Source organism: Eptesicus fuscus, chromosome 3, assembly GCF_027574615.1.
Source record: "Eptesicus fuscus isolate TK198812 chromosome 3, DD_ASM_mEF_20220401, whole genome shotgun sequence".
Lineage (NCBI taxonomy): Eukaryota > Metazoa > Chordata > Mammalia > Chiroptera > Vespertilionidae > Eptesicus > Eptesicus fuscus.
The window spans coordinates 3,099,840-3,171,303 of NC_072475.1; the positions used below are offsets into that span (position 1 = coordinate 3,099,840).

Consider the following 71,464-nt stretch of genomic DNA (forward strand, 5'->3'; position numbering starts at 1 on the left):
TGCAAGTCGAGCTGTTGGACGGGGCTTCCGTGCGGTTGCCCGTGGCCTCGGAGGCGCTGATGAATGTCCACCTTCAGCGGACGGTTAAAAATAGAGTCGAGGAGCACACTCAGGCCAGCGTCACGGGCGTGTTCCGGGAACAGAGCGCCTTTCAGCTTCCTCAGGGAGCTATTGACAGGAGCCTCCGTGCGGATTGCATAAAACTCCCCAAAACCCAGCTCACGGGCACGCGAAGTCGCTCTCCTTTCCAGAAACCCACTCCCGGGCAGTAAAATGCCCGCTATAAACCAGGACGGAATTTTTACAGGGCCCTGGGCGGGCGCAGTGAACTTGGAAATTCCGAGTCGAGGCCCAAGGACACCCTAAAGTGGAGGTGCACGTGTCCGCTGCCTCCGCCCCCGGCCCGCACAGGTACACCCAGGAGCCCAGAAGGCCGGAGACGAGAAGCAGGAGAGAGGCTCTAACCCAGGCTTTGGCCAACACAGTTTTAAGGCATCTGAATATTTCATCGCTCTTCCATCCCTCTGCTCACTTAGCTGCCAGCAACGGCCTGGACGGCTCCCTGGGACCAGACCGTCCATGTGAGTGAGCCCTGCTCACTGTCGGCAGCCCCTAAGGCTGGCCCTGGGGAAGCGCACCCCCGCCCGTGGCCTCGCACAGCCACCTTGCCGGTGTAGTGGGCTCTGCGCCAGGGTGACAGCCATGGCTTGTGACGGACCTCGGCAGAGTTTCAGAGATGTTTGTGTAGGTGCCATACTCTGTCTCTTCTAGGAATTCTTTAACGCTTTTACAATCTCCATTTTACACAAAATCGCGTTGTCACGGCATCCAGCAGGCGCTTCGTTGCATACAAAGCAAAACTGTTTTTCCTCCGTGTCTAAATCAAACACAACATAAACACTTGTTTCTGTGAAAATGCCAGCAAATGTTCACGCTTTTGGAATTTCCTGTAATAATAGCACCGGGAGCGCATTCCTCTGAATACAGAGGGCAGGAATCAGACCAGCCAGGAAGTATTTTTAGGTTTTCAAACTTAGTGAATTCTTTCCCGTTTTCAGCTGAAAGGATTCTTTTTCTCCCTGGTGACTAAGAAGACATCTCCATTTTACTAACGAAGTCAGTGTGTTTAAGAAAAGGAGACCCTGTGTTGGACCCAGGTCTGGTCCCTAAGGGACTCTGTGTACATAGGCGCACATGTTCCTCTTTTTGAAGCCAGGTCTCTTTTCAAGACTCACATTGTCAGCCCCCCAGGGCACTGCTCTCCACGCCGGGGGTGGGCCGTGAGGAGCCTCAGAAGGTGGCTCTTGAGTTGCCAGACTCCACCATGGACGACCTCCCACGATGGAGCTGTGAGCTCAGGGGCAGGCTCACCTGCGCCCTGTCCCTCCCTGGCCTGCTCCGCCCGGATGACAGACCTATGTTATGTACCCGGGCTGGCATGCTGTCCAGGGAGATGACAGTACAAGTGTCTGATGCTCTGAGCCTCACTGGGCTCTGGTTTGTACTTGGCTGTGCTTTGTTGTTGTTTTTTTAATATTTTATTGATTTCAGAGAGGAAGGGAGAGAGAGAGATAGAAACATCAGTGATGAGAGAGAATCATGGATCGGCTGCCTCCTGCACGCCCCACACTGGGGATCGGGTCCTCAACCCGGGCATGTGCCTTGACCAGGAACCGAACCATGACTTCCCGGTTCATAGGTCGATGCTCAACCACGGAGCCACACCGGCCGGGCTGGGCTGGGCTGTGTTATTGCAGCACACATGCGAGTCATATCTCATTCCTGGTCTCGGGGGAGATCTGATGAACAAAAAGTTGCTGAGGCACAAAACATGATGCAAATTGGGCCTCAAAGTCCTACCTTTCCAAACACCATGGAAATTATAGCATGTTTTTTAAAAGAAAAAACAAAATGAGAGGGAGAAATCTATAATGTAACTGTAGTAGGGTTCTCCATAGAAACAGAACTATTAAGGAGGGAAGAAAGGAGGAAGGGAGGCAGGGAGGCAGGCAGGCAGGGAGGGAGGAAGGAAGAGAGAGAAGGAGGGAGGGAGGCAGGGAGGGAGGAGGGAGGGGGGACTTATTATAAATAATAGGCTCATGTGATCATGGAGGCTGACAGTCCCAAGACCTTCAGGATGAGTCAGCAGGCTGCAGGCCCAGGAGGCTAATGGTATAGTTCTAGTTCAAACCCAAAAGTCAGAGACCCAGGAGAGCAGACGGCGTAGTTTCACTCCGAAGGCCAGGACGCTCGAGACCCAGGAAGAGCCAACATTTCAGTTCAAGAGCTAAGACAGGAAAAAGCCCGTGTCCCAGCTCAAGAGCCACCAGGCAGGAGAGAGTCTCTCTTCCTGGTGGGAAGGCCGGGCTCTCTGTTCTTCAACTGATCGGATGAGGCCCACCCACCTGAGGGGAACAACGTGCTTTACTTGGTCTGCCAGTCTCAGTGTCACTCTCAGCCAAAGCACAGCTAGTGACACAACTGGAACAACGTTGGACCTCATCGCTGGGAGCCCATGAACCAGTCAAACGGACATGATAGTAACCATCACAGCAACCTTGCCATGGTAACCAAATACACTTTTCCTGTTGTTTGTCTTCGTACATGTGATAACATAACTCCCTTTTTGTGTGGTGACTTTCTGTGCCCATTGGGTTTAGGAGAAATAAACATGTCTTCTGTACTTCAACAAGCAGGCCTTAGATGGGCAGAAAAATTGCACTAAAAACTCACTTCCCCCTCCAGCTAGAGCAAGCTCCAGGAACATTTATTGAATAAAACGAAGAATCAATAAAATTATAATTTTAAGAAGTCAGAGTCAATGCCAAGTTGTCCTGTAGAGAAATCTGATAGAAATCCATGCCCTTCCTTTTCTCGGTTAGGAAAAATCATATTAAAAAGCAGAATTAATTTAATGATCATCATACTGGTTGGTTTAGTGGTCAGAATTTTGACGACGAAACATGCACCCAGCTTCTATTCCTTCGAAATTGCATCTTCCAATCCTGTTAGGCCCTGGTACTCCCGGGGGTTCCCCCCACACGGGCAGCATCGGCGTCCCTGGGGGGCGGGTGTAAAATGCAGATGCTGGCCCTGACCCCAGACCTCGCAAGTCAGAACAGCTGAGTGTGGGGCCTAAGAATTTGTGTTTTAAGAAGCTCTCCGGGTGATGTTTCAGCTTGCGGAAATTTTAGAATCTTCACATTAAACAGCACTTTATCCGGTTCACACCGTCACACAGGCCACAACCAGAGAAGCGTGGTGCTGCCGTCCAGCTAAAGCCGAACTCACCAACCACGTTGGCACACGCTCCAGTTCAGCTGTGCATAGTAACGTGTTTAACTGGGCTTGTTCATTCCCTCTACATGCTGAAGAATTGCGTTCAGTTTGACAAAGTTAGTGAAACCACAGAACATTAAGATGTTGTAAAATTTAATTTTAAATGTAATATTAAAATACGTATTTGCTTTGCATGTCATTCTACCACCTTGACACAGACAGCCCTCAGAAAACATTTTAAGTTGTCATCACTTTTCTGATTGTTCATATTTTCAATCAAAAGGTAGGCACCGGTCAACACGCATGAGCACGGTGTTCTTCATGCAAATGAGGGCAGAGGACCCCTGGTTTAAAGCAGCCGGCCTACTGGCTGCGGAGCACCGGGTGATTCTGCTTCACGGCCTTAAAACGAGATTCCGGCCCGTTTCTGCCTTCATCAGCCCAGGTCCTCTTTGCAACAAGAATATTAAAAGAAGCCAGACTCTGAGATTGTGACCTTTTCCCCTGGCCTGGCTCCCAATGTCTTCTTCATGCTCACACGGCACGTGAAGCTCCCATCAACACGGTCACCCTGCATGTCGGCCCCTCTTGCAGGTGGCCTCCCCCAAGACCAGCCTCGCTCGCCAAACCCTGCTCTCCAGAACGTTCTCCTCTTTCCAAGCAAAACATGTTCTAGACCCTCCCCTGTTCTCAAGACTTGATGCCAACTACCTACCTATTCAAAAGCCGTCTGATGCCCTTCCCTTTGGGTTAATAATGATGACGATGAACAATAACTTGGCACTGTGTCGGGTTATGCTTTGGTACAAAGAGGGATTTGGCGCTCTAATATCAGAGTCCAAGGCCTAGCTATGATTATGTAACCTAAGAGAAGTTGTGTCCTCAAAGAACCCATAATTTAATAAGGTAGATTAGATTATTAAACAAAAATACAAGTAGGCCAGCAAACACCGGAGAAAGGTAGGACATGCCGGGAGATCAAGAACGGGATCGCTCACATCCAGTTGGATAGGTTCTCAGAGGAAGTCACCCTGGTCCACAGTAAATTCACCCATCTCCGAGGTCCCACTCTAAACAGAAGAGATGTGGAATCTAAAGAATAATGTACACGAACCAACAAAAGAGAAACAGACACATGGACACAGAGAACAGACTGATGGTTGCCAGAAGGGAGGGGGCTCTGGGATTGAGACGTACAGATGGGTAGTTACAAAATAGTCCTGGGATAGAAAGCACAGCGCGGGGAACACAGCCCACCATCTTCTAATAGCTGTGTGTGGCCCCAGGGGGGCGCTGGAAATACCAGGGGAAACCCTGTGTAAAGGATATGATTGTCTAACCGCTATGCTGTACACCTGACACTAATACAGCATAGCATTGAATATAAACTGCAATTGAAAGAAATACCTTTAAATCAACAGCATAGCTGTACCCCAAACTGCTCCATCTGCGAATGAGAGAGCGCCCACGCGGACTCATGTCATGTTGGCTTTCTCTGGTTCTGAGCAGAGTGGGGCTCCTCCTACTGCAGTCACTGCAAAATACCTGGGAGGGTGTGTGCTCCGGTGGGCGTGTGCAGGGTCATGTCCAATCCTTGCCTCAAACTAACAGATCGCTTTCCTATCCATCGGTAATCAGGACAGGTTGAGTATTTCTTGCCGACCAAGTTGCATGATGGAAGATTTGGCTGCAAACAGACCCTGCCCTCCAGGAGTTTAGAGTCCAGACGGCCATGGAGACGTTAAGTAATGACTAGTGTCGACTGAAATACAGTTGCAAATTTAAGACTGAAGTCTACACAGCTGCTGTATAAGTGGCTCCCCTTTGAGTCCACAGTCCCAGGATCTCCTGCTGCAATGGAGAGGGCTATGACTCCTCCTCACATTGAGCGGTGTTGCCGACCGCCTCATCATGGCATCCCCACTGCCCCCTAGAACTGCTCCACTGCAGGGTTCTAAATGTGCAGTGAGCACGCGGTCACCAGGGGCTAACGTGCAGACACCTGGATCACTTAGGGGCTCTGACTCAGCTGGGAGAGGTTGTGCCATATTTGAGAAGCCCACCTGAGGGGTTCAAACACCGAGATTATGGGAACTGCCCTGGAAACCCTAAACCTAGAAGCAAATAAACTACAAACTCCAACTTTCCTTATCCAGACAAATTAATGACGTAACTCTGTGAATACACCAAACACATCGACTTATAGACCTTAAATGGGTGAATTGTATGATAGGGAGATTATATCTTAACAAAGAAATTATTTTTAAAAATAAAAAAGAACATGATTTAACTGATATGCTTACAGTCACATCAGAATGTCTCAAATGTATGCACAAATATTCACACACTATACCTTCTCCTGCCTCCAAAAGAAAGAGGTGAACTATTCCGAAAAAAAAGAAGAAGAAGAAGAAAGTTCATAATCCTTAGATTTGAACTCTTTAAAAAGAGCTGTTTTAGAATTTAACCTCAATACATGCTCCAGGTTAACAAAAAAGTGTATTTATTTATCATTCAGGTTTTTTTAAGAATCATTGGCATCATTTGGGCAGCATGAAAAATACCTACAGGTAAGAAATATGCTAAACCAAAAGCTAAGTCCTGCCAACAATTCACGACAGAAGTAAAATCAGCTTCAACATCTGAGAAAACCACAGATAAAACGGAGGATTTTTATTGGGACCTTCAGATCAGCTCTTTGGTTTTCTCCTGCCATTTTTAAATGGAGACAACTTGAAAAAAATAACTTTTTTTTTCACTAAATCTTTTTCCTTTTTTTCACATGATATTGATTCAAAACCAATGTCCTCAATAATCACAAGTGAAAGAAAACAAAACTCCAAAGCCATAACCATCTCCGATTAAGAACCCCAGTTTATGAATAAAGATCAACAAATGACTTTAGAAAAAGACCTCGAACTTTGAGGCAAGCCCAGGATGATATGAAATGAGAAGGGCAGGAAGGAAGAGTAGAAATAGAAAAGGTGTGTTCTCCAAAATTCCACTGAGGTGTGTGTGTGTGTGTTAATTTAGAAAAGGGAAACTTCATGTAAAAGCTTTGCAAAGAAATGAATAGTGTGGCCAGCATTGAAAGACTTGAAGATAGATGATAGGTAGGTAGATGGTAGATAGATGATAGATAGATAGATCGATAGATAGATAGTTAGATGATAGATAGATGATAGATAGATAGATAGATAGATAGATAATAGATAGATAGATAGATAGATAGATAGATAGATAGATAGATATAGTTAGATGATAGATAGATAGATAGATAGATAGATAGATAGATAGATAGTTAGATAGATAGATAGATAGATAATAGATAGATGATAGATAGATAGATAGATAGATAGATAGATAGATAGATAGATGATAGTTAGATGATAGATAGATAGATAGATAGATAGATAGATAATAGATAGATGATAGATAGATAGATAGATAGATAGATGATAGATAGATGATAGTTAGATATAGATAGATGATAGATAATAGATAGATAGATAGATAGATAGATAATAAATAGAACAAGAATTAAATCATTTCTTCCCCCACTGAACTGTTACTGTACAGCTGCCCGGAGGCCTGACGCAGGGACTGTGTTAGGGATACAGGTTTAATAAAAGGGGGCCATATCTTTAAGGCACTCGCCCCCTAGCCTGCAAAGCAACAGACATCTATCTCTACAACTAGACATGACATAGCAAGACATGTGCTACACCAATCCTCTGAAGCAGTGATTCATGAACGTGAGGAGGGCGTGACGAATTCCTCCTGGGGACAGTGGTCAGGACGGCCTCACAGAGGAGGGGGTGCTTGCAAACTCTGGGTCCTCTGCTTGACTCCCATCAGACACTCTGCCCAGGTGAGCCCTTCGTGGACGCACGTTGGGCTACCACCCATCAGCTCATGACTCCCAAACTTCTTCTTGAGACCAAAACCTCCTGCTGGGTTTACAACCACCGCCCAATGCTGGACCACTTGCCTGCCTCCGAGGGGCCGTGCGAAGCTCGAGGGCAAGACTCGTTTTGCTCATCTGTGTACCTCTCGTGCCTCGCACAAAGCTCATCACGTAAGAACGCAGCTGTTTGTGGGTTATCTTAACCCACTAAATGCCATTCACCGAGCATCCCACATGTTGCCAGTCACAAAGGAAGAGTGGAAAACATATGACCACCTGACAAACTTCGTTCCTCAAAAACAAGCTGCCGATAACAAAAACCTGCCTTCTAAAGTTATACGGCTGTCATACGAGCAACTGGTAGAATATAGAAAATCGGGGTCAACCAGTTGTTGTTTTTCTACATTGTACCAAGTACCTGATTGGATAGTTGTTTAAACTATTATACATGTGATCTGGTACTTTGGGGGCGGCTGAGTCAATGAAACGGTTGTTTACGTATCGTGTGGATTTCATCTCTGTGCAGCACTGGCAGATCCCCAGGTCACCGCAAGCCATCTTCTCAAGTGCTTTGTTGAGCATCTACTTCATGCTCGACGTAGACGCTGTGCCGATGTTCCTCCCAGTATAGCCCATGGAACACCTCCATCTAAGTCCCGGGGGGTCTGCTGCACTTTCAGATTCTTACACCCACCCAAGGTGTGCTCACCCCCAGAACCTCTAGGGCATGGCCTGGGTTTCTGCATTTGAAGAAGATCCACCCTATAGATACTGATTCAAACAGAAGTATGAGCGTCACGGGTCTACACTTTGAAGAGTCCCACAGAAGGTGTAAGGCAGTGGTTCTCAACCTTTCTAATGCCGCGACCCTTTAATACAGTTCCTCAGGTTGTGGTGACCCCCAACCATAACATTATTTTCGTTGCTACTTCATAACTGTAATGTTGCTACTGTTAATGAATCGTAATGTAAATATCTGTGTTTTCCGATGGTCTTAGGCGACCCTGCTAGCAGTTGGCGACCCACAGGTTGAGAACCGCTGCTGTAGAGCCTAAGACCATCGGAAAACACAGATATTTACATTTCGATTCATAACAGTAGCAACATTACAGTTATGAAGTAGCAACGAAAATAATGTTATGGTTGGGTCGCGGCATTAGGAAGGTTGAGAACCACTGGTGTAAGGGAAGGATGGGGGTGGAAGAACGAGGAAGTGGGGAGGTCAAGTGGGAAGAGAGGGTGGTTAGGACACAGGGACAGCTGCTGTGACAAGGGGACCCAGTACAGTGGTGGTTTACACAAAAAGAGTTTGTTCCTATTTCACACAATGGTCAGGGCACACACATCCGGGACTGGTAAGGAGCCATTAAGGAGTCAGGGACCCAGATTGGTCGACCCTGATGACCTTCCATCCTCAGCATCTTTCTCTCATCTCCACCGTCTAAGATGCTTCGTTACCTCCTCCTCGTTTAAACCAGAGAAGCAGAGGGGCGGGTGCTTCCTGCTGAAGGCGCACCCCTCACTCCTGTTCATGCTCTAGAGCTGACCCGTGCATCTTCAGCCAACTACAGGGGAGACTGAGCCGTGTAGTGGGGCTAGGAAGAGGTCCGTGCACCCCACTAAAAATTGGGGTTCTATAAAAATTGAAAAGGGGAGAAATAAATCCTGGTGATCAACTTATAGTCTTTGTCATCTGGGAGAAAGAGGAAAGCAGGAGAGGGGAAGAGCTGGGGGGAGGGAGGGAGGGAGGGAGGGAGAGAATGAAAAAAATATCAAATCAGCTGTCAATTCTTCAAAACAGCCTCCACCCCCAATCCCCACCCCAATACTCCTGCTTCCAGCCCGGGGTTCCTGATTTTCCAAGCTCCTTTAATCAGGCTGCTGAATTCGCTCTCGCTCATACCCGTCCGGCCTTGGCCTTGGACGGTGACACTGATTGGGAAGTAATCCGCCGCCAGTGTTTCCAGTGCCGCGGGCATAATGGGCTGCAGGCTCGGCTGTGAGCAAGTTCTCTGCTTCGCATTAGCGGCCCTGGGCCCGGGGACGGGTTTACGCAGCACAGCGTCCTCGTGTGCGGCTGGGGGGGCGCAGCTGGGTCAGCCGGCCACGGCACCCTTTCTGTACCGTCCGGGCCGCTGGGACTGGGCAAGGCCGGGGCCCTCGGTGAATTGAATTTCCACGTGAACGATCATCAGGAAACTGCCCTTGGTTTGTAGTCCGGCTGCCGGAGAAAGGCTAAACCATGAAGGGACAGGCGGCCTTCCTGCTGTCCCTACCCTCGGGCCACCTTCCGTGGACGAAGGACCGCCGTGGCCTGGAGCCCGGAGTGCGGACCTGTGAAGAGCCGCCCCCTCAGCCTCTCCTGGGCCTCGGACGAACCGCGTGACGTTCCGCCCACGGAGCAGACGGCAGGTCGGCGCTTGTTGCTTTTGGCCGCCAGCCACCGTGTGATTTACGGAGCAAACAACCCTCGGAGTCCGTTACAGAGTTAGAGGGAATTTCTAAGCATGAAAATATGCAACATTTCAAAGGCAATGCCATAAAAAGAGGCATCAGACCCATAGATCACTGTCTCCATTCAACTGTAATCTCTAAAAATAACCGCGGCTTGCATTTCTCAGGAGGAGGGAGAAACCTTAGAAGTTACAGTCACGTTCTTAGGAGTCCGAACGTAACCTAACCACTCCGACACTGAACTTGAGTGCAGCCGAGTTAGAATTACATCCCCCAAGGACATCTCAGGGCAGAGTCAGGCTCACAAAGCACAGTAACAGATAACGTGGTGCGTTCCAGAGCACAGGCCCAAGCCCCGGCAGCCGCGGCCGTGTCCGAGTTCCCATCGCTCCCCCTCCTCCCAGGGGCCGGGCCCCGTAGGCAGGCTGCGTGCGCTCAGACAGTGCCGGGAGCCTGGTTCCGAGGGAGTAACAGTCCCTCGTCTGACCATTTGCTGAGCGCTCACACTTTCTGCTCCTCCCGTTCTCCTTGCACACCATGCAAATTGTGACAAGAGATTTTAAAAAACGGATATGCTAAAAAAGAAAAAAAAGAAGATGACAAAAAAATAAGATACAAAATGTCTTCTATAATGAACTTAACCTTTTGCACTCGGATGTCGAGTGTGACTCGACACGGTTAGCATCGGTAGCAGCTCGTATGTCGAATTGTATTGAATGTATCAATAATTTGAAATATAAAAAAATCCAAATAATAAGTTTGTATGAAAAGAAACTCCAGTTTTTTATTCTACTGCCGCGCTTTGTAAAATCTGGGGTATTTAAAAAATTAAATCCCGAGTAGAATAAAGGAATCGAGAAAAAAGCAAGCGAGTGCAAAGGGTTAATATTTTTTTAAATGCCTGGTATGAAAACACCAGTGGAAGATTTTAAATACGAAGATAGCCCCAGACACTGGTTTTCAGATGGTGATGCACGTGCCCCGTCCCTGGCCCTGAGACCGCTGGCCGTGGCCACTGAGGACGCCGAGGGCCCCGCCCCGGGGACGCGGGCTGGGGGCCAGTCCAGCCGTCCCCGGGGGCGCCTGCAGGACCCGCTCTGGTCGCCAGAATGGCCGCCCAGGCGGGACGCCGAGCTGTCATTTCAGAGGGAGCCCTGCGTTTCCTGTTCCCCTGCTGGCTCTTGTCAGGTTTCACTTTGACGCCCGCTTTTCAGAGTCCCCGGAGGCTGCGGCGCGGACACCCGGGGCCGGTCTGCACATTCCTGGTTGCCGTGCCCGCTGCCACGTGGTAATGGGAACAGGAGACTAAGAGCCAAGACGGAAATGGGAAATGCCAGGTGCACACGGGAGTCCTCATGCGCCTGGACGGCCCGGGTGCCGGGACCTGTGGCCGATTCCAGAGCGCCCACCGAGTGGCCGCCACGTGGCCTGGGCCGTGGAGCCAGGCGGGTGGACGGTGATGACACATCAAGGGCTTTACATGCGTCAGCCCTTCGCGGGGTGAGGTAGCACATCTTGCTGAAACGGAAAACGAGAACACCCATAGCAACAGCCTCCAGCTGCGGCTCAGGTCCCGGGACGGCGGGGGCAGGGAGCTCGCGGGGCCGCCAGGGGGGACTGGCCCAGGGTGGCTGGCTGGCGGCGATTTCTGCCCGCTCTCTCCTCCCTGCTCTTCCTCAGAGCCCTGGGAGCTCACTGAGCGATGCCCAGGCCGCTGCCCCGGCAGGAGAGGGAAAGGCACTCCCACCAGATGGCTTCTAGAAACGCTTCATGCCGATGTCAACATTTCAGTCAGAAACCTGCCTGCTGCTCCGATCTGAACAGAAAAAAAAGGAACCGTTTCTTCAAAGATGCCTGTCTGCTCATGCCCTGTGCATTTCCTGTCCCGGACAAAAATCCCCATTCTTCTCATGAAGCCAATTCGTTATGAAGCTGGAAAGTCAAGCAGACATTGTGTTTTAATGACTTTCTCTCCAGAGAGAGAGAGTGAGAGAGAGAGAGAGAGAGAGAGATCTTAGGGAAGGAAAGGTAAAGCCCACAGACAGACTTACTCTCAGCTGTCGGATCAGAAGAGCAGGCCTGTGATGGGCGCTGTGCTCTCGCTCATTGCCCGGCACACAATAGCTGCTTAGTAAACTTTCCCCTGCATGTTACATGACTCTGTCCAGTGAGTAACCGACAGTTTTTCAGCCGCTCCTTATACTCAAGGCTCTACCAAGGACCTTTATAAAGGCAGAAGACCGTGATTTTCACTCTAGAACTTCCCGGTGCCACTTTCCTCTTCCTAAACAGTAGCTTTCACTTGCATACCCCGAAGTGAGCGTTCTCTTGAACCCAACGGTTCTGCTGAGTCATGGATCCCACGGGCTAGGAGGTCAGACAGACACGTCCAACCACATCGCTCGGCCACTTGCTCACTGCGGTTCGGCAAGTTGCTCCATTTCGCTGAGCCTCACTTGCCCCACGTGTAAAGCTTTGTAATACTGACGTCACAAGACTCTCCATGGCTTAAGTGAAGTGATACGTATAAAACAGCAAGGCACCTGATACTCCATAAATAGACTGTTTATGGTAACTTCTTAATTAGTAATAGTGTCATTGCCATTATTATCTAAATGAGACTTCAGAATGATCCTATAACATGCCTTGTAAGTTAAAAACTGTTGTATATCAAAGAAGTTTTCTTGCTCAGAGACCGTATCAGCCGGTGTTTTATATGGCACATCATAGAAAAGAACCCTTAGTGTTCTTAATGTCCAAGAATAAATAAATGATAAGTTATGTAATTTCTCTAGAGCTTTCTTAAATAGTATATGGGTATATATATTCAAAGTCAACAGCCTACCAGTGACCACAAAATAAAATAAAAATAAAGAGAGAAAGTAGTGTACACCCACACACATCCTCACTGCGGGAAACATGGAACTGAACACTCCCCTGGGGAAGTGGGGAGACGAGGTCGGATGCTCTTCTAGAAGTTTCTATGCCTGCGTATCCACTTTTCTCCTCGTGGTAGGGTGAAAGGGATGCCTACCAGTTGAGGAGGCTCCACAAAGACTCCTTCACCTCGGGCACCGTGGGTTTCCCTTTCAAAGAGCTGGAGCAGAGACCCACGGCAAACACAGGGGGGAACTGTGTCCGTGAAGAGCATGTGGGAAGCGTGTCTCTAAATGCGAGGGCGGGAACAACTTGAAGAGGAAAGCACGGTGGGGTGCTTCGGGCCAGTGCTCTCCATTCACAGCCAGGCTACAAGGGTTCAGGTTAGTCCAAAACCGGTGAAGACCGGCCCCCGGCCCAGGTTTGGAAAGTCGCCGGGGAAATGGCCGGCCAGCCCGTTTCGCGCTCCCTCTGCGCCGAGGCCCCCGGAGCCACAGCCAACCCGTCTCCCTGTGCCCGGCCCCTCTGGCTCGTGTGCCTGATGTCACCCCCTCTGCCCCAGCTCCCTGAACAGACATTTCCTTCTGGCTGTTTCATGAAGACCTTAAACAAACGTAAGCAAAGCCTATGGTAAGCCTATATTTACCCACATTTTAAATTAAATTAAGTCCTAATCACTTGTAACTTAGAAACCAGTCCATTAATTTACTTGTTGATTAAATATTGGTCAACTGGATTGAGCCCTTCTTGCTAATTTGACGGTGTTGAGACGTGTTCATAACCGTACCTGTCCTTTGTCTCACTGTCATCTTCCCCCAATCACCCCATGACCAGGAGGGGCAGCAGTAACCCTCCTGCTGTCAAAGTTCCCCCGTTTGGGCTCATCTTTGACTCTTCCTCACCCGCAGGGGAGGGGGCGTGCAGGTGCGGGTGGGGGGAGGTCTACCTCCTCTGCAGCCGCCAAGCTCCGAAAGGCTGGGGTGGGGAACCCCGGGGTGCAGGTCCTGAGTGCTCCCTGCAGGAGGCCCTTCCAGTGGGTCCGGGAGGAGAGAGGGCCAAGATGGAAGCCACGGACCAGCCCCCTGACCACACACACCTGCACCCCACCCTCCACGGGCGTCAGGATGGATTCATTCCTACTTTCAACTCAGAAATTTTAATTGAGCAACTACACCGGCCAAGCGCCGCTTTGCTTCCGACGACGCAGACAGCGTGGGAAACGGGACGCGTGTGCCCGACCTCAAGGGGCTGGCGGTGCAGGGGTCCAGCGCTTGGGAGTGAGACAGGGAGTCTGAGGAGCAAGCCTCCGGGGGATGCACCCCATGGCCTCCCGTCTTCCTAAAAGCTCTCAACTGCCCCCGGTCTGATTCCAAAGCCAAACGTCATTCCTTCCGTGCAAAACGGCACGGCCGGTCCGACCACCAATTACCAGGAGGCTTTCCTGACTCTCGGGGTGCGTCGTCGGCCAAAGAAAGCAGGCTGCTCCGAAAGGACATGGCCAAACATGTGGAGTAATTTTAATCAATTCTTTCAGCCAGTTTTAAAGGTATTCACCACAGAGCCGCTCCGTCTTGCTGAAACAGTGCTTCCAACACAGAGCGCGCTTTGTTCCCGAGCCTCCGGGAGACCCGGGAGCACCCAGACACTGGGCCTGTTTTGTAAGTTCAAGTGAAAAAATACGACACCGAACCTCCTGTGATACCTCCTCAGAAGCGAGCTTCATCGGCAAGGTAATAACTCCCAGTGGCTGCACAAAGAGACCACAGTCTTCAGAAAAACCACATAACAGAGGGCGAATGCTGGGAGCAGCCCACATAATTACTCATGATAGATAACTGTATTAAAAATTAAATATAAATTATTGTGGGCATTATAGTTTTGGCACAAGATGAAAAAAAGTGCTTTGTGTTACTTAAAAGTTTCAATAGCTGCCTTAAATGTGGCTCCGTCGAAAGCCAGCCTGCCCTGAATACACATGGAGCGTGTACATGTGAAGTATTGCTTTCAATACAATTGCAGGGGGGGAAAAAAAATCCCTTGAATTTTCTGAAGGTTGCTATATGGCATTGATCTTCTCATAAAGTACTAAAAACGAATACCAAGAGGTGAATTTTAAACAGGGCCTTAAGGAAGATTAGTATATGAAACTCCACAAAACACAGAAATCAATTCCAGATGAGTTTTTCCTCTAAACATGAGGAGGGGAAAGGAAATCTTTCTGAAAAGATACGAGAGCGTCTTCATGACCCTGGAGTAGGTAGAGTCCTTAAGTAACACAAAAAGCACTAACCTTAAAATAGAAAAAGATGAATTCGATCACATTAAAATTATGAATTTCTCATCACCACGTTGAAGAGAGTGAAAAGGCAAATGACAGGGTGGACAAGATGCTTGCGATACAAACACCCGCAAAGAACTGATTCTCAATAAGAAAAAGGAAGCCCGGTTGGCGTGACTCACCCGCAGGGGAGGGGGTTGAGTGTCGACCTAGGAACCAGGAGGTCACGGTTCGATTCCCAGTCAGGGCACAGGCCCGGGTTTCGGGCTCAATCCCCAGTGTGGGGTGTGCAGGAGGCAGCCGATCCATGGTTCTCTCTCACCATTGATGTTTCTATCTCTCTCTCCCTCTCCCTTCCTCTCTGACATCAATAAAAATATATTTATTTTTAAAAAGAAGAAAAGGGAAGACAACACAATAAAAAAAGAAATGAGGAGAAAGCCCTGGCCGTGCAGCTCATCCACATAACAGATGCCGAGGTTGTAGCCCCATCTCTCCTCCCTCCCTCCCTCTTTCTCTCTCTCTAAAAAATTCTGTTAAAAGTACACATCTCCCTTTTTTAAAAAAGAGCAATGAACTTTGATAGACACTTCACACAGAAGACCATGGCTGCGTGTACGAGAGGCGGCTGATACCACAGAGCCCTGGTCTCTCGTTCGCGGCCGGCGGGACGGTGAACGGGCACAAATACTTGGGAAGCTGCTTGGCAGGGGTATCTGCTAAGCAGACATTTCCAAAGCGCGGTCCCTGGACCAGCAGCAGCCGCATCACCTGGAACTTGCCAGAGGGCAGATTCTTGGGCCGCACCCAGCCGTGCTGAACCAGAGACTCTCCAGGTGTGGCCAGGGGCCTGAGGCTTAACGAGCCCTCGCGTGGTTCTGATTCCGGTGGAAACTGGAGAGCCACCGGCTAACAGTGACCATACGCACGCCCTGCGGCCAGACTGCCTCCGGACACCGCTGACAGCCATGTGGACGCGTGGCCACGGAGCAGCATTGCAGGGTGCCCACAGCAGCGCCGCTTTGAGCGGCCAAGCGCTGGGAACCAGCTGCTGCCGTCGTCCATACAGCAGACAAGCCCCCCGGATGGAGCCGCTCAGACACCCGCGCAGCGAGAGGCCCTCACGTCTGTAATGCTGAGCAAAAGAAGCCAACACGAAGCAATGCGCTCTGGGTAACTCCATGTGGGGACAGGACAGAGACAAAGCACACAAACCCGCTGTGAAAGTCAGGGTGGTGGTGATGCGTGGGAGAGGCCGTGGGGAAACGGAACAGCGGCTCCAGGAGGGTTTGTGGGTGTGATTAAGGTTCTATGTCTTGATCTAGAGTTGGTTACACTGGTGGTCATTTTAGGAAAATCCACTGATCTTCATGGTAGACTTGTAATATGGGTGCTTGTCTATGCCTATACTCCACTTCAATAAAAAGTTTTTTGGTTGTTTTCTTAAATATATTTTTATAGATTTCAGAGAGAAAGGGAGAGGGAGAGAGAGAGAACCATTAATGATGAGAGAGAATCATGGATCGGCTGCCTCTTGCTTGCCCCACACTGGGGATCGAGCCCATAACCAAGGCATGTGCCCTAACCAGGAATTGAACCATGACCTCCAGGTTCATGGGTCGACACTCAACCACTGAGCCGCTCCAGCCAAGCCAATGAAAAGTTTTGGGTTTTTTTTTAAATATTGATTAAAATAATTACTTTCAAGTAGCGTAGTTGAAAATTACTTTAGGTAAAAACGATGTGTTAACGATGCTTAGGACGTTGAACCATGAGGAACAGGAGAATGATGTGCCGCTCGGGGAACCCTGTAGACATGGCGGCAGAAGTGGGGGCGGGAGCGTGTGAGGTCACCCACCACAGAGAGCCCCCAGTGCCTCATCTAGCTCTGAAACTGCCCCTGGGGTGCGACGGGGCGGTGGAAACCCACCCGTGGGCGCAGCTCCTTGTTAACCCAAATTATTATTGTTCCTAATAATGCAAGCACTACCTCTCTATGTCCCTCAGCTCCGCTGACATCTGCAGGGGTTGCAATCGCATTAACCTGCTCGTGGGTCAGGTTAGGCAGCCCTCGGAGGAGCAAAGACATTCACGGTCAGACGCATTAACGAGCTGGTGCTTGCTTCTGATTGACGTGTGCTCGTTTCTCTGCCAGCGGACAGGGGCTAAAGGATGTTGATGAAGAGTGCCGTTCCCGTCACCAGCCGAGCCTGGGACTCCCTTTGGAGTGGGTTCCATCCGGTGTTCACCACCAAGGAGGTTGACCCTGGCCAGCACGTCACTCAGGGACCTCAATATGAGCAATACACCTATATTATTTTCCCTTTAAAAAAAAAGTATCCTCTATTCTGGTTTTTATTCTTTGACATGATAACTAGCTTTCATGGTTAGGAACTCAAAAAGCACCAAGAATTTTATGTAAAAACTAGAGGCCCGGTGCATGAAATTCGTGCATGGGGGGAGTGTCTCTCAGCCCAGCCTGCACCCTCTCCAATCTGGGATCCCTCTCACAATCCAGGACTGCTGGCTCCCAACTGCTTGCCTGCCTGCCTGACTGACTGCACCTAACCGCTTCTGCCTGCCAGCCTGATCACCCCCTAACTACTCCCCTGCCAGCCTGATCGATGCCTAACTGCCCTCCCCTGCAGGCCTGGTCCCCTCCAACTGTCCTCCCCTGCAGGCCTGGTTGCCCCCAACTGTCCTCCCCTGCAGGCTTGATCGCCCCCAACTGCCCTCCTCTGCTGGCCTGATCACCCACAACTGCCCTCCCCTGCTGGCCATCTTGTGGCAGCCAACTTATGACCACATGGGGGCAGCCATCTTTGACTACATGGGGGTGGCCATCTTGTGTGTTGGAGTGATGGTCAATTTGCATATTACTCTTTTATTAGATAGGATGTCTGCATCCTCATCCCATCCCGTCATTCTGTACCCATCTCTGCAGGTAACCAAGGTTACCAATTTTCTCTGCAACCTCCAGAGGTTGGATACTTACTGGGAAAACGCTGTGGCCATGTCTAACCGGTCCCTCTCATCCTTCTCTCCTCTCCATGCCAATGAAGGCGTTTCACACTGTCGTGCAGTTAACATCTCCGTCCCCCACAGTTAGCAGGGACTTGCTCCTCCTCTTGATCGCCGCACAGCCATCCGCTGTGGGAGTGACGGATGCACCATGATGTAAACGCTCCCACATGACAGACATGTGTGTCCACTAACCTTCTCATGGCAGAGAGTGCAATCATGGAGAAGGGTCTACATACGTGTCTGTAAACATGTGAGCGTATCTGAGCATAAAGGCCTGCCTTTATCTCAATTCCTTGTTAAACTCTTCCATTTAAAAAAAAAGCCAGACCTACAGAAAAATCGCAAGACTATTACATTGAACTACTAATAAAATAATATTCTCTATAAATTTCCGTAGCATTGCAACCCACTGGACCATCTTATATGGAGAGAGACATCTTTCCAATGAATCCTAAGGAAGCAAGATAACCTGGGCATTTGAAGGCAATTTTTTAATTGAAATAAAATAAATGCTTAAGAGGCAGTCCAGAGGAGGGCAAGAAAAGCAGGATGGGGTGTAAGGATCCCAGCACAGGCCACCTCACAGGGCCGTCCCTGCGGGAATGTGGTCTCTCAGCTAACACACCAGGACGGGGCACAGCGTTCCCTACAACGGGCCAGACGGCGCATAGTTCAGACTTTACGGTCACAGCCATGCTAGTCAGCTTCACCACGGTCGCATGAAAGCCACCCGGAGCACCACCGAAATAAACGAGAGGCTGCTCCACCATCACTTACAAAATTACCTACAACAGGCCTTCACGTGCCAACCTCTGCCCTCAAAGGTGATATGAAAATTGCTGTTTTGCCCGGCCGGCGTGGCTCAGTGGTTGAGCATCACCTTATGAACCAGGAGGCCCCAGTTCGATTCCTGGTCAGGGCACATGCTCCGGTTTCAGGCTTAATCCCCAGTGAGGGCGTGCAGGAGGCAGCTGATCGATGATTCTCTCTCATCATTGATGTTTCTCTCTCTCTCTCTCTCTCTCTCTCCTCATCTCTGAAATCAATACAAATATCTTTTGAAAGAAAATTGCTGCTTTTCAAGAAGGTCGACCTCTAGGCTCTTCAAATGTTAAAAACATGTCCAGCTCTTCAACTCCAAGGGAAGCGCTCCCTGCGGGCCTCTGACCTCCGATAACAAGGCTGTCGTTCTCTGCGTTACACTGATTCCACCGCTGCCCGAAAAGAATCTCGGGTTTGCACTGAAAGAAGTGTCCCCGTGAGAGGCTGGCGCTGCCCCTGGAGTCCTGCATGTCCCCACACGGGTGAGCGGACAAGGAGCCACCTGCAGGCAGGCCCCACGCGGCCTCTAGGCCTGGGTGCACAGTGTGCTGGCATGAAAACACACTCTCCCACGCAAGAGAGAAAATGTTACTTTGACATGTGGACTGTCACACAGCAGAGAGCATGGCCGCAACTGCCCACGCGATGTAGTCCCCGTGATCAACACAGAAAATGTCCTCCGACCAGTTCCATCCATGAACCCTGCGGCTGACTTCCTGGAAGCCGTGTGATTTTCCCCTGGAGTCGGGCTCCATGTCACTGGGCTACTCTTTGCCTGGAGGTCAGGGCCTCGGGCAGACTATTCCTCCTGACTAAAAACAAGCTCTGCTTTTGGTGCTCTAGAAACGTGTGACAATAACAAGTAATTCAATCCCTGTCTCTCTTGCTTCAACCCAACCAAAAATCTATAATAATAAAAGCATAATATGCTAATTAGACCAGACGTCCTTCCAGATGAAGCCATGGCAGTGAGGAAAGCCCGGGTCCCGGGAAGCTGGTGCCGGCAGGTGGGGGAAGGAAGGCCTACTCTTGCACGAATTTTGTGCACCTGGCCTCTAGTAAGAGAATAAAATGAAGTAGAGGGTGGAGAGACTTTCCTATTGAAAGAAGATCAATCAAGACAACGCCTTTCACAGCCTTCTGAGACCGTCCCTGAGAGCAAGAACATACGTCTGGTATGTTACAGATCAGAGACACTCTAGCGATGAATTAAACCCAGAGAACCAATTTATAGTAACTATACCTCCAATGATTTTTTATGCTTTCATCTCAGAAAACTTCTTTTAATTGACATCTGTTATTGGTTTGATATCCATGTCAACTAAAAGCGGCATATTATGGCCATTAGGCAACCAGATAGGAATAAAAAAACACAAATATATACGTCTGACATCGAACACACAAAGTTGATCATTATGATAATAAGTATATCTGTTGAGAGACTAACAAGTAACCAATGGTTTATTGATAGGATCCTCTAATCCCCCTGCCTACACCTAGATAAACATTCAGAAACCCAAATAAAAAGATAATACACTAAGAATAAATACGAGGAAGCAGAGTGTCCCCTTGATACATAATACCAGGACATTCTATCAGCCCTACCCCTGCCCCTCCGAGGTCAATGGAACCCCATTGCCCACCTGCGTGGGCTGAGAGGAGCGAGTCGGGGCGCCCCGGGAAAGCACTTGGACAGCAGCCAGGCGCTCTGCGCCGTGGGTCATCGTTATTGAAAAGGCCGGCGGAGTGAAACCCACTCGTTTGAAAATCTCTCTCCCCAAAATGGCCCCATATTGTCTGCATAATCTAAAAGATGAATTTATCACATTTCAAATTGTGCTGTGGGTTAAAACAATATATACACAACCAGATCCCATGGTGGACTACTCATACGTTTTTTAAATATATTTTTATTGATTTCAGAGAGGAAGAGAGAGGGAAAGAGAAATAGAAACATCAATGATGAGAGAGAATCATTGATCGGCTACCTTCTGCACACCCGCTACTGGGGATTGAGCCCGCAACCCAGGCATGTGCTCTCGACCAGAATCGAACCTGGTACCCTTCAGTCTGCAGGCCGACGCTCTATCTGCTGAGCCAAACCAGCTAGGGCCTCACATATTTTTTTTTTTCATCTGGAATGGGGCTTTGTTTTACTATTGAACATAAAGAATGCATTATCCCTCAGTCCACCTGTTAACTCTTAGGTAGCTAGATTTTTCTTTTAATTTTTGTCTATTGAACCCTTTTCCCACACAGCCAGCTGATGGGAAGGGAAGGTACGTGAGGTGGGAGGAGCTGCAAGTCAATTGACGTGGAAGTCTCTAAGGGACAGCTCCCGGGACGGCAGGAGCACAAGCGAGGGGCACCACCACAGAACTAAGTGCCTTCCCGCGCACTCTCTCACGCCCTGGCCTGGCCGTCCTGAGGCGCCAATCGGCAAGTACCGGCCCCCTCCCACAGTCTCCTGTACCGGGTGCCCCACAGAGAGCCAGGAGGGACCACGTGAAGGACAGACCGTTCAGAGCAGCGCTTGTGCTCCACAGCCTACAGCCCTGGGCTCCCACCCTCAGCACGGCTTGCTGTTCTGAGACCCCGCGATGCGGCCTCCAGGGGCCTCGCTGTCTGTAGTTTCTCCTCTAGACGACTGCTTCCCCTCGGAACAGGCTCCACTTCCAAGCTCTCCCTGCAGCAAGGGTGCGGAGGTGTGGCTCTTTTAACAGTGCTGTCTTTCTTCTCCCGTTGTTTTCAAGCTCTAACTGTTTACTTCCGTCTTCAGCAGTTCTACTGTGACGTGCCCAGGCATGGCTTTCTTTGTGTTGCCATTGCTGGGGGTTCCCCGGGTTTCTTGAATCTAAAGGACTCGGTTTGATGAAACTCTCAGCCATTATCATTTTGAAAATATCTTCTTCCTCCATTCATCCTGGGAGTTGAGTTATGTATATATCAGACCTTTTATCATATTCCACATGGGTCTCCCATATCTATCGTTATAAATCGGAACTTGAATGCTATTGACTTGCCTTCCAGTTCACAAATCTTACGTATGGCTATTTCTAGTCAACTATTAAACTCAATATATTCTTCATTTCAGATATTGTACAGGGCTGGGCAAAAGTAGGTTTACAGTTGTTCATACAGAAAATAATTTAATAAATATGAATATAAGAATAAACTCTGTGTTTTGCGTACTCACAATTGTACATTTGTCCCTCCCTGTATTTTCCCACTTTAGGATATCTATTTGATTTTTTTATAGATTTCAATTATTTGATGCAATTACCCATCCTTTTATCTCTCTTATTCATCTTTCCTCTATTTTGCACATATGAATCATGCATATTTTAACTCCTTGGCTGCTAATTCTAATAACTGGTCATCTATGGGTCTTCTTCTGTTATGTGTTGTTTTCCTTGATTATCAGTCATGCCGTCTTGCCTATTTGCATGTCTTGTAATTTTTTAATTGTATACTAGACAAAAAAAATTAAAAAATGATACTGATCCTAGATGGTTTTATCTTCCATCAGAGAGAATTTTTCTCTCCTCTCTTAGGTAGACACTATGAAGGACTAATCACTTCAATCCAATAAGGTGTTGAGATGGAAATGGACTGGGTTTAGTGAGCTTCATTACACTTCTGCTGTTCCTTTATTGCTATGGCATGGACGTCCTAGCCTTTTATTGAGATCCTGGCAGGGCCTTGGTCTTTGTGGTCCTGAAAGATTCTGAGAGTTTCCATTTTGACCTTGGGAGGTTTTCAAATTAGCTCTCTATCCTCCACAAGGCAGCCTCAAAAGTAAACTTGTCCTCATGGGGACACTGGCCAAGTGTTTGGTGCAGGCTCTCTCCTCCCAGGAAGGGTCCTGTGTTCTCACCTTCCGTCCAGAACTGGGAAATGATCAGAGGGGTGGGAAACGGCTAACCACCGCCAGGTACCCTGGGAAGTTTCTCTCCTGGGCGTTGAGGTTAGTTAGTCCTAATGGCTCTCCTAGCACTCTGGTGCCTATAAAAATAGGGGTTTTTTGTAAATTTATAAATCCATAGGGGTTTTTTTTTTATTATTATAGCAAGAGCATTGGCCAAGACCTTCTACATCCTACCCAAGAGAAGTCCCCCTTCCCTCCTTTGAAACAAGTGATATAATTGCCGACTTCATGCTCATTAAAAGCCTCCAAATTTTTCATTACTAATAAAAGAGCCTGGAATCGAAGGAAACCATAAACAGCTTGACTTGTTGGATTTTGGGGGGGAACTTTTAAATGTTGTTTATTTCCTTCTCAGGCCCAAAGAACATTTCACTTTGTACAAGAACCACTTCTTATAGACAAACCAGGCTGACAGCATTGAAATGATAATTTCTAGTTTACATTCCATTGAACCACTCCACTTACATATACCACGGTCCAGACAAAACCCGCTGTGACAGAGCAGAACCATGTGCCGATCGGTTTCATCCTCATGATTTAGACGTGCATGTAATGAATTATTTGCGTTTCGCTAGGATAATATCAATTCGCAACCCCCCACCTCCTGTCAAAATAAGCTTTACACTGACAAATAGAAAAAGGACTGATTGTTTAAAAAAAAAAAAAAAACCTGGAAAGCAGCCCAATTTAGAATAGATCATCCTATTTACAGAAAGGTGCTGGATATGATCACTGCAGAAACTGCTCCAAGCAACTCCAGGACCAATCGCTACAGCCAGGAGATGGAGAGGGAGAAAGAGCTGTGTGTGGTGCGTAGGCCAATCTGGTGCAGGAGTGTGAGTGCGGGGAACCCACCAAGCCCTGTGGAAAGTCTGCCGTCTCCGGGGGCCCGCCAGCCCTTTATTCTTAGGAGCACAAGGACTCTGGGAGAGTTTGTCAATGGCTCTTCTGGTTTAGTGTCCTACGTACATCATGAACTAGGTGACGTTTGTCCTAATTTCCAACTCCTTCCCATCTCCATGGCTACCTGCCCTTCACAGAGCCCTCCACAACCATCTAACCCAGTGGTCGGCAAACCGCGGCTCGCGAGCCACATGCGGCTCTTTGGCCCCTTGAGTGTTCTAACGCCACTTCTTCAAAATAGACTTGCCCAGGCCGAAAACCGACTTCTGCGCATGGGCCACGAAGTTTCAATTGCACTGTACGTGCGCCCCTGCACGTGGTATTTTGTGGAAGAGCCACAATCAAGGGCCAAAGAGCCGCATGTGGCTCGCGAGCCGCGGTTTGCCAACCGCTGACCTAACCAAAGTCCTCGTTGGCCATAAGGCGCCCAGACCCTCTTTGAGGCATCTCCCCGTGAAGGTATGCTACCTTCACCTGCCTAGATCCATCTCTGCCCCCGTCCCACCCCACCACTATGCTAATGTATCTATATTTGTAGAGACATGCAAGGAAAAGAATGAAAATGTAGAAGAGAGGCATTTTAAGGCCCTTCCATCTTAACAGGGAGGCACAGCCCGCCTTACCTAATGCACAGGGCCAGCCCGGGTCAGAGGAGGGAGGAAATGGGTGGTTCTAGGGGATGGGCTGGGAGAGGAATGGGATCGGTAACTGTTCACCACTTCCAGGCCGTTCATTGGACGTGTCATCTCATCTCCATCCTGCCACAGCTGGTGAAAAATTCAAAGGCCACTTTTCGTCTTCCAATCAACAGCTAGATGCGATCCAATAAAAGGGCAGTTCCCCTAATGGACAGGCTAATGCACTGGCACATGGAGGTCTGGGCCCCCATACCTGGCACACGAACAGATCATCTCCTTCCTGAAACACCTCTTCCCTTCCCATCAAAGGTATGAATTATTTGTCCAAACCATCTCCCACTCTGAATGTAATACAAAAGCTCAGTCAGTGTGGAAATTTGGGTGCGGCCACCAAATCTAAGGCTCTATAGTTCGGGGGCGGGGGGGGGCAGGAATCAGGAGCCTAATTTGACGAGAGATCAAATGAAACCAAAACACTCTACCTTGCCAAGCATTTCTAGCAGCCAAACACCAATCCAGATGGAGCTGGATGGTTTAGACCTCAGGTCAAAGAGGTGTTGCTTAAACATCTTCCATTGCTGCTCCTTCAGCAGATGGCCTGCTTCCTTGTACCGTCATCAAGCAGAGTTTTTTAGAAGTTTTGAGGGCTTGAACTGTGTGAATCGTTTCTTTAGTATTTTATTACTAGAGGCCCAGTGCACGAAATTCTGCACGGTGGGGGTGGGGAGGAGGGTCCCTCAGCCCAGCCTGCACCCTCTCCAATCTGAGACCCCTCGAGGGATGTCCGACTGCCCATTTAGGCCCGATCCTACCGGGATGTTTTGTAAAATTGAACCTCATGATTTTAAATATCAAGTTTCGGACATCCCTCTCACAATCCAGGACTGCTGGCTTCCGCCTGCCAACGATCAGATCCTACCAGGATCGGGCCTAAATGGGCAGTCGGACATCCCTCTCACAATCCAGGACTGCTGGCTTCCGCCTGCCTGCCTGCCTGCCTGCCTTCCTGATTGCCCCTAACCGCTTCTGCCTGCCAGCCTGATCACCCCCTAACCACTCTCCTGCCAGCCTGATTGATGCCTAACTGCTCCCCTGCAAGCCTGTTTGTCCCTAACTATCCTCCCCTGCAGGCCTGGTCACCCCTAACTGCCCTTCCCTGCAGGCCCAGTTGCCCCCAACTTCCCTCCTCTGCCGGCCTGGTCACCCCTAATTGCCCTCCCATGCAGGCTTGATCACCCCCAACTGCCCTCCCTTGCAGGCCTGGTCCCTCCCAACTGCCCTCTCCTGCTGGCCATCTTGTGGTGGCCATCTTGTGTTCACATGGAGGCAGCCATCTTGTGTGTTAGAGTGATGGTCAATTTGCATATTACTCTTTTATTAGATAGGATGATATAAGTATACTTGTGACATATTAGTAGACAGTTCATTTTTTCAAAACACGTGATCTATACTCTTAACTATGGATACTGGGTGGTGCAGGGTACATTTTGCTCGTACAAGTGAGTGAGCAGACCATGAGATGATGAGAGATGACGCCCATCTTCCTGGGGACGTCCAGCTCCAGCCAGGGACTCCAGCCACTGCCCAGGCACCCAGCACCCGCAGAACCTCAACAAAGAGGTCAACCAAACCAAGAACGCTTTTCTCTCTCAGTCATTCAGCACATGAGCTCTTGTCCCTCATTTCAGCCTGCAGCTCTGTCCACAGCGTTATCCACACCTGAGACAGCTCCCTTTACAAACACCTCAACATACAGTCTCCTGCCGAGTCTCCAGGTTCAAATCCTCCCCCATGGCTGCTTCGGCTTGTTGATTTATGTGTCTCTGGCTCAATAATACGTGGATTCAGAGAGGCTGTGAGTCAGATCAGGCCCTGCCACCCCCACATAACTACACACAGGAAAAGCCTGCATGCGCGTCTCTCGGCGGATGTTAGCTTTGGCTCCCTGCTCCGGCTTCCAAAAACTAAATCTACCACGAAACAACAATGGCCAGCTCGCGGATCACCATAATCTTTTTTTAAATATTTTATTGATTTTTTTACAGAGAAGAAGGGAGAAGGATAGAGAGTTAGAAACATTGATAAGAGGGAAACATCGATCAGCTGCCTCCTGAACACCCCCTACTGGGGATGTGCCCGCAACCAAGGTACATGCCCTTGACCGGAATCGAACCTGGGACCCTTCAGTCTGCAGGCCGATGCTCTAGCCACTGAGCCAAACCAGCTAGGGCAGATCACCACAATCTTATACAGCACTTCCACAACCATGATCCCATTCGATCCTCACAAGAACTTTGCGAAGTCAACAAAGCCGGCATTACCCTTTGTTTAAAGATGATGAAAATAGGGCCCAGAGAGGTGACCCCCCCCCCGCCCCTCTCCCCGGGGTGCCCTCGCTGGCACCGACAGGGTCCCGGAGTGTGCTTGCTCCAGCACATCACAAGCCTCGGGAGCCCCTGATTAATTCTGCCTTAGCACAAAGCACAGGACTTATCAGAGCATTACCGCCCGCCATCGCGAGGATAAATGTCTCTTGAAATTAAGCCTCTGAGCGCGACGCCAAGTTGTTACAAAGCTCGGGCGCCTCAGACGCTGTTTCCCTTTTGTGCTTAAACACTCCCCTCTTCCCGCGAGTCCCGGCTCTTCTCCGTTCCCGGCTGCTGCACAGCTGAACGATCAGACACGTCGGATCGCCTTGAGATGTGGGGAAGCGCTGCTCCTGCTGGAATGTTCAGCTGGTGACGGGACGTTCCCAGCGGCGGTCACGTCTTCGCAGAGGTATCATCAGGCCTGGCCCTTGGGTGGGGGTCTCCTGCCCAGATCTGCTTCTCCCATGTTCCTTCCGCAAGTGCTTTGGAAAACTACGCTGCGTAGTCAACTCCACATCCGTGTCCACCGTATTTTCCGGTGAATAAGACGACTTTTTAACCCAGGAAAATCTTCTATATGCCCAGTCGTCTTATACGCCGGATAATACGGTAGTTCCAGGGACCTCCCTAGGTTTCGCATCGGCTGACAAGGAGGGTCACTGCCCAGATCCGAAGTTGGTAGAATATCCGGGGGAAGAAAACATCCTGAGAGCCACGCACCTGTGACGTGAGTGCAGGGGAGGACATGTGATAGGTGTGGATGGGCGGCTTCCGTGGCCGTGAAATAGCTCCATCCCAGTGACAGACAGATGTGGGTCCCAGCCACTTAAAAAGCAGGGAAGGCATCGCCATCGGATAAACACTAAAATGTCAGAGTCCACCTCCCCGGGGGGTCAGAGAGAGTCCCTCGGCTGGCTGTGTCATCAACCCTTCAAGGCCACATAGATGTGATAAGAACACGGAAACTTGATATTTAAAATCATGAGGTTCAATTTTACAAAACATACATGCTCGGCTAAGGAAAGCTCACCTACATAGCCCTCAGACTCTACAGTCATGAAAAGTCTTGTGATTTATGCAAAATTTTCCTTAGCAATTGATCATTATTTCATAAATATGTTTCATATATATGTTGCATATACATATGCATATATGTGTACATATATACTGTACGTGTGTGTGTGTGTGTGTGTGTGTGGTCACATTTCCACTTAAGGTCAAGGTCAAAAGAAGCTAAGTACAAGGGTAGAGGAGGGTGGAAGGGGTAAATTGTTCCATGAAAATTTTTGAGCTGATTAAAAATTTACAGAGAACAGAATCCATTCCAGCATCGTCCTGCTGCCCATCTCCTGCAGGGAGGGAGCTGGTTACTTAGCGCTAAACCCTGCTCTGCAGGCTATCTGATTACCCTTATCAGGGGCCATTAGTGTCTGATAATAGCAGCCAATCTCTGGTTCAGGCGGCCCTAATTTCCTTAAAGAAAAATCTCCTCCTTTGGCGCGCAACTCGTGCCCTTGTCCCCCAGTGGAGAGATGCAAGGACTGGAGACACGCTTCACGATCGGGCCCCAAAAGGCACGGCCACTCACCTCTGCCCGTCCACAAGCACACCTCTCCACAGGCTGTCACGCGGCGGCACGGTCCTCCTGCGGGGCTGGGCCGAGCGGCCGAGACCTGAAGCGGCATGCAATATTTATGATGATCATTACAAAATATGCACAAGGCCAGAGTCGAGGCAACTGTAGAAATCTTTTAGGCCAGCCTCTTCCTTTTACAGGGCAGGACACAGAAGCCACAGTCTCCTAGGGCCGTAGAGGTCAAGTCTAGATTTCTGACTCCCACACCGGCTAACTTCCATCCTGAAAAGTCACGCACAGCGTCCCCCGTTTTCCGCAACAGGAAGAAAAGGGCACCCGTCCAGCCTGCGTCGCCCCGGGAACATCATCGCCCCTGTGTCGTTATGTGCCTTGTGCCTGTATAGACATTTTAAAGAGAACTGCGACTAATTGGGATCCATCGCGCGCGCACACACACACACACAAATGATGGCCAAAGAAGGAAAATTTCTCCACTTTGAAATCCTCTGATTTAAAAAGCATGCTCTCCCTAGGTTCCACGAACAAGAAAAATAAAAAAGAAACAGAGCAACAGGGAACCCACAGGAAGTGTGACACTATGATTGGCCGGCAAACTATGGGCCACAGAGGGGATGACATGAAAGCCCGCCGCCGCCCTCTGGACCTCGGACTCCCGTCCCGCCTGCCCCTCAGACGCCGAGGTCTGTCTGCAGCAGAAGCGGCTCAGTGTCCCCACCCCGTGTGGGCGCAGGTTCCTGGTGCTGTCATCCCTGCTATGGGGAGGGAATGGCGATGGCCAACGGTTCCGTGTTCGTGGCCTTGGTGCGTTCTGGGCCTGGGGTTCTAGAGAGTTTGTCACTCTGGTCTCCACGTGGGTTTTGAAATGGATTTTTTTTTTTTAAAGATTCAAGCCACTTCAAGCTTCAGTTAACCAGAAGGGGGCAGACGCAGCATAAGAGGGTTCCAGTGAGGGTCAGAGAGAGGGTGCGGGCGGAGGGACACGGTCAGCCTTCACAGGGGGGCAGCGGGCACTGACTCGGGGAGCCAGAGCTGAGAAGTCAGCACACCCACGTTATTCGGTGCAGAGCCCCGCTTTCCGAAGGGCCAGGCCCGTGAGCATGTCCGCGGCCTGTCTGCCGAAGGCGGCGGCGCCGGACTAAATATTTTAGACGCAGGAAGTAAACCATCTGTCTACTGAATTAAAAAACAATTCTTACCCATCTTTTCCTATCACAAGGCAATTATTGCTCACTCACCACTTAAATTTGTTCTGACAACCTGACGTCAGATAACACCACGGAAAACAAATGGAAAACAGAAAGAAGAGGTAGTCTCCTGTGTGATGTATGTTTGTGCCAAAGAAGATTAGTTAAAAATCCATCTCCCCCACCTGAATTCAGAGAATGTTTAAGGGAACTGTCAGGAAAATCATTACTAATGAAGTAGCAGAGTATGCGAAACAATGGTTAGGAAGGAAATTTAAAAGATAAATGCAATTGCAGATGTCACAAATGTTTCATTAGGGAATGAAGATGCTGGGAAAGGTCACATTGTTAGGACAGCCCGTGAGCATTCCAGGTCTCCAGAGCATCAAATGTTACCTAATCCTGTATTCCGGTCCAACGCTCAGCCTCCTCTGTGTGCTCAAACCCCTCCTGCTAGGTTTTAGCACTTGGCTTTTTCTACAAAAATTGGAAAGCACTGCAATCCTCTACCCCAACAACCAAACCAAACTTACTCGGCTAGCATTGCCTGTGGTATTTATAATAGAACATCCATCTTCAAACTACAACCCATCAGCACTCGCCCAAAATCCCCCCGAGGGCCCACAGGATGGCTTTGTTTGTGGGAGGGAGGGGGCTTGGTCTAAAGACACATACCCACCATAACACTGGGCACGGGGTCCTGGAGTGGACGGTGGTGACCAGCGAAAATCACCACGAGGGCGTGGGAAGTCAAGGAGCGGGAGGGAGGCTGGTAGTCGGTAGCTCGCAGAGCAGCTTTCCAATGACTGGTGTCGGCAGATAGACGTGCGCACCAGCCCTGCGTCTAGTAACTTGGCCTTTTTCACTGGGAAGCGAGCCCGACTCCTCTTCCGAAGGGTAATGGGGCGACACCTCAGAGAGAACAAGAGACCAAGGAGTCGCTGTCCCCTACCCGCTCCTACGACACTTCAATCTGCTTGTGGGGTTTTGTTGCCCATGTCGACCTGAGAAACCAAATGGCCAGTGGCTCGGTCCCCCTGGACAAATGACAAATGCAAAGTATGTTTTTTAAAAAGTCAACAAGAGAAATGAATGGAAACATCCCGGTGAGGTGCTATAAACCTGTAAACCAGCTCAGAGCCTCTGAGTCTCCTTGTTAAGTGGCACCAAGGCCAGAACCAGAATCACGACACGTGTGAGATTGTTTAGCGAGATCCCAGCATGGACCAACCCAAGACTTCGGCTCCCAAACCCACCTTAGCAATATTCTTCATGTATTGAGTGTATTTTTAATAAGAATTAGTGCAGTTCTTTCAATGATGTTACAATTAAGACTAGTTGGCTTTCAGTCAGAGAAAGATAAGTGTCACATGATCTCACTCCTACGTGGAATCTAATGAACCAAATAAACTGATGATCAAAAATAGACCCAGAGACACAAAAGCATGAACAGACTGTGGAACCTCAGAGGGAAGGCAGGGGAAGGCGGGTGGGAAGAGAGCAACCAATGGACTTGTATGCATATCTGCATGACCTGTGGACACAGACAATGGGGTGGTGAGTCCTGGGGTGGGGAGGACGGGAGCGGGCTGGAAGAGGTTAACAGGGGCAGACCTAGGTAATACTTTCAACAATAAAGATTAAAAGAAGAAAAAGACTATTTTGCTTTGAGCAAAACCCATAAAGCAAAAAAGTCAACTCCCTATACAAAGATGAAGACCTCCGCCGAGTTCTGAACGGAGACGTAAACCTAGACTGAGACCGGGTGGAAGGCCAGCCCGGCTGTGAGTGCGCATCCTCTGGGGACGCAGCCTGTTCCAGAGCGGGGGGCCAAGAGCCTGTGCAGAGGAAAGGATGCAAGACTCGAGGTGACCAAATCCTCCAGCCAGGGGCTGGGCACGGCTCCAATCCCAGCGGGAAACGGGTGTGCAGACTGGAGCTGACCACAAAGTCTCGTCCATCACGCCCCGGCTTTCCGGAGAGCAGAGCGGGCACACGGGGAGCAGGACTTCCTGGGGCTCCCCAGACCCAGAGTGGGAGGCAATGGAAGTCATTCCAGACCCGTCCCCAGTGGGAATACACTGGCTGCTGACTACCCGGGCTGGAACGGGCTGGAGGCCCACGGGTGAGCCAGCGGGGAGATGGGCTTCACAAACAGCTGGGGCTGAGAGGGCACCACCCTGACGGGCTGGAAACGAGGCGGTGGCAGCAGCCAGGAAAGCACCGCGCACGCGTGTGGCCCACGAGTGAAATTGTGTTAAATTGGGAATTCAGCATGGGATCCAGATGTGGCCCATCCACACCGGTGAGGAGGCTCTGCAGCCAACGTGCCTGGAGCGGCACAGTAATGGCCAGAGCTGCCAAGGGGCCGAGCCCCTCATTAGAGGGGGCGCTCCCACCCAATAGGAATCGCCCCGCAGCACGTGCGCCCTCCCCTTCCTCACTCACTCACTGAGCACTTGTGGGATGCGGACCTGCAGGTGAGCAGCTGTCCATCCCCGGCGCGGGGAGGGCCACAGAGGGGCGAAGGCCCGGCCGGCACCTTCTTTACACTTAACAAGGGACTCAGCTTGAGGGTCAAAGTTCACACGGACAGCAGCCTCCCCAGGCTTTCGTCATTTGTTTTTTACCAGGTCTTGTCTCTGTGGCTGTTTTTTAAGATGTGTTTCTGCTAAATTCACTTTACGTGTGGGTTTTTTGTTGTTTTTATGTTTTTGTTTTTGGTGTTTTTTTTCACAGAGAGAAAGGGACAGGGATAGAGAGTTAGAAACATCGATCAGCTGCCTCCTGCACCAAGGTACATGCCCTTGACTGGAATTAAACCTGGGACCCTTCAGTCCGCAGGCTGACGCTCTATCCACTGAGCCAAACTGCTTAGGGCACATGTGGGGTTTTTATTAAGTGGATTTTATAATGTATTTAATAGAAAACATATTGAAGACACACAGAGATTTCTACAGGGATCTGACACTATTTATAAGTTAGCGCTTTGGACACCACAGAAGTAACAAGGACTTTTTACTTCCCAGTTGGTGCCATCCCACGGAGCTGGCATACACACATGCAGCTATGAAGGACACGTCACACTCTCTCATTCTGCTTAGAAATAGCATAATGGTGATATTCCACCAAGGTGAGCAAGACATGGACCTTTTTTATAGAAAAAAATTCCAACTTTCATCACCTGTTTATCTTTTGGGCCCACTGTGCACAGTAGGTGTTTGAGGGTGGCCTTGACTATGTACCCCTAGGGTGATTTCTATCCAACACCAAACGCATTCGATCCGAGGGGTTTAAATTATAATGTTTCTTAACGATCAACCCACCAAAAGCTAAGAACAGATTCCCCCAGCTTAGAGTACTTCCCTAACTATAAATTAAAGTAACATTGAAAGTAAATATAACCAAAATAATACAAAGCCACAAAATTGCAAATTAATAAATGCATTTGAACATGGCAGGTGACAGTGTGACTGTAAAGTGACTGCTGCCCGGCCAGCGTGGCTCAGGGGTTGAGCATCAACCTATGAACCAGGAGGTCATGGTTCGATTCCCGGTCAAGGGCACATGGCTGGGTTGTGGGATGATCCCCAGTGTGAGGCGTACAGGAGGCAGCCAATCAATGATTTCCTCTCATCACTGATGTTTCTCTCTCTCTCCCCCCCACTCCCTTCCTCTCTGAAATCAATAAAAATATATTTAAAAATAACATTGAAAATAAATATAACCAAGATGATACAAAGTCACAGAATTTCTAATTAAATGCATTTGAAATGGCAGGTGGTGGTGTGACTGTAAGAGTGACTGCTTGGAAGCCGGGGCCTGGGTCTGGCCTGCGACATTCTGTGAGCGCCATGAGCTGTGTGGGTGCCCCAGCAGCTGGCTCTACAAATCACACAAGGCTCTGCCTGCACGGCCCTCGGTGACGCTCACGGCCCTGCACGTGGCACGGAACCTCTCTGCATGCATCCTAGGTTAACGTGAAAGTCTCCGCTGTTCTGCTCTCCCACGGTTTGTTTACCTGAAAATGACCACAGAGTGCTCCCCATCTCCTAACGGTTTGATCAATTTCACACGGAGCAGCTCCCTGCCGCCTCTAACCTCAGCCCTTCTTCTGCGGGGGCAGGTGCCGAAACACCGCCCAACATCAGACTTGAATCGTAGTCCCACGTTGTCCTGCATCCCAACCACCCATATGGAGTGTATGTTCTAAAGTCAGCATCGAAGGCAAAAGTTACCGTCTGCGGTCTCCTTGAAGTCGTGTTAAATTGGGAATTCAGCATGGGATCCCTGTGTGGTCATTCTTATGCTGGCTGAAGCTCGAGAACCACTGAAACAGACTAAAGGAAGGAGCAAACGGGAAGTCTCCACGGAAGACTGGGCGCCCAACCTTCCCCCGTGTCAGACAGCGGCCGTCCCGGGATGAACGGGAGACCAGCGGGGCATTCAGACGTCAGACGTGTTCTTGCTCTGCCAGGAGCAGGTACTCCGTCCTTTCTTTTCGCACGTGGAACTTCTAACCCTAACGTGTTAGCAGGTTCAGTCACACTGCGAGATCTAAGCCAGCTCATCGTGCCTGCACACAATTCTGTGATCCCAGGTTGAACTGAGGTTGTCTTTTCTTGGTTGATCCCCTAATTGACTCATACCAAAACATATTTCCCAAAGATCTTCTGTTTGCACAATGTTAATTTTGTTGAAATGTGCAACGCTGTATGTATTTACTGAAAAACCAAATGAGTCTTCTTAAAGAGCAAGGATTGTTGTTGCGCCCACAGAATCAGACTCCGGGCAGAGAGCAGATGAGGATGAGTGCAGCGCACATAAAGGCACCGTGCACCGAGGGGGAAGGATGTCTGGTGGTCAAGATGGACAGGATGAAATACAACGAACCTGCTGCCCTTAATCGAACCGAACCAACCATCAGGGTATTTGGTCAGCACAGTTTTCCAGAAGACAGTCCAACCTCATGCACGTGGGCCCCCTAAAGCAGTGGGCTTTATAAATACTCAATCAGAAGAGCCCCAATGAGTGATTCTGTCTACTGCGGCCCTGGTTCTGCCCACGCAGCTCTGGCCTCTGGTCCCTAAGCGGCATTTCTTCTTCTGTTAATGTGATTTGCTCCTTCTGCAGCCACTGGCTCTGATCATGGCTCTGGTCAAGCCTGGCCTTCCTGCAGCTGCCATCGTGTCAGCATGAAGGCCCCGCCCAGTTGTCCCACCTAGAAACCTAGAAGTCTGTCCCTCGCCTCCACTTCCACGCAGGCACCCAGACTGGCCTCCCTCCGCCTGTCCTCACGGGTCTCTGTGACCACAAGCTAGAAACGTCCCCTACTTTTAAGGACTCATTAACGTCCCCTACTTTTAGCACCTTCCTGGCCCAGGCCACCAATGTCCGCTACCTGAGCTATCAGAATGCCCTCCTAATTGCTCCACTCTTGCTCCCTACAAACCCTGCTCTACACGGCAGCCCAGGATCTGGAAATCAAATCTATCGTGTCAGCTACTTGACCCTTGCACCTACTGCCCTTTCCTCCCACGATCATGACAGAGTCCATCCTGCCTGCCGGGCATGTTCCTCGGGACCTGGTCCCTGCCACCCGCTCCAGCTGCAGAAAGGGCCACTGTCCCCCATCAGGCCTCTCCTTGGACCTGCTAAGGCCCCAGCTCGGTGGTTCTGCAGGGGCTTCACACCTCCTCAGCCCGCATTGGGGTGCCTGACCCTCCCAGGAAGCCTGAGCAATCCCTCCACCTCCAGTTTGCTCCCTTGTTACACCCCCTACAGGATGGTCAGTAGAATAATGCCCCCCAAAGATATCTAATCTTTGGAACCCGTGATTATTTTACCTCATATGGCAAGCAGGACTACGCAGATGTGATTAAGAATCCTGAGATGGGGAAATGGCCCGGGATGGTCCAGATGGGCCTGATGGAATCACGAGTCCTTAAAAGTAGGGGACGCTTCTAGCTTGTGGTCACAGAGACACATGAGGACAGAGGGCTGGTCAGAGAGAAGCAAGCTCGCTGGCTGCCGCTGAATTTTTAAAACATGCAATACCTGACACTTTAGTGAGAGGCATTAAGGGACAATCTTCTCCCTTAGATTGCCAAATAAAAAAATGACAAGAGCCATCATGTGCGAATGAATCAAAATTATATTTTGTCAGATCAGCAAAAAATATATTTTTTTTTTGGTGTGCCACTGAATGATAGTAATTAGTTCATGCACTAGGAGATGAAAAGGGTTAAAAATCGCTGTCCTAGAGCCTCCAAAAGGAATGAAATCATGCCTACAACTTGCTTTAGCCTGGTGAGACCCATGTTGGATTTCTGACCTACAGATCTTATAATCTGCGTTGTTATAAAAACCACCGAGTTTTGTGCTAATTTTTGTAATAGCACCACAGGAAACTAACACACAATATTTGTGGTATTTGTCATCCCTATAATATTAGTAATTATTTATCTCATGTGGTGGTTAAAAACCACAAGCTCTGGTGTCAAACCAAGTCAAGCTCCCCTCTCCCACTCAATAGACAGGTGGCTTTGGACAAGTTAACCGAACAGGCTTGTTAAGCTGCAACACCCTGATCTGTAAGAAGGGGATGATACTGCTTATCTCCAAGGATGGTGCTGGGTTTCAATAATATCATGTGAACAAGCACTTAGCAGAATGACCGGCACAGAGCAAGCCTCCAGTACTATTTCCTTTCCCCACAAGGTTACAAACTCTGCAACAACAGGCTCCATGACTTTATTGCTCATCGCTGCATTTCCAGGGACAAGCACCAAGCTGGACAGAGAGGGTGGTCAACAAAGAGAGAATGGATAAATGGATAATTCACACAGCTCAACACGATGTGCTGAACAGCGCTACATGTGCTAGGCATTCTGTGCTGATGAGCTTACAGCTGCCCGCAGTTCTCAGCAGGTACTGATGGTGACAGCATCAGACAACGTGGACTTCTGAAAGGTATACAAGAGGAAACGGTGGCATCTGCCCTGGGTGATCCTCGAGGTGGTGAGAACGAGAGGGTCTTTGCCTCTAGGCCAAGTTTCCATTGGACGAGAGCAAACAAAGAGGATCATTCTGGGGCTTGGTGAGTGGCCTCAGCAAAGGGACTGAGGCAGGCAGATTGAAGGTGCAATCCCTTGGGGAAACTCGGACTCGGGGAAAGAATTAACGTTGGGGAGTAAGGGGCAGACGCCTGCCAACACGGAACCACTGTGGACCGTCCCTTAAAGCAAAGGGAGGGTCAGTGAAGATTTCTGACCCAGGAAGTAATACAATGAGACAAGTGTCAAGACAACGGCTGTCCTATCTGACACACTGTGTGGGGCTTCGAGTCCTGGTTAGAACAAATAGGAGAAAAGTCTGACGGTAAGACGTCAGGAAGTTCCTTCTCTTCCCTTTCAAAACCACTCTGGAATGTGTTGTTTTCAAGGTGTGGTCTGGATTCTTGCCTTGTCTTGGTCGTCAGTCCGCTCTGTTCACAGACCGGTTAGCAATCCCTGTGCCCACTGGCCCCTGGGCTGGGCGGCTCTGGTGCTGGTGGCTCCCACAGGAACTATCCTAAGCCTCTCCCTGGGATGTTGGCATTGGCGTCCCGAGCTCTGCAGTGCGACATCTCCTGGAGATTACCTCAGGGTGTTGAGACTGAAATGTAGAATAAGTTGGGTCCTCAGCAGTCCTCCCAAGAACCCCAAAATCTTGGTCTTTGTGCGATAACCTTCCCTACCTGGACAAAGACCGGCCTCCCTAACAAAAGTGAGTATTGTCCCATCAGTTGTGACACAAACATGGGGACTAAGCCCAGCCCTATCCTGGGAATCTCAACTCAAAAACGGGCAAGTAGAGAAGGCCTTTCCCCATCCCGGCTTTGTGATGCCAAACTGATAAAATATTCACTCAGAAAAGCTGCAAACTGGCTTTCCTTCCATTACAAACAGCACCCAAATATTGCCCAAGTCCTTCGTGAAATCAGTCGTATGCACTTTTGAAAAGTCTTAAATGTTTCCAAACTCTTTTGAAATTTGTAGTGATTGATACAGGTTTTTAAGTTTAGTATTACTGCTCATGTCACATTTTCGCCTGATTTCCAATCTTTTGTGGTATCCTTGATTAGTAAGGAACTCGATTTTATCTTTTATTGGGGGCCTTTGAATGTAGCAAAATGTTGAAATGATTCATTAATCATAATAAACGACTTCAAAGGGATTCAAGTTAAACTTCAGGTTTCGGAAGAGCATACTAGACAGGCAACTTCTTGTATTTCAACTTCGGGACAATAAGCCTAGTGGAGAATTTTGCTAAAAACGCCTAATGAGTATGTTAGTCACATCTAAAAATCATCTGTTGTCCACATGTTCACATCCAGATATTGCATTTCATCCAACATCCATTTATTATGTAGCAAGATAGAGTTTAGGCTGTTCGTTTCTACTGATCCATTCCCTGAACTGTAAAAGAAAAATAAAGTGAATTCCTTCGGGCTGGAGTCTGACCAAAACCAGAGACCTGGCTCGTGGCCCTGACTTGGGCTTTGTCTATACGGGGGCTCCAGTTTGGAACAAAGTTGAAGTCCATCAAATGACTGTTGTTTTCCTTTGTTTGCTTTGGGTTTTTGTTGGTTCTTGCTGTTTGCAGTGGAGGAATTCGGGTCGCTTTATTGCAGGGCCTCACGCAAGGAGAGCTGGAACCCAATCACCGACGGCTCACCATTGAGAGGTCTTACAGGCCAAAAACCATGAGTGAGCATGAGCAAGGGGTTCGGAGTCGTGGGTGTTGATGTGGTCAGTTTCCGTGCAAACTTCAGCACTTTGCTTGCTCTCGTCTGGTTCCTGGTGGCATCGCGTCCAGGGTCTCGGTGGCTGTGGCCAGGGGGTGTTTTCTGCTTACAGACGCGACTCTGCCAGAGGTCCCCATGCGTTCACAAGCCATCTCTGCGGGACCCGCCTCCCCCACCGGCCTGTCCCTCGGTCGCTTCCCCGTCCTCTTCCGCCGCCGCCGGGCGCTTCTGCAGTTTGGCCAGCAGCTCCTTGGCCGGGTTGAAGACCCCGTGGGTCTGCTGGTCGCAGACGTAGCAGCGCGGGGTGGTGCGGAAGCGCTGCAGCGCGCAGGGCTCGCAGAAGTAATGGCGGCACCGGGTGACCACGGGGCTCCGGAAGGGCTGGCGGCAGATGAGGCAGCTGAAGGGCACCTCCGGGGCCTCGCCGCCCACCTCGTAGCTCTCGCCCTCGGCGGCGCCGTAGCGGCCCTCGTCCAGCTCCCGCGCGATCTGCCAGCCGTGCTTGTGGTCGGAGCGGTCGTGCAGGAACTTGCAGCTGTCGCCGAAGCCGCAGAAGCCCGTCTCCTTGTAGTCCTTGCACAGGTCGGGCTGGTAGTCCCAGCGCACCGTGGCGCGCAGGTGCTCGGGCGCGCGGAGGGGGCCCTTGCGCACCAGGCCCAGCGAGGCGGTGCCCACGCACGCGTCCTTGGGCCGCAGGCGCGGCTGGTAGCCCCGGAGGCCCCGGTACACCGGGCCGCCCTCCTCGCCCCTCGGTTCCTCCCGCGGCTCCCGGCCGCGCGCACAGGCGGCCCGGGCGGCCCGCTCCTTCTCGGGGTCGGGCTCGGACACGGCGGTCGCCCCCATGTCCTCGGGCCCCACGGGCTTCGCGGAGCGGGTGGACTTGTAGACCACGCGGGGCGCCCCGCTCTCCTCCGCCTCCTCCTCCTCGCGACCCCAGGCGCAGTCCGCCGCCCTCCGGGGCCCGCCGCGCGTCTTCTGGACCATGTGCCCGCGGGCGGCCCGCTTCCCCTCCGGGCGGACCACGCAGCTGCCTTCGTCGCCGCTGTCCCCGGGCTCGGGGTCCCCCGCCCCGCGCTGCCTGCGGCCCGCGGGCCCCCTCCGCCCCGGCTTCCTGAACAGGAAGGCGCACACCTGGCCGACGGCCTCCGCGGGAGAACTCCGCTCCGCCATCTCCCAGCCCGGCTCCAACGGCTGCGGCGACGTCACGTGGGCTGCGTCGCGTGGGCTGCGTCGCGTGGGCTGCGTCGCGTGGGCTGCGTCACGTGATGCGCGTGGGGGGCGGGGCGAGGCGGGGGAGGGGTGGGGGAGGGAGGGGCGGGGCAGGGGGGGCGGTCGCTCAAGTGAGAGCGGGGATGGGAGCAGGACCGGCTGGTAAGAGGCTGCCGGACGCTCTGGGTGATTTTTAACGTTTTTAGGATGTCGGATGCGTAGACAGACCCGAAGCAGGGAGGCCCGGACCGGCCGACATCCTCCCTCTAACCGCGGGGGGTGCGGACCCGGGGGAGCCCAGGGAGACGGAGAACACGGAAAGCGCAGGTTTGGGAAACAAGTAATCGGTGTGTGTGTGTGTGTGTGTTGTTTGTATGTTTTAAATATATTTTATTGACTTTTTACAGAGAGGAAGGGAGAGGGATAGAGAGTTAGAAACATCGATGAGAGAGAAACATCGACCAGCTGCCTCCTGCACACTCCCCACTGGGGATGTGCCCACCACCAAGGTACATGCCCTTGACCGGAATCGAACCCGGGACCCTTCAGTCCGCAGGCCGACGCTCTATCCACTGAGCCACACCGGTTTCAGCTGTGTGTGTGTGTGTGTGTGTGTGTGTGTGTGTGTGTGTGTGTGTTAATTTAAAAATAAAAGTGACGCCTGATTTGAGTCTTTAAAGTGTTAAGGTTCACTAGTGAGAAGAGAAAAAAGGGGACGCAGTCTACGGAGGGAGCAGCAGGGGCCAGGCCGCCGAGGGGAGCGCTGGGGGGGGGGGGGGGATCAGCAGGAAGAGGCCGCGGGGGCCCAGGAGCAGGAGCGGTGCCGAGGGGGGAACAGAGCAGGAGGGGTCCTGGGGAGGGAGATCGGTGATAGCTGGTGAGGGCGGGATGAAGGCGACAGGGGTTCAAGAAAGCATCTCGGTTTCCAGCCTGAGTGGCCCTGGGGTTTCATCCCGCCGGTGCCTGGGGAATGGATGCAGAGGAGGAGGAGGCCCGGGAGAGAGCGGCCGCTCCGCCATGCTGGGGTGAGGTGTCTGCGAGACAGCGGCCGGTTCCAGCCGGAGACAGGAGCAGAGCGGAGCCTGGGCCTCCAGAGCCCGCACAGGGATGGAGGGGAGTGAGTTCCTGTGCAGGCGGGAGACAGACCACGCGTGCAGGAGGCGTGGCTGGGACACGGCGGAGAGAGGGTCACACGGATCTCTGCTGACCCCAGAACAGGCAGCACCGTTCAGATGGAAGAAACCCCCTCTGAGAGCAGGGCATAAAGGCACCAACAACACCCGACAGACAGAGCTAAGGCCTGGAGGAGCCATTCGCTGACAGGCTGCGCAATGCCACTCGTCATTCCACAAGCGGCCATCCTAATCATCGGACTGGGCCAGTGGTCGGCAAACCACGGCTCGCAAGCCACATGCGGCTCTTTGGCCCCTTGAGTGTGGCTCTTCCATAAAATACCACGGCCTGGGTGAGTCTGTTTTGAAGAAGTGGTGTTAGAAGAAGTTTAAGTTTAAAAAATTTGGCTCTCAAAAGAAATGTCAATCGTACTATTGATGTTTGGCTCTGTGGACTAATGAGTTTGCCGACCACTGGACTGGGCGGCCCGTTGGCCTTAGCGCCTGCCGATGCGTGGGAATGTCTTTCCATAACCACCAGCGTGTCGGAGCGAGGCTGCCCGCTTTCCGAGCCCAGGTTCCAGGCTAATGCTTCCAGGCCTGGAACATTCCAGCGGGTACGGCAACAGGAAGGGCAATGCCATCCGCAGAGCAAGTCGCTCCCCGGAGGAGGGAGGGGGCTCTGCGCCCCGGGCTGCGGGGAAACGCTGAAGACCTCCGGCGTCGAGCAACGCACACCTGCCCTTTGGGGAACCAGACACACCGATTCAGCAGGCCAGGGACAGAGCGCCGTGAACTTCCTCCCAGGTTCTGCGGGGCGCTCAGAGCCCCCTTGTCGCCACGTCCATAAACGCAGTGAGTGGGTGACATCACCCGGGGTGGGCGCCCGGCCCGCGCCGACGCCCGCTGGACAGAAGCCTGGGGACGCCTCAGTCCGGCACTCGGAGAGGCGAGGCCCAGCGAACACGGCCCGCGGCATTCCCGCCCCCGGAGCTCCATAAACCATGCACGTCTGGGACTCTTTGGTTGTCAATTACTAAATGGAGCGACTTATGTGGCCAGAGTCCACGAACCCCACGGGCGTGCTGACCGCCCTCGGAGGGAGACCGGGTGCAGTGATCGGGGGCTGGAGAGGAGCAGGGCCTCGGCCGCCTCTAACCCTTCATTCCAGGAGAGAGAGGCTCATTCATGGCCCCCCTCCCCGTTCCCAGCCCCCCCCCTTCTCCCCGCCCCCTCCCCGGGGAGGCTGTGTCCTTCTTTCATTCCCTGTGTCGGGTTTCCGGCTGACACGTGGTAATTGATTCCGCTGCTGGTTAGACGGGTGTTAAGTGGGTGGGATGGAGTTTCAGTGAAAACAAATAGCACTTCATGAGTCTGACCTTTCTTCTCGGAGCCTTTGTTGTGGTCGGCGCTGGGATGCGCCGCTCCAAGGCTGTGCGAGCCCGTTGTGTCTATGTCTGCAGTCCCCGCTCACCTTCACCCGCTCCCGGCGTGCCCACGGCAGCCACAGCCACGCGGAGTCGCTTCTGGCCTGATGACCGCCCGGCGGCAGGTGGAGGCTCAGAGTCCCGCCCGAGCGCTGGTGTCCGAGGGGCAGAGAGGCTGAGCGTGGCCCGTGGCGGAGACTCACACCCGGAGGAGGACAAAAGCAAACCCTCCCGGGAGAGGACGTCTGGTCCACGGGCCGCCGCCGTCTGCGGCTCAGCGTCGGCCTCCGGCTCCATCCGCCGAAAGGAGGCGGCGGCCCTCACCCTCGTCCCACAGGGAGCTCAGCGCGGCCCCAGGACAGCGAGTTCCTGCGTTGTCCTCACAGGTTCTCCGCATGCTCCGGCCCGCTGCCCGCCTGCAGGGTGCGCCCTGGGCGGGGAGGCTGCCGGCCTCTGCAGGTGCTGCCGCGACTGGGGGGCCTCACCTGAGCATCCCTTCCCGCAACAGCTGCCATCCCACCCGGTGGGCAGGTCAGGAGCCCGGCCCCTGCCCCCTGCCAAGCCCAGCAAGCTCTGAAGGCCACACCGGCTTGCACAGGATGGCGGCAGCACTGTCCACCTCTCCGCTGCCCCCTCCCATCCCTTCCATGCCTGGACCACAGGAGTGCCCCTAGCCAACACCCAACCTGCCAGCGTCCCGCTCAGAGTCTGCCCCAGGAGCCCACCCCGACGCCAGCAGTGACTCCACAAAGTGGAGGCTTACCTATAAGATATTTGGGGCTGGGTCACCCCTACCCGGCCAGCAATGAAGACCCCTTACCTAGCTCCTGGCTCTTGAACTGGGGCGGTGTATCTGGTAGGAGATGCAGTCGGAGCTGCAAATCAGCCCTTTGAGAAATGCGGGAAAGAGTCATTGTAACGAGGTGAGATTGGGCGGCTGCTGCTGAGGGCGACTGATGCTGGGGGGTGGCCATGAGGCCCGAGGACACCAATAAATTCCCAGCATGAACTCCAGAGGGCTTCCCGCCGCCCGCAAATGCCTCTGCCACTTGGATTCAAACTGCAGAGCAAGCGAAGGACCGAGGCTCAAAGTCCAGGATGGAGGTGTCTCTGGGCCACTCTCCTTAGCAGGTGGACAGCTGCCTCCCCGCCTCACTGGCTGTCCCTCCGTGCATATCTGTGTCCTCGTCTCCTCCTCTTCTAAGACAGTCACAGTGGATTAGGGCTCAACCTAATGACCGCATTTTAATCTAATCGTCTCTTTAAAGGCCCTGCCTGGACAGGCAGTCACACTCAGGTGCGGGGCTGGGACTTCAACATGCAGTGTACGGAGAACACAACTCAGCCGTAACAGCCCTCCCCAGCTCAGCCCCTAACAGCCCTCCTCAGTCAGCCCCTAACAGCCCTGCACAGCTCAGCCCCTATCAGCCCTACTCAGCTCAGCCCCTAACAGCCCTCCCCAGCTCAGCCCCTAACAGCCCTCCTCAGTCAGCCCCTAACAGCCCTCCTCAGTCAGCCCCTAACAGCCCTCCCCAGCTCAGCCCCTAACAGCCCTCCTCAGTCAGCCCCTAACAGCCCTCCTCAGTCAGCCCCTAACAGCCCTCCCCAACTCAGCCCCTAACAGCCCTCCCCAGCTCAGCCCCTAACAGCCCTCCTCAGTCAGCCCCTAACAGCCCTCCCCAGCTCAGCCCCTAACAGCCCTGCACAGCTCAGCCCCTAACAGCCCTCCTCAGTCAGCCCCTAACAGCCCTGCACAGCTCAGCCCCTAACAGCCCTCCTCAGTCAGCCCCTAACAGTCCTGCACAGCTCAGCCCCTAACAGCCCTCCTCAGTCAGCCCCTAACAGCCCTGCACAGCTCAGCCCCTAACAGCCCTGCACAGCTCAGCCCCTAACAGCCCTGCACAGCACTCCCAGAAGCGGATCGGTGTGCTGAGGGGGCTCTGGGCAGCAGGAGTAAGCGATGGCCATGTGGAGTGAGGCAGCCAGGACCGCCTGGCGGACGGCGAAGGAAGAGCCGAAGGCTCAGGAAGCAGCGGCTGGACTGGACACCCAGCGAGGCTGTGTCACGGGAAGGGCTGCGTGTGCGCCCGTTGCCTAAGCAATGAGGAGCTGCTGGGGCAGCCGGTGGCATCCCTGGCGCCTCAGTGGTGCCATCTCTGCAGGGCAGGCCTGATGGTAGGAGACACCAGCACAGAAGTGGGCCCACTGGTAACCATGGCGACAATAGGACCCAAAACAGCAGACACCACTGCCTTGCTTGGCTATTAGGAGCAGGCAGATAACTATCCTAATGAGCAGAAAGGTCAGAGTGCATCTTCTGGGGTCATCCAGGCAGAGATAGGGGAGGATTGTGGGAGAACAGCACCCCTAGAGGTCGGGCAGAGCCCCAGCCAAGGCCTTGCTCAGCATGTGCCTTCAAAAGGATCCACACTGGAGACCAGGGGGCTGGGGAAGTGAGCCCCTCCCGCCCTCACCCTAGTTCCAGATGCATAACGGCGGCGGGGGGGGGGGGGGTGGTAGATGTACCTGACAGCAGCAAACGCCCACACGGAGCACAGCTGTCACAGTGGGGAGTCACTGCCCCCCACCAGCCAAGGCAGGAAGTCAGAAACACAGCCTCCAGGCCGCCGCAGCGTGTGGCCCCATCCCATCCCATCCCCATTTATTCATCAGCCCGTCCCTGCGGAGACCAGGCGGGCGGAGGGCGCAGGCTCCCTCAGGCCACAGCGGGCACGGCCTTCCTGCCAGGTGGTGCTCTGGACCAAGTGTCACTCAGGGCCCGTGTGCAGCCTCCGGCCCGGGGACTCTATCCTTCCCACCCCCCCCACCCCCACAGGGGGGCCTGACGCAGTCCCCACGGCCCAGACAGCGGTGCTCGGCAGCTGGCCCGTCATCAGCCCTCCTCCACCAGCTGACATCTGCGGAACCTCAGCGGTGACGGCATCATGGAAGTCAGACTGATGAATCCCAGGTGCCACAGGCGGGCCCTCGGAGGCACACTCGGGCAACAAGACAACAGGAAACAGCCCCTGAGAAGAGGCGGGGGCGGCCGGGCCAGTGCCCCTTTTAACGCCAGAGCCTGGACGCGCTGGAACATCCCAGCGTAAGAACAGCTGCCTGCCTCGCCCCTCCTAACACACAGCAGGCGGCACAGCCCCACGGGCGTCTCCGGCCTGGACACAGCCGTTCCACGGCTGGGACATGGTTCGTGCCCGCATCACAAGAGAGACCAGGGCTGAGCGGGGCCCAGAGAGCAGGAAAAGGCTCGGCCGAAGGTCCCGCTGCAGGCAGTGCCCCCCCCCCCCCCCGCCCCCCGCCTGAGCCTGTGCCCGCAGCCCCTGTGGAGTCAGAGGTACTGGCGACGGGGGACTTTTCCCCTGAAAAAAAATCAACATATTGAGCTTCATCATTAATGACAGAATTTAGCCAGTCTAGAAGTAATCTAAAATACTGGGGAGAAATAAAATCCAGTGAGCTTTTAAGTGGTAAACATTCATTCTCCCTCAAAGTCGAAGCTCAATAGAACTCTTTCATAAAAGAGGCTATTTTTGAAGAGCAAAGCTGACAAAATGGACACACAAGGAACTCTTTCGAAAAGAAGCCCACGCCCTGGCCCGGTGGCTCAGGTGGTTGGAGCAGTGCCCCCGAGCACCAAAAGGTGTGGGTTCAACTCCTGGTCGGGGCACATACCCAGGTTGCGGGTTTGATATCCACTCGGGGCTCGTACAGGCGGCAACGGACTGCTGTTTCTCTCTCACATGGATGTTTCTCTCACTCTCCCTCCCTCTCTCTCTGAAATCAATAAACATATCCATGGGTGAGAATTTAAAAAGGAGAAGGAGTATTGGTGATGGAAAAAGACACTGTGTGGAGTTTTGGTAATCCCCATTTAGAAAATCACAACTCGGACAATGTTCGGGAGCAAGGCCTTGTACAATGAGTAACTTCAGAAAAACGAACGAACAACAGCAACAACAAACACCCACTCCTGGCACACTCTTCGGCCTGAAAGAGATGTTGTTCCCAACAATGGGACACCAGGTGAGCAATCAGCCACGACGAGCCGGGCTCCATCACACCCACGGAGCTACATGGCCGGGCCATTCGCTGTGAGATGAGCGGTACCTGCAGACCAAGGGCCCGGCGAGCTACACCAGCAGGCAGCCCCGGCCCCTGCCTCTCACCACTGCGGCCCCAGGGCCCCTCCTGAGGTCTGCCGTGACCAGCGGATGATGGAGGAAAAACCCAAGCTGGATGCACCCCTGGGTCAGCTGAGGATGAGGGTACCAGCCAGAAACAGCGAGTGGGGCCCTAGCCAGTTTGCTCAGTGGATAGAGCGTCGGCCTGCAGACTGAAGGGTCTCAGGTTTGATTCCGGTCAAGGGCACATGCCTGGGTTGCGGGTTCGGTCAGATGTGCAGGAGGCAGCCAAGCAATGATTCCCTCTCATCATTGATGTTTTTATCTCCCTCTTCCTCTCCCTTCCTCTCTGAAATCAATAAAAATATTTTATTTTTTTTAAATCAGCCAGTGGTTGCCGTTCGGCCTCACCCGGGGGTGGCCTGGAGATAGTGGTGAGAGGGACCATCCCCAGGGGCAGAGGTTCGGATGGCACGCACGGTGCTGGAGGGAAATTGGAAATTGCCGGTGTGCAACAGCCTTAACTTCTTGCCCCACGACTGGACTTGGGCCGACAGTAACAACCTGGGTGGTCTATGTCACAGGTCCCCAAATCCAGCTGGTCATCAGGATGACCAATAGGCTTCTAAAGGCTATAGATCCCTAAAGCCTACCTCAAAATTACTGAAATGGACACTCCAGGATGGAGCTCATACGTCTATGTTTCAGACAAGATCCTTAAGTGATTCTGATACGCCTAATCCTTGAACTGGCATTTGGGAAGCATTTGTCTAAAGCAGCAATTTTCAACCGTGTGCTGCAAGAATGTTTAAAACATGCACTGCCTGACTATGTAGTCCGGGGCACTGACCTCTTCCCCTTAGATTGTCAAATAAAAAAGCAACAGCAGCCAACACAATAGCCATCTGGTGTGAAGAAATTTAAATTATACCTACTTTTTGTCAGATCAGCTGGAAACGTATTTTTTGGTGTGTGCCGCGGAATTTCAGTCATTAGCTTATGGGTGCCGGAGATGGAAAAGGTTGAAAATCGCTGCTCTGGGGGATTAGCAATGCCACCGTGAAAACAAAAACATCAATAACAAAGGCACACACATAAGTAACCCCATTGTGTAATCCCTTCACATTCTACATGCGATCAAAGCATCACATTGTACGCCTTAAAATTATACAATGTTAATGGTTGCTATATCTCATAAAGATGGGGGGAGAGGGACACGCTGAAGAGACTGTTTTTCAAAAAACACATATAACACCACACCATGTGCTTCAATATATATTAACTTTTTAATTCTCCCTACCACTCCGTGAGGTATGTGTCGTTAACTCCGTTTTGTCGATGAGAACACTGAAGTTAAGTGACTCAAGGTCATACAGCAAGTGAGTGACGGGGCATATTTGAACTCAACCTGATTCTGGAGTGCCGTTGCTTAATCATGATGATGTAGTGAAAAAGGCAGCCGGGGGCAGGGGGGTCTGTAATCCACAAAGCACATACATTTTTTAGGGCCAATTCCTGTATTTACCTTAAATGAAGACAAATTGTTTTTCCAAATAGTTTAATATGAGAATCCATTTACAATAGCATATGAGCGCCACCTAGTGGCTAGGAGGGCTGTTTGAAGAGTAACTGTTCTGTTAAAATCCTTTCAGAAGAACAAAAAAACAGGGAATTGTTGCGGGGCTGGTGTGGCTCAATGGTTGAGTGTCAACCTATGACCCAGGAGGTCAGGGCTTGATTTTTGGTCAGGGCACATGCCCAGGTGGCGGGCTTGATCCCCAGTGTGGTTTGTGCAGGACATAGTCCACCAATGATTCTCTCTCATCACTGATGTTTCTATCTTTCTCTCCCTCTCCCTTCCTCTCTAAAATCAATAAAAAAATATTTAAAAAAAACGAATTGTTAAGTTCAGCAGATGCAAGTTCCCAGTTCCAGAATGAATGAATTCCAGAGAGACGAATTCTTTGACTTCCAGATAAAGTTGTAAAAATATAGTGAGGATATAAAAATGAGGGGGTGGGGGATAAAAACAGGTAAAGTCTATAACAGCCATAGGAATGATGTCAGACAGGGGTTTTGCAAAGAATGAAAAGACAATGGCAATAAAACATAAAAGAGAAAAGGCGAATTGGTAAATCATTTTTAAGTTTATATCCTTACGATGAATTCACTACAGGCATACGCTAAAACTTTTCATGACCTTTTCCAGAGCGGTCTTAACTCAGCATCCTCTTCCCCTAGATACTACCTGCCCACCTCCACCCACAGGCCCTCAGGGCCGCCTTGCAAGATGAGAAGTGCTCAACGTTTAGAAACCCACTGTCCCAAGTAGATCCCGGAAAAGGATCTGGGGCGTCCCTTGAGATAAACTTTAACCGTGCAGGTGTGGGACATTCAAGTAGTTGCTAGTGAAGAGACGGTTCTTACGCAGGCAGGACCAGAGTGGCAGGCGTAGGACCAACAAAGACCAGAGGCTTTCATTTCAATGTTAAGCGTTCGCAAATTAATGCAGTTAACTGCCGGAGGAATCACACCACATGAAACATATGCAGTTGCAAATCACACAGCTTTTTATTAGTCACACAAATTCCTGGGCGGCTGCGGGTACAAACTTAGTTAGGGATCCCCGTGGTGTTGTCCTCTGGGGTCCGGCAGCTGGGCTGGGCTGGTCCGGGTGCAGGGGGCCAGCATTCTTCTCCCAAGAGCTCGGTCCCGTCTCCATTGGGGATTACTGGCCGTTCTTCTGTCATCTGGCAGGAAGAGGAGCGTGGAGCGGCGTCACTTGTCAGACCGATGAAGGGACGGGCCTTTGTAATGTCTCCACAAGACAAGCATCGTTGGCTGGCAGGGGTCCGTATTTAAAGCTTGTTCGTACCCGTAGCAGCCCAGGTGGCTATCAATGATTTACGTCAATGCACATATGTTCATCTCAAACACTGCGAGGGGGCTAAGGAGAGTACGTCACTCAGGCAAGTGTTTATCCTGACACAAGTCACTCTGCGTCAGTTCAAATCCTTATCTCTGGGGTACACATGCTTCAGGGCAGTGGGGAATATATCTTTAATATCAGACTAAGTTTTAAGGGAAGTTAAACTCAAACATTTTTAACTTTTCTCACATTCTTTAAGCATTTTTAAATATTTCTATATTTTTTTACTATGACACCCACTACTTTCCTCCCCAATTTCTGAGATTCATCTTCCCTCAAGATCTACTGAGCCCACCTACACAGAGGCAAGGCAGGGCGATACTGAATTCACACCGTGGGGAGTCGTTCGTTGTGTGAGAAGCAGGGCCGGAAGGAAGTACCAAGGGCCCCAGGTGGCATCACCCAGAGCAGAGCCAGGGTGAAACCGAGTCAGGAGGCAGAGGGTGGTTCCGTGAGCGGATGCTGGCCTCCGCAGCCTCTGGAGGCCTCTCGGGGGCTCACGAACACCAGGCTCGTCCCGCAGGTTCTTCAAGCTGCTGCTCTGTTGTAAACAGGAGACGTCCCAGCTCTCCAGCCTGGTTTATTTTGGGGAGAAACGTCCTCCTGATGTGGCTGAACTTTTGAAAACATGATGCTACGTGTAAAAAGCTGGACACCAAAGGCCACATTTTGTACGAATCCATTGATGTGAGATATCCAGAATAGATGGGTCCATAGAGACAGAGAGCAAATGGGTGGTTGCCAGGGGCTAGAAATATATTAAAATATTTTAATATGTTTTTTCTTCTGTGGCCAAGCCCAGAAATATCACAAATAAAAACTCTGTCTTCTGTCTTGGGGCTTTAGACCAGGGTGTCTTCAATTCAGGGGCTTTAGACCAGGGTGACTCTTCAGTGAGAACTGCTTATAAGATGTGCTGAGGACCTCGGCCACCCTCCAGGTCGGCAGGTCCCACGGCCTTCGGGTGCCTGGGGTTTGGCAATGAGAATGGGGAGAAAGGAAGGCGACACCTGGGCCCCGGGCGGGGGAGGCAGCTCACCTGTGGCAGCAAAGCGGTTCTAACAAGAGGCCAGAACACACGCCAGTCCGGCTTCCAGTCTGCACTCCATGTGGGTTCCATGTTCCGACGGGCGGGGTAGGTTTCCTGACAAGAATCAGGGCGGTCCGGCCCTGTCTCTGGGAAGCTCCCACCTTCCCGATCCCGGGGCACAACAAGCCGGGAGGCGGAAGGATCCGGGGCCCCCTCTGCAAGGCTCTCTCCCCAGAAGCATCCAAAGGCAATCAGCAACCGGCTGAGAGGCACAAATTCCAAACACACACCCAGTGAATGGAAACCTCTCTCTCTCTCTCTCTCTCTCTCTCTCTCTCTCTCTCTCTCTCTCTCTCTCTCTCTCCTCCCTCCCCCCCCTCCCCACCTGCCACTCTGGGTGGGAGCCTGGGACAGAAAGTAGCCAGGGCTTCTGCTTTGGGGCCAAAGACGCCGCGTGCTGCCATCCTGAGCCCCTGCGTGACCAGGAGTGTCTGCGCTGCTAGTAGAAAGTTCCGCCGTGGGCACCTCGTGGTGTTGTTTCGGTGTGTGTGTGTTTGCCTGCTTGGTGCCAAAGGATTTCCTCGGCGTCCCCCCAGAGCCAGGAAGGGGGGTCGGCACTCCATTTGGGATGTTGGCCCCAAATCACCTCTACCCCAGCTTGTACGTCCCGCAGGCTGGAAGCAAAAACAGACAGCAGCGATGCGGGGGGGGGGAGCCCCCTTTTTTAAGGCCTTGGAGGCAGACGGGACCGTGAGGGGCCCTCGCCTTCGCTGCAGGTTCCATGCGGCTCAGTGGTTTCTGTCTCCGACGCCCCGGTTGGTCTGCTCCCTGGACCTCACCCGAGGCCACATGCTGTCTCCCTCCTCCCGCTGCGGCTCCTCCCTGGGCCAAGACAACAGTCTGAAGGGTCCCCTCTGCCTTTCGGACTCAGAGCTGGACGCGCGGAGGACACCCCCCCGCCCCCCAGCCCAGCGAGATGCAGAGACCAAGTGAGGCGTCCCGGGAGCTCTGTGCATGTTAACGGGACAGGGACGGGCTGGAGACCCACCTTCTGAGGTGCCAGCCTCGGGACCTGGAAACTGGCAGACCAAGCCTGGTCCCCGGGTAGGAGCCACTGCCAAGGGCACAGCCGCGGGTCCCCGTGTCGACCAGACCCTGGAGGGGGGCGGAGAGCGGGCAGCTGAGGGCGCGGGGCCGAGAGGGGCGGCGTGGACAGAGCCAGAGCCGGAGCCCCAGGCCCAGCCGCCCCAGCACAGGCGGTGCTGAGAGGGGACAGGACCGGCGGCCCACTCCGACCCGAGGACCCGCAGGGAGCTGCGAGCCCATGGGCCCACCTTCCCAGCCCGGGCCTCACAGCGGGGACGGCTCCTCCAGCCGCACCTCGCCATCACCGGCCACAGAGCGACGCCTCCCCGCTGCACCCAGTGCGTGTCCCAGCGCTCAGCCCGCACGGGGTCTCCGCTCTCGTCTCTCCTGTCCAGGTGCTCCCACTCCTCCCTCCCGAGGGGCCGTTCCTGATGACCGGCTCCTGAGACACCGGCCCACGATTCCTGGCATCAGCTCCACGGTCTCATCGCCCCCTCGCTCATCTGTGCCCAAATCCCACGGCTCTGCCGCCGGGCCTCTCCCATCGCTCTGTTCATCACCGCGGCCGCCGGGCTCGGGGTTCAGCAGGCCCCGCTGAGCCCCTGGATCTGCTCCTGCCTCCCCGCCTCGGGCCCCCACACTGAATCCTGGTGAACTCCTGTCCTGCTGCTCAGCTGACTCTGTCTCCCTGTCTGGCTGACCCCCGCCGTGCCCCTCCTCCTGTCTCCGCTCAGATACCGTCCCCTCCTGCTCCAGACGGGGTCCAGACGGCGCCTCGGACCAGGGCGATGCTCTCCCCTGAGCCACGTGGGACCTGCCTCTCTGCCTAGAACCTGCCCCCCCACCCTGCCCCCAGCTGGTCCCGGAGTCACTTCCTCCGAGAAGCCCGTGCTTCCAGCAATGGTGACAGCACTGACCCCCCGCTGGAACCAAGGAGGGGAAACATTCAGGTCATGTTGCAGCGACTCGCAGGCGGAGTGGGGGTCCTCGGTGCCGGGCTGTCGCCTACGACCCCGCCTTCTTCCCACCGTTCCTCTGCCCCCGGTGCTGCTTCATCTCCCACAGGTGCTGGTCCCCGTTCCAGAGGCCACGGTCAGGCGGGCAGGGTCCAGAGCAACAGGGATTTTCCTTCCTGTCCTTCTCAGGGGGGAGGAGACATTCCCAGCGGCACCCTCTCCTTCCCACCCCCACCAGAACGCTCCTCGCAGTTCATTGGCCAAGATCAGGTCATGTGTCCATCACCGGGTCATGTGTCAATCAGCGGGGAGTGGCATCACTGGTGCCACCTATTGAGCCACCCCTTGCTCCTGGATGCAGGGTCAGCTCCCCCAACTCCACCCTGCCCCCCCCCCCCCGCCCCGCTGAGCACATGACTGTGCAGAGAGAGCATGGAAACCTGATCAAACCCAGCTCCAGCCCAGCCATGTGGCTCAGTGATTGAGTGTCAACCCATGAACCAGGAGGTCATGGTTCGATTCCTGGTCAGGGCACATGTCTGGGTTGCAGGCGCAATCCCCAGTGTAGGGCGTACAGGAGGCAGCCAATCAGTGATTCTCTCTCATCATTGATGTTTCTCTCCCTCCCTCTCCCTTCCTCTCTGAAATCAATAAAATCATATTTAAGATTAAAAAAAAACACACAGGCTCCGTTCAGGAGGAAGCAGGGGGCACCCCGAGTTCACTCCCCCTCACCCTGGCCCCACGCTCCTTTGACAGCTGTCTAGTCTGTCTGGCTTCTGCCACAGAACCCCATAGGCTGGGCAGCTTATAACCACGGGCGCTTTCTCAGTGCCGGAAGCCGAACAGGCCAAGATCCAGTCTGGGGGACCCACCTCCAGGTTCACGGACGGGTTTCTTCTCACTGTGTCCTGACGTGGGGGGAGGGGCGAGGGAGCTCTCCGGGGTCTTTCTGAGGAGGGCACCCATCTCTTCCGACCTCATGGCCTCCCAAAGGCCCCGCCTCCTAACACCTCATGGGGGGGGGTTAGGATTTCCACACAGGAATGTGGGGGGAGGGACATAAGCATTCAATCCACTGCATCTGCCCCCAGCCCCCCCCAAAATCCATGTTGTTTTCACAGGCAAAGTACATTCATTCCATCCCACAGCCCCAAAAGCCTGAACTCGTTTTAACTCATTTCAGGATCAACTCAGAAGCCTGAAGTACCAAGTCTCATCTAAACGCCATCTAAATCGGCTCCAGAGTGACTCATCCTGAAACCAGGGTGGCCTCACCCTGAGATCCCGAACGTGATGCATCGGCAAAGACTTCTAAGGAAGCTCCCGCTCCGGGCGCCGGGACAGGACGGCAGCACAGCGTGTGGGGGACACGTTCTGCCCACGACAAGCCCCGGGCGGTGACGTTCTATTAGCGATCCGAGCCTGGCCGCTGTCGCACAGAACGATGGCGCCGGCCAGCAGGACCCAGGCAGGCTCCGACTTATAAAAACCATGGGTGCCGGCCAGCAGCGGCGAGCTTGGCGCGTCGTGAGCCACGTAGTCCCGGGCAAGAGCCTGGGATGCTGCCAAACTCAAACACCACCCAGTGGCGCCCCGGCGTGGGCGAGCAGCCCCGCCTCCCAGCACCCAGGTCCCCACCTGTGAGATCAGGGAAACCGAGGCTCCAGGCCCTGACCATCGAGCACCCTGGCGGTCTCTGGGGTGACAGTCACGGCCCTGCAGAGCCAGCAGGGCAGCCAGCACAGGGCAGGGGGCGCTTTGGCCTCAGCCCCCACACTCTGTCCCCGCACTGTGACCCTGACGGGGCGGTTTCCGCTGACCTGCCTCCCTCCGAAGGGCAGCTGTGCAGCCCAGCGCAGCCGCGGGTGCCATCTGCGCACGGGGTGGGAACCCAGGAGGCGCAAGATCCGGGGAAATCAAGGGACAATATTTGGGGGGGCCCAAGGATGGAAGGATTGCAAGGGGTGTCTTCTCCCCTTTTGAACTCGGGCAAGCTCATCACCCTGCCCCCCTGAACCTTCAAGAAGAAAGCAACCGGGTGCCCGTTTGCTAATCCCCCGGCTGTCTCCTCACCACCGAGAACAAGGGACAGCTCCGAGTGTGTACACACAGGCTCTGCCACGGCGTCCCGGGGCGCAGAGCGGGGCGCGGGGGCGTGGGTTACAGAAAGCAGGAAGCCGCGCGCCTGGCCCGGAGCAGCAAGGCCACTGGAGTGTGCGTGTGGCTGGAGCCGAAGTATTTCCCAGGATGCATCACTGACGTGTCCCCCTCCCCTGGCTCGCCCCCCAAGCTCCCCCTGTCGGAGGGGGGGACTCAGGACCTCCTCGGGCCAGTGCTGCAGGGGGCACGGGGGACCAGGAAGCAGGCCTGCGTGGGCACCCAACTTCTTCTCCTTACCGCTGACACAGCAAGTTCAGCTAAAGTGTTGGCATCGTTTCATTTTCCATTATTAGCATGATTCTTACCAGAATAAAATATGGCTTTTTAAAATGTTCCCCAAAAAAATGAAAAATATATACTTTTTGGTTTTGAAAGAAAAAAAGCTTACTATGTCTTAAATATGAAGCCACCGCGGTTGCGTTTAACACGGCTTCCCCTCAGCTGCTCTGGCCTGGGTGTAGCGCTGGGCCACGCCACAGGCATCTGCTCCACTCCCAGCTCCTGGCTGACCCTTTAATCCGCAAATTAATTGCGTACCGTGAGCCAATAAATCAGAATGCATAGTTCTTTTTATGAACTCGACTGCCAGCACATTAATGCATGACATGTGTTTCATAAACTGGAAGAATGGCTGAAATGTAAGTATAGATTTTTACATGACAGATGCTTCTAGAAACCGGGTGCTGGGGATCACTCATTCATCAAGAAGTGTGCACTCAGTGCCTACGAAGAACCAGCCACAATTCTCAGCACCGGAGGCAGCAGATGAGTCCAGTCCAGGGGCAGCAACAGGCGTGCAAACAAGTCCTGCACACAGGTGTGCAATGGAGGTGCCCACAGGTGTGTGATGGAGGTGCACACAGGTGTGTGATGGAGGTGCCCACAGGTGTGTGATGGAGGTGCACACAGGTGTGTGATGGAGGCGCCCACAGGTGTGTGATGGAGGTGTGCACACAGGTGTGTGATAGAGGTGCGCACAGGTGTGTGATGGAGGTGTGCACACAGGTGTGTGATGGAGGTGCGCACAGGTGTGTGATGGAGGTGTGCACACAGGTGTGTGATGGAGGCGCGCACAGGTGTGTGATAGAGGTGCCCACAGGTGTGTGATGGAGGCGCCCACAGGTGTGTGATGGAGGCGCACACAGGTGTGTGATGGAGGTGCGCACAGGTGTGTGATGGAGGTGCGCACAGGTGTGTGATGGAGGTGTGCACACAGGTGTGTGATGGAGGTGTGCACACAGGTGTGTGATGGAGGTGTGCACACAGGTGTGTGATGGAGGTGTGAACACAGGTGTGTGATGGAGGCGCGCACAGGTGTGTGATGGAGGCGCGCACAGGTGTGTGATGGAGGTGTGCACACAGGTGTGTGATGGAGGCGCACACAGGTGTGTGATGGAGGTGTGCACACAGGTGTGTGATGGAGGTGTGCACACAGGTGTGTGATGGAGGTACCACAGGTGTGTGATGGAGGCGTGCACACAGGTGTGTGATGGAGGTGCACACAGGTGTGTGATGGAGGTGTGCACACAGGTGTGTGATGGAGGTGTGCACACAGGTGTGTGATGGAGGCGCACACAGGTGTGTGATGGAGGTGTGCACACAGGTGTGTGATGGAGGTGTGCACACAGGTGTGTGATGGAGGTGCACACAGTGGGGGCCACACACCTGGCGGGGGTCAGCCGAGGTTTCGCTAGGGCAGGGTTGCATCTGGAAGGATGATGAGGGACCCACGGACAGACGGACAGACAGGGAGAGGGGTTATCGTGACAGAAAGGCGTCCAGGTGGTAGCAATCTCCTCTGGAAACGCGGCGAGGCACAGGGAGACTGCCAGGTCCCGAGGGAGAGAAGTGAGGAGGGAGCAGAGAGGAGGAACCGGCCTTAGGAAGCCCTGGGGGCGCAGAGGAGTCTGGGCTTCTCCCCAAGGCGAAGCAGGGCTTCTGCGGGCTGTAAAGCCGGAGGGGCGGGTGGCCAGAGGCTTGGAGGAGCCGTGTGGAGGCACGCCGGCTGGTGCATCGGGGCGGGCAGGTGGGAAGGAGGCTGGCTTAGAGGCAGCATCAAGGCCCAGATGAGGGGTGATGGGGTCTGGGGCGCGTCGGCGGCACTGGGGGTGATGGGGGTCTGGGGCGCGGCGGCGGTACTAGGGGTGATGGGGGTCTGGGGCGCGGCGGCGGCACTAGGGGTGATGGGGGCCCCTAGGGAGAGAGTAGATTTCGGGGACATCTTTTTCCCGGTCTCACTGAGCTGGAATTGACTCGGGTATCGTCAACAGCTCCAGTCAGAAGGGCTTGCTCGGACGGAGAAGTGAGAGGGAAGGCGGGTGGTACCGGGGGGGATGGCAGCGCCATCCACTGAGTGTGGGAGAGAAGGGAACCGGGTGTCGGGGGAGCCTGAGCCCCTCAGCCACGGGGCCGGAGGGGGCTGTGGGACACGCACAGGCTGCTGTGCAGAGGGGTCTGGAGCTAGAAAACGAGTCTGGGCTGGTGACCGGCATCTGGAAAGCATCGCCGCTGTTACCATGGAAACCGAGAGAGGCCAGGGGATTGCCCAGGAGGGGCAGGTGGAGGAAGAGGCATCCAGGAAAGAGATGGGCCCAGAGACGGCACGGAGGAGGCGGGAGAGGGCGGAGGGCACACACACCACCAGGGAGAGCAGCTCCAGGGAGAGCAGTTGGCAGGGGCGTGACCGAGGAGGCGGATGAGCGCTGGACGGGGCGCGTCACTGTCTGCAAACCCGTCTCTGTGGGCTCCCCCAGCGGCACCGAGGATTCACCACGGACAGGGAGAACACCCCGCGGCTCTCACACTTCCATGTGCAGGGGTGGCAGGGGGGGGGGACAAGCACAGGCCCCCAGCCCGCCCTCGGGGCGTCTGATGCAGAGGGTCTGTGGGAGACCCCCGGCTCGGCATTTCTGACAAGCGCCCGGGGGTTCCTATGAGGACAGAGAATCCACTCTCAGACCCACTGTGGCCGCACCGCCCATTAGGGCAAAGCGGGGACTTTTCCAACAAAGGGCTCCCCCGGGGTCCATAACATCCGTTCCTCTTCCCCTCGGAGGACCCGGAGGCTTCTGGGCTGGTGTAATCTCCCCAGTGACTTGAGCCTGGCCGCCCTCCGTGCCCCCCGGATGCGGCCGGCCGTTGTCACAGCTGGGTAACGGGGGCGTTGGAAAACACGCATCCGCCCCGTCCGGGGCCCCCCGACCTCCTGAATCAGGCTCCCGGGGGGGAGCCAGGAATCCAGCAATTCCCCCGGTCTCCCCCGTAGCTGCCGCGGCTCCGCCAGGGGTAGGAACAGCTGAGTAGATCGTGTCTACGCCAACGTCAACCCTCCAGCCGTGACCTCCCTGAGCACCGCGGGAGGATGCGTCCCGGCTGCCAAAACAGGCCCGCGCTCCCGGCGGGTGAGCGGCCGCAGGCCTCGGGGTCCTGCTGGCAGCGGACCTGCGGAGGCTCGGGCGGCGGTGAGAGTTCGGAGCACATACTGCTGCAGGGACGCAGGGTCTCCGCGGGCCTCTTCATTAGGCTGGGAGCACTCGCGGGTCCGGGGCCCTGACGGAAACTCTCTCAGGGAGTTATTACCATCAGGTCCATGGCCCCCTCAAATCCCTCAGCCGAGATTCCCCACTGCTGCCATGACAACCAGAGCAGTCGGGCCGAAGGCGTCCCTTCACCAGCTCACCAGGACAATGGGTGGGAGCGTCTTGAAGTCAGCACCAAGTACTAAACCTCTGTCGAATGAGGATTGCGAAGGGAATCGCGTGCCCAAATCAGCATCCGAAACGGCTGGTGGTCCCCGTCGCTTCCAAGGGCCATTGCTCCGGAGGTGACGGTGACAGACACTTGGAAATGAGCGGGTTCTCCCCCAACCTTTCCCTTTCCTCCTGGGGCCTCTCTGTCCCGTCAGCAATGGCCAGCCCCGGCCTCGGTTTTGCTGAAAGCAAAGGGGAAAGAGAAAATGGGGGAGCGCGCGGCAGGCCAGCACGAGGACCTGCGTGCACGGCGGGCCTTTGCTCTCCCCGGATGTTCCCCAGGATGGCCCAGGGAGGTGCCTCCAGCGTCCGACAAAACAGCAGAGCCGTCCCTGCTTTAAAGTCTCAGTAGAGCCCGGCTGGCGTGGCTCGGTGATTGAGCGTCGACCTATGAACCAGGAGGTCACAGTTCGATTCCAGGTCAGGGGTTGTGGGTTTGATCCCCAGTGTGGGGCGTGCAGGAGGCAGCCGATCAATGATTCTCTATCATCATTGACGTTTCTATCTCTCTCTCCCTCTCCCTTCCTCTCTGAAACCTCAGTAGGACTCGCAGCGCCTGCCCAGTAAAGCGCACGCTGTTTACAGAGGCGAGAGGGCATCCTCCCCTTGGCCTTGGCCTCCTCACTTCCCCTACCCACACCCTGTACGCCCTCCTTTCTGCGCTGAAGCCTCTGACGCAGCCCCGCGCGGCTCCCTGTCCTCACCGGGCAGATCTCTCCATCTCCCAAGACCCAGCTCAGGTGGCACATCCTTGGCGAAGCCTTCCCAGATCACCGCAGACAGACCTGCGGACCCACCTCGGTGCCCTGGGCCCTGTTGAAGCTCCTACGACAGTCAGCACCCTGCTAAACTACCGCCCCCCGCCCCCCCACCCTCCGCAGCCCATGAGCAGCTCAAGGCCACGCTCGGAGTAGACTCTTAAAATCACCTGTTGGATGGATAGAAGGAAGGAAGGAAAGATGGGCAGATGGATGGAGTGACAGACAACGGAAAGGAAAAGGAGGCCGAGGAGAGCAGGAGTCCAGAGGCCTATGTGTCTCCGTCCGTTGATAAATCAAATGTGTATTGAGAACTAAGTTCAAAACATGGTGCTCGATCCACTGAGACAATGAGACACACCTCTGCCGCCCACCGCCAAAGCTCCCAGGCCAGCCAGGAACAGAGACGCGCAGACAGTGGCGATAAAATCCAGTGGCGGTGCGCACGGTGCCATGCTGTCACACGGGGGGGTTAGCCAGAACAATCCGGGGAGTCCACCTGAAACCCGAATCCTGAAGCATGAGGAGCCCTGTCAGCAATTTACAGACCCGGTGCACGCAGGGCTCACGCAGAGGGAGGAAGAACAAGAAAAGCGTGGGCAGAGAACTGGGGGGGAGTGCCCAGGTGTGTGTTAGCAGCCAGGCAGGGAGACAAGGCTGGGGAGAGGCAGGGTATGGCCCCGAGGCGGGCAGAGTGGGTACGGGCAGCGGGGGGTGGGGGGGGAGCCAGAAAACAGCTCCCACTGCACCCCCACTCCTTCCCCTCCTCCCCGCCTTCACACGCTGCTCCTGGCTTAGAGCATGCCGAGGTCCTCCAGCCAAATCTGCCCTCCAGCTCGGGGTTCTAGGAGCCTCCGCCTTCCCATTAGCTCTGCTCACATGTATGTCCCTGGCCTGTCTGCCTCACACCGGCTGCCCGGGACATGGCAAGCTTCCCCAGGGCACCCTGTGCCTGTCTGCTCACCACGGCGTCCGACTCACCACCTGGCAGCCCTGGCCTACCGTGAGCCGCACGTCCTGGTTAAATGAGAGCGAGCCACGCCCGGTCCGGCTGACAGAATCCACGGCGGGAACTGTGAGGCAGGGAAAGGGGTCCCATCTGGGAAGCTGTCTGGGGAAACGCGTGAGTGGGAGGGGTCCCGCTGAGGGCTGGCTCTCACGCAGCCTCGGACACGGGTGTGACGGGCCCGCAGGCCGTGGTCGCTCACCAGGCCGTGGTTTCCTCTGGTCCATGGGGCTGTGACCCTGGATGAACTCTAAGGGCCTCTCACTCAGCAAGCCAACAACCTTTACTACAGCAGCTTCAGAGCCGAGGGCGCAGAGCGGGGAGCCCTGGGCGGTGCTAAGATGGGCCCAGCCGGAAGCGGCTCAGTGGATGAGCATCAACCCAGGAACCAGGAGGTCACGGTTCGATTCCCGGTCAGGGCACATGCCCGGGTGGCAGGGTCCATCCCCAGTGTGGGGCGTGCAGGAGGCAGCCGATCCATGCTTCTCTCTCATCTTTGATGTTTCTCTCTCTCTCCCCCTCTCCCTGCCTCTCTGAAATCAATAAAAATATATTTTTAAAAAGAGAGAGAAGGGAACTCTGCACCGTTCACTTCCAGCGTGTGGCCTGCTTCCATGTGTCCCTGGGAAGCCGTGCAGGGGCCACCCGCCTTTATTCGACGGGAGACGCAGTCAGAGAGGAAAGGCGAGGTCGCCTTGCTGCGCAAATCCACTTTCTTCCTGTGAGCCCCCAGGACGGGCTCTGCGCTGTCCACGTCCCAGTCTGAAAGGCCAGGAACAGCCACGCTGTCCACGTCCCAGTCTGAAAGGCCAGGAACAGCCACGCCCTAGAGCCCCGCCTGGGAGAGGGGCTCACGGCAGCAAAGGGCCACGCGGGTCTGCTCTCCGCCCCGGAGACGCAGAGGTTTGGGAATAAACTAGAGTCGAGCTCTAAGTAATTTCATCTGTGTGTTTCCAGAGATTAATTATACTTATTGTATCTGACACCAGTCAGGGCTCGCAAACGTCTTCTGTGAGCCTCCCACGAAAGCTAGGAAGCATTAGTCCTGATGGCCGGCTCTGTTTTATTATATCTGACTCGGAGCCAAAGGTGGACAGCACTTAGAGCTGCCGTGGACAAGGACATCGGAGAGCAAGGCCCGCAGCTCCCCTCTCGGGCCTCCTACCCACACCAGCTTCCCACCCTCTCAGCACAGGACCGCGGGTGGGGCCGGGAGGCAGCTCACACCTTCGGAATGTATTGTGCAGCCAATATGTCCAAAGCACAGAGCTGGGCATCCTGGATCTTCCTAGGCCAGTGGTCGGCAAACTCCTTAGTCAACAGAGCCAAATATCAACAGTACCACGATTGAAATTTCTTTTGAGAGCCAATTTTTTTAAACTTAAACTTCTTCTAACGCCACTTCTTCAAAAATAGACTCGCCCAGGCCGTGGTATTTTGTGGAAGAGCCACACTCAAGGGGCCAAAGAGCCGCATGTGGCTCGAGAGCCGTGGTTTGCCGACCACTGTCCTAAGTGACTAAGATCCCTGCCCTTCAGGGGTGCAGAGGGGTCAATAATACTCTAGCCCTGGCTGGTGGGGCTCAGTTGGTTGGATCGTTATCCCATACACCAAAAGGTTTCGGGTTCGATTCCAGTCAGAGCACATACCTAGGTTGCGGGTTCAATCCCCGGTCGGGGTGCATACCAGAGGCAACCAATCGATGTTTCTCTCACATCCATGTTTCTCTCTCTTCTCCCTTCCTCTCTTTCTAAAGTCAATAAACATGTCATTAGATGAGAACAAAAGTAATGATGATGATAATAAATGATAATAGTGCTATGCTAACCAACACCATCCCATCAAGATGGCACTGCATGCCTTCAGGCAGGTGAGATAATAGTGGGGTGAGAGTGTCCACAGACGGGGAAGGGGACTCCCCTTGGGAGAAATCGGGAAAGGAGGTGTCGTCGGAGATGAGCCACCGAAGAAGCATCTGTTAGGGCGACATGGAAATTGGATTCTTGTGCCATGAGCAGCGTAGGCAAGGTGGGAAACTGAGGCAGGGTGGGGCACAGCCTCAGATGGTGTGTGTCCATGCTGCCCGACGACGGGCATGTGTCTGGTAGTCGGTAAGGAGCAGGTGTGCCCTTGAACAGGAGAATACCTGCGTTCCAGGAGATGAATGCAGGTGGTGTTAGACATGCAGCGAGCGGCGCCTTTAAGAAACTGCCTTTCACGGCCCAGCTGAGAGCCACTACCCTAGGACAGCTGGTGGTAGGGTCTGTAGTGTTGCTTCCCCAATATTACAGAAATTAACACGGCGGGCTTGGTGAACTTTAGTCACCTGGCCTGGGAACCCAACTCTCTCGCCCACAGAAAAATGCAATCGTGAAGTTCAAGCCATTGACTTAGAAACAAGCTTCAAAGACAATCCGTCTGCGAGTTGTGGCCAGCCCCCCAAAATGATGGGGATTTGCTTCCTGTCTTTAAGGGAGACTTGCTTCCTATCTTTGCTTCCACTTTTCAAGGAGAACTTGCCGTCTCGTGGGAAAGATGAGAGTATTGTGGATGAAGGAACCAGGAGCTTCAAGCATGAGGGCATTTACATGCACCTGTGCCCCGACCAGGACCACAGCCCACCAGGCGGGCCCCAACTAGCTGCACAATGGCCTGTCTCCATGCGCCTTAAAAAATAGCACAACAGGGGAATGTCTTTAAAATCCATAACATCTTCACAGAGTCCATTTTACTCGAAAATTACTCTCCCATTTTATTTTTTAATATATTTTTTATTGATTTCAGAGAGGAAGGAAGAGGGAGAGAGATAAAGAACATCAATGATGAGAGAGAAACACTGATTGGGTGCCTCCTGCACACCCCCTACTGGAGATCAAACCCACAACCCGGGCTTGTGCCCTTGACCGGAATCGAACCCGTGACCTTTCAGTCCGCAGGCTGATGCTCTATCCACTGAGCCACGCCAGCCAGGGCTGAAAACTGCTCTCTTTTTAGAACATTAGTCCCTGAGGAGACAGTGTGGGGATGTGGGGGAGAGCTTTGTTTTTGTTTTTCTTTTTATGAACTTGCCTAAGAAAACTGATACGCCCTAAAGCCCATCTAGTTATAAATTCCACCGCCCTATCTCCTGTTTGTTTGCTTTGAAACCACCCACCTAACCCTCCTCGGAGCGCTCAGTGCAAAACAGTCACAGTTCTGTTCCTTTCCACTTGGCTTGAAGGGGAAGAAGTGGTGGAGAAAAGGGAGACAAGGTCTCAGTCGATGACTAAGAAAACACAGGGCAATTAGCATCCACGCGCAATGAATCGCGACCGGAGCTCCGAGCTCTGCCGTCAACGGTCTTTCTCCTTCACAGAGGAGACACTGGCGCCCTCCGCCCTGCAGACTTCCTGGGTCCATCGCTGATGCCCGTGTTTCGTTGTGCCAAGTATAAACCCTGAAACATCCTAAGAAGTGTCTACTGCTTGTCTTTTAAAAAATACAATTCAAAGGCCCGATAAAAGGATGCATGCGCGCATAAACAGGCAGAGACGCATGTGTCTGTCCGTTGAGGAGTTCATGTACGTACATGTGACTTGCTAACTTTGTATTTCAACACCGTTTTAGGCTTATAGAAAAGTTGACGAGTAGTATAAAGAATTCAGAATTCCCGTGTACCTCCCACCTCAACTCCCCAATTTTACCTTTGATCCTGTGAGGGGGTGGGGGGGCATGGAGACATGTATGTCGCAAGCATGACGCACTTTCATCCCTAATGGCTGAAGGTTTTGTCTCCTAAAAACAAGAACGTTCTCTTATATCCTCACAATACAATTATCACAGCAAGAAAATTAATAATGCTATTGTTCAGACCTACTACACAGACTGTATTCAAACTTTGCCAGTTGTCCACATTTAATGCCATAAACACCATGAAAGTGATCCTTTTTGGTGAGTGTGAGGGAGTTTCCAGAGTAACGGGCGAAGTCCTGTTATATATAAAAAGGTTTAATATAAGTTTACAAGTCTAAAAACAAAATAGTTGTTATTTTAGAAAGACTTTCCAGAAAAGAATCCAGCGTGGTTATGAGACACAGCATTGCAAACCCCTCACAATATACATCTGTATGGAAAATACACGTCCAGAAGTTTTGAAGTCTGCGCCCCGAGCTATGAGCTGTGACCGGTGGGGTGGGCGGGAGATGGAGAGGGAGCTGGGAGGCTCAGTACAGGAGGACTTTTGCTTTTTGCTTGACGTATTTTCATACTGTTTGCATTTTTATAAGCGACTCTTCATGTAGTATTGACATAGATTAACTGAAGCAATCAGTCTCAGAGTGAGTGAGTAAGTGAGCGAAGGCATGTGGAGGCCGGTGGGTGAGTGATACATGTGTAGCATGGATCAGTGAGAGAGACTGAGTGGGGGAGGGAGGGAGGGAGGGAGTTTGCAAATGAATGGAGAAAGAAGAAAGCAGGCCGGTCTGGTAGGCAGAGTCTCATAGTAAAGTCTTCATAACATCATGTGAGTGAACCACAGGGAAAAATGGATCGTGCAAAATCTGTCTCCGCAGATATTTCCCAGGCAGCATATGTGAAGATCCTTAAATCCCCAGTCACTGACGCAATGAGTTTTATGCTAAATTTTTATGAATAAATATTTACAGCCCAGCCAGCGTGGCTCAGTGGTTGAGCTTCAACCTATGAACCAGGAGGTCACGGTTCAATTCCCAGTCAGGGCACATGCCCGGGTTGTGGGCTCCATCCCCAGTGTGGGGCGTGCAGGAGGCAGCCCATCAATGATTCTCATCCTTGATGTTTCTCTCTCTCCCTCTCCCTTCCTCTCTCTGAAATCAATAAAAATATTTTTTTTTAATTTGCAGGGAAATTTGATGACAGACCAGTCAAGCACGGATTCAGAACCTGTGTCCGTCCTAACACCCTCTGCCTGCTCTCTGGGAAGCCCCTAACCGGGGGGTCCGATCGGGAAGGCTTGCCTCTGCAGTTTCATCACCCCCAAAGGATTCTGGGGCACCGCCTGCATCCGCCCACAACCCTTTCTCTGCGAGCATTCCTCTAAACACAGGACCACAGCCTCTGGTCACTTACCACCCAGCGGCCATATTCAGAGCAGAGACCTTCTTCCAAAATCAGCCACTGGAAAGCAGCTCCCGCCAAGTCATTAGCAATTCGACGGCTAGAACGCTCGGCAGAGGAGAGTGTGTTGTTTCATGTCCCTGGGCTTCCGCCGGGGTTTTGGCTGGAAAACGGGAGGAATACTTCACCCGCTTCAGAGAGCGGCGCTGGGCCTCCCTGAGAGACCTGGGACGCGCCCGGTGCGTGCCTGGCACACGGCAAGTCCTCAGTAGGAACTGGCTGCAGTGTTTGTTCTGTTTTACTTTTCATGAAGGTGAAAAGCACGTGACACAGAAGTGGCGTGTTTACGTGACGCGCGGTGCCGTTTAGTACGGCCACGACGCTGCGCAACCATCTCCACCTGGTTCTAAGCCATCGCGTTTCCCAAAGGAACCCCATATTCACGGAGCAGCTAACTCTACTTCCTTCCTCCCCTCCCCCCACTTCCGGCCCTCACAACCACCAATCTGCTTTCCGTAACGATGGCTTCACCCATTCTGGACATTTCATATCAATGGACTCATACAATATGTAACCTTTTGTGTCTGGCTCCCTTCATTAATTAGCATGATGTTTCCCAGATTCATCCATACTCCAGCATGTATCAGTACTTCATTCCTTTTTAAGGCTGAATAACATTCCATTGTATTTTTTAATTTTTTTTTTATTTCCGAGAGGAAGGGAGAGGAAGAGAGAGGAAGAGAGAGATAGAAGCATCAATGATGACAGAGAATCATTGATCGGCTGCCTCCTGCACATCCCACACTGGGGATCGAGCCTGCAACCCGGGCCTGTGCCCTGACCGGGAATCACACCATGACCTCCTGGTTCATAGGTTGAGCTCAACCACTGAGCCAGGCTGACCGGGCCCATTGCATGCTTACACCACAATTTGTTTGCCATTTATCAGATGCTGCCTTTCGGGTTGCTTCCACCTTTGGGCCACTGTGAAAAGTGCTGCCATGGATACGTGTGCGCATGTATTTGTTGGAGTGAGTACCTGCTTTCAGTTCTTTGGGGCATAAACCTAGGCGTGGCATTTCTGGGTTATATGGTAACTCTATGTCTAACTTTTGGAGGGACCACAAAAAGCATCCATTGCTGTGCCACGCGCTGTTTCACAGGGCGGTGGGATAAGTCCTTCACCCGCCACAGCCCCTGGGAGAATTAATTTTCTGTGAGCACCACTCCTTTAAAAGAAGACAAGTCATTATAACTTTCCATTGGTCTAGTCCAGTGGTCAGCAAACTCACTAGTCAACAGAGCCACATATCAACAGCACAACGATTGAAATTTCTTTTGAGAGCCAAATTTTTTAAACTTAAACTTCTTCTAACGCCACTTCTTCAAAACAGACTCGCCCAGGCCGTGGTATTTTGTGGAAGAGCCACACTCAAGGGGCCAGAGAGCCGCATGTGGCTCGCGAGCCGCAGTGTGCCGACCACGGGTCTAGGCAAACTCAGAAGAACTGAACCTCAAATTTCAAAGGAGTCTTCATCTCCCCCAATATACGTAAGTTAGATGTTTGTAGGTAAACAACCTGTCCTTTTAGCTGATAACTCCTGACTAGATCACACTTGACCTTCTATAGCATCTAAATAAAATCCATGTCTAGGCCCTCAGCCATATACATCCATGCATGCACAAAGGCAACATGGCAGAGAGCCTGGCATGACTGCTCCGATGGATGCACACCTCCGTGGAGGCAGGTTGGAAACGCACCCACGGGTGGAGGACGGCGGCGTAGGCCTGGGGAAGGCTGAGCCTGGGGAGAGACTCCAGGCGCAGGACAACGCAGCAGGAATGCCGGGGCTGGAGCAGATGGGCCAGCTATGGAAGGAGGCAGGGGAAGCGATGAGAGGAATGCTAGCTTCCTGCCCCGGCCAATACCCTCCATGGCTAATTACACCCTGACAGCCTATAAATTCCCCTAATAGTTTTCCATGGAGAAACTCTTCCCCTGCCCGCCCTTGGAGCTGCCCGTGTGCGGCCTGGCTTCCAGAATCACCCAAGTGCCGCTGATTACCGTCAGTGGGTGTGGACAGGCGGACGAAGAATGCGTCCCTCCGAGAGAGAGCCTTCCGGGCAGAGCGCACCATGTATGGCCAACATCAGACTCCCCGCACACAAGTCCCTACTTCCCAACGGGGGCCAATATCTGAGGAGACCTCGCTTCTCTCTCTCTGTCTCCCCACTCCACCCTCCACCCTCCAAAGACCAGTCTCCCAGGAGGCCCTGGCCCTGCCCTCATCTCTTCCCCACAGTTTCCAGAATGAGCTTCTCAAAACTCACTTTCACCAGAACTCCCTGCGGGGCTCCCCGCTGAGGACAAAATCCCGGGCGTGGCCAGCAGAGGGCAGGGCCTCGTGCCCGGGGTCAGAGCCCTGCCGGGACGCCCCGAGATCCTGGCCTTTGTTCCTCGGAGCAGATTCCCGAGGGAGAGAGGGTGCACGCACTCGGGCCTCTCCCCTCGGATCGTCACTCTGAGAATCCTGGGGTTTCCAGGGAGGGCCCGCGGTTGGTCGGGGTGGTGACGTCCATGGACGTGAGATCAGACGGGCCTGGTGACGTCCACGGACGTGAGATCAGACGGGCCTGGTGACGTCCATGGACGTGAGATCAGACGGGCCTGGTGACGTCCACGGACGTGAGGTCAGACGGGCCTGGTGACGTCCACGGACGTGAGGTCAGACGGGCCTGGTGACGTCCACGGACGTGAGATCAGACGGGCCTGGTGACGTCCACGGACGTGAGATCAGACGGGCCTGGTGACGTCCATGGACGTGAGATCAGACAGGCCTGGTGATGTCCATGGACGTGAGATCAGACGGGCCTGGTGACGTCCATGGACCTGAGATCAGACGGGCCTGGTGACGTCCACGGACGTGAGGTCAGACGGGCCTGGTGACGTCCACGGACGTGAGATCAGACGGGCCTGGTGACGTCCATGGACGTGAGATCAGACGGGCCTGGTGACGTCCATGGACATGAGATCAGACGGGCCTGGTGACGTCCATGGACGTGAGATCAGACGGGCCTGGTGACACCGCACAGGCCGCATCCAGGTCCGAAGGGCGATGGGAAGGGGCCCGGGCCAGCAGCGTGCCTCTCTCCCCTGCCGAGGGCCGCCGTCCCGGGCCGGGCGCTCCAGAGGCTGGCCCATGCGGGTAGGACTCGGTCACGCGCTGCCTCTGTCTTAACAAACGCTCCCTCGCTTTCTGAAAGCCCCGAAAACGAACGTGTCTCTCCCACGGCTGCCCACAGAACCACGCGAGGGAACCTGTGCCGCAGGGACCGCCCGCCCCCCACGCTGCCCTGCCGTGCTTTCTGGCCCTGGAGCTGAAAGGGTGTTTTTTTACTTTAAAAACTTCAACTTCAAAGCCATCTATGATGTTCGGACCTTGCGCTTCGCAGAACAGCAGCATTCTGAACGCCAGCTGTCCACGACAGATGGACATGGCTGCTTCCCCGCTCCCGCTCACAGCTGGCGACGTGGCTGAGGAAACGTCCTGGGCTCGAACCCCATGAAATCCAGACGGCGATGCCACAGAGCCAGCTTCCTCTTCCCCCTTCCGAAGACCCCAACCGGAGCCTTCCCTTCTAAGCTCACTGACCTTCAACCTTTACCCCCGACAGCTTCTTGCCTTGGCAAACTCCCTCAGCTCTCAGGGTGGCACGCAGACGGTAGGTGTCGGCCTAAGGGTTAAGAATTCACGCTCCCAGGTAACATCAGCAGAGTGTTCTGGAAAATTAAATACACCCGGGCCAAGTCTCTCACGGCTGTACTCTTTGGAGATGTTTCAGTTTTTGAAAAAGAAGAAACAGTTCAAGAATGTGTACTTCGTTTCTCACATGTATTTTCCTAGGCCTGTTTTCTTTTCTTCTTGGTATGTTTTGTTATGTGCGTGGGGTTTTCCCAAGGTTTCGCCCTGCTCCTGTCCTCCTGGGCATGTGAACAGAAAAAGCACTTCCGTTTGCCCTCTCGGAGGGGACGTGGGATGATCACAGACACGGCTCACTCAGAGAGCTACCTGCACGGACCCCAGCAGCCAGGTGCCCAGCGCCGTGCCACGTGGGGGTGGCACATGCATTCCACAGTGAGAATTGCTTATTTCACCCTCTGTGCCCGAACACTGGGCTCACAGCACGGCTCACAGCGCGGCTCTCATAAACCAACCCGGACGCTGGGTTCTCGGGGACTCACATCTGTTGGAATAATGGCCTAGAATGGAGGCCAGCACAGGCTCTACCAGAGGAGTGGGCGCCTGGGACAGGAGGAGGCCGGGGCACCTGGGACAGCGGTTGAGCATTGACCTATGAACCAGGAAGTCACAGTTCGGTTCCCAGTCAGGGCACAGGCCCAAGTTGTAAGCTCAATCCCCAGTAGGGGGAGTGCAGGAGGCAGCCGAGCCATCACTCTCATCATTGATGTTTCTCTCTCTCCCCCTCTCCCTTTCTCTCTGAAATCAATTTTTAAAAATTTTGTTTTTTGTGGGTTTTTTTGTTGTTGTTGTTGTTTTAATTTTGTTTTTAAAGAGAGAGAGATTTCTGCTTCGGTGAGAAGTTGGCCCAAGCAGAGCAGGTTGTGGGCTTTGGGGTGAGCTCTAAGGATCCACGTGGGTTTAACCATAACTCTGCCCCTGGCAGCTGATGACCTCAGCAAAGTAACTAAGCACTCTGTGCCCCCACTTCCTCCACCGTGAAAGGGGGTACGTACTGGTGTCTACTTCTAGGGCTGTCCAGGGGTTAAATGAGCTCGTCCAATCCAAGGGTCTATTGCAGTGGTTCTCAACCTTCCTAACGCCGCGGCCCTTTAATACAGTCCTCACGGTGTGGTGACCCCCAACCATAAAGTTATTTTCGTTGCTACTTCATAACTGTAATTTTGCTACTGTTATGAATCGTAATGTAAATATCTGTGTTTTCCCGTGTATAATTTGTAAGGGATGGGAAATTCACGGGTGTTTGTCTTAGGCAACCCTGCTAGCGGTTCTCAACCTGTGGGTTGCGAGAACCGCTGCTGTAGAGCCTAAGACCATCGGAAAACCCAGATATTTACATTACGATTCATAACAGCAGCAAAATTACAGTTATGAAGTAGCAACAAATATAATTTTATGGTTGGGGGTCACCACCACTTGAGGAGCTGTATTAAAGGGCCGCGGCGTTAGGAAGGCTGAGAACCACTGGCCTGCGCGATGGAATGAATGCCTAGGGAACGCTGGTCTGGGTTCCCAGCGCGGCAGAGGCTCATCCGTTCACTGCCCAGCACCACACAGGGCCTCACGGGCAGATGCCACCGGAGTGGCCACACAGCCGCCGTCGCAGCCTCGGGGTCCTCGGACAGCTCCCCTTCCTGCTGCGAGGCGAAGTGGAGCGCGAGGCCGACGAAAAGACCCTGAGACGCAGGTGTAAACCACCGACATCTGTATAACTCTCTTCAGATACAGCTGATCACGGGTCACGTTAGTGAACCACGTCCACGCCCATGCAGGAACGTCAGTCCGTCCTGTGTGCTTCTGTCCCTCAGACAGGTTCCAACGCGGTCCGGCCTCCACCCTGTGCAGACGCTCCCGGAGGGGAGGGTACCAGTCCAGAGGGCCCTTCCTGCATGTCCCCTGGCTCCCGGTGCCCCCACCTTAGAAGAGCTGGCCTTGAACTTCCAGGCACCTCGTCCCCCTCCCCCAACCCCCCCCCCCTTACACACAGGGCACCTTTGGGAGCCGGAGCCTGAGACGGGGACAGAACACAGAGGTTTGCCAAGCCCCACAAGCGGCTTCACGTGCAGAAATCCCTGCTGCGTCTACGGACTAAACGGTGCAGACTTCCAGCTGCTGCTGGTTGGACCGCCTCTGGCGCCTTCGCCGGGGCCCGAGCCTTCAGCACACCCCGTTCCCGGCGCTCGCACCCCCCGCTCCACGTGCCCGTGCGCACGCTCGGCGGCATGTGAGTGGATGTGGCTTCAAGGTGTCTGTGTCACTCGACCGCGAGTGGTTTCCTGCGCATTTGCTGGGTAAACACGTCCCCGTCCACCCAGGCACCGCAGCTCGCAATGTTTAACAAGGTTCGGGGGGCGGGCGCTGGGACGGGTCTCGCCGTGGGCCGCTCCGTAAAGAGGATCCTACGACGGCGGGGGTGGCGGTGTGGGGTGGGGGGGGGGCGGGGGATGGGGGGACCATTAGCGATCCTGTTTGACAGCCACAGGCCACTTGTGGCTGTTAGGTGCCTGACATGTGGCTAGTCCAGACTCAGGTGTACTGTGGGCATGAAATACATACCAAACTTCAAAGATTTAGTGCCCAAAATAGCCAAGGGACTCACGAACAAGTGTTTAGATAGAGGAGATGTTACCACGGTAACTTGGATATGTGGGACAAATAAATCCAGTGCTAGCCCTGGCCGGTGTGGCTCAGTGGATAGAGCATCGGCCTGCAGACTGAAGGGTCCCAGGTTCGATTCCGGCCAAGGGCACATGCCCGGGTTGTGGGCTTGATCCCCAATAGGGGGCGTGCAGGAGGCAGCCGATCCGTGATTCTCTCTCATCATTGATGTTTCTATCTCTCTACCCCTCTCCCTTCCTCTCTGAAATCAATAAAGAAATATATTTTTAAAAAATACAATGCCGAACGTTCACGTGCTCCTGGTCACCTCTCTAATGAGGCCACGAGAACAACTTAAGTTCCACAATTAATGGCTCACATACATTTTGACGGTGCAGTGTTGACTCCGGGTTTTATTCA

At 53.2% G+C, this 71,464-nt stretch overlaps 1 protein-coding gene across 1 annotated transcript; it reads right to left on the minus strand.

Moving 5' to 3' along the window:
* Nucleotides 1–38,189: 38,189 nt before the first annotated feature.
* Nucleotides 38,190–39,218, minus strand: LOC103289918 (E3 ubiquitin-protein ligase RNF113A-like). Its single transcript, XM_008145794.2, has one exon. The coding sequence runs from the start codon at nt 39,216–39,218 to the stop codon at nt 38,190–38,192; it is 1,029 nt and encodes a 342-aa protein (XP_008144016.2).
* Nucleotides 39,219–71,464: the final 32,246 nt, after the last annotated feature.

Bases quoted from the DNA above. Each gene is read 5' to 3' on its own strand.
- LOC103289918 (XM_008145794.2), bottom strand. From the start codon at position 39,218: ATGGCGGAGCGGAGTTCTCCCGCGGAGGCCGTCGGCCAGGTGTGCGCC.